At 40.3% G+C, this 72089-nt stretch overlaps 1 protein-coding gene and 1 long non-coding RNA gene across 3 annotated transcripts; one reads left to right on the top strand and one right to left on the bottom strand.

Moving 5' to 3' along the window:
• The first annotated feature begins 41704 nt into the window (after window positions 1–41704).
• LOC145443386 (uncharacterized) lies at window positions 41705–45149 on the top strand. The gene is made up of 2 exons (XR_013916417.1): window positions 41705–42835; window positions 44444–45149. It is a non-coding gene; the product is annotated as an uncharacterized LOC145443386 (long non-coding RNA).
• Window positions 45150–49075: 3926 nt separating this feature from the next.
• LOC145443385 (uncharacterized) lies at window positions 49076–67026 on the bottom strand. Of its 2 annotated transcripts, none has more exons than XM_080321362.1 (11): window positions 64470–67026; window positions 62826–62935; window positions 62303–62482; window positions 61882–62070; window positions 60555–60642; window positions 57928–59605; window positions 57768–57857; window positions 56710–56864; window positions 55421–55463; window positions 51392–52156; window positions 49076–49770 (listed from the first exon to the last, which is right to left on the bottom strand). In XM_080321362.1, the coding sequence occupies exons 6-11, from the start codon at window positions 58055–58057 to the stop codon at window positions 49457–49459; spliced, it is 1497 nt and encodes a 498-aa protein (XP_080177488.1). In that variant the 5' UTR covers window positions 58058–59605; window positions 60555–60642; window positions 61882–62070; window positions 62303–62482; window positions 62826–62935; window positions 64470–67026; the 3' UTR covers window positions 49076–49456. The 2 variants fall into 2 exon arrangements, with proteins under 2 accessions (XP_080177488.1, XP_080177487.1); XM_080321361.1 differs by having other exon boundaries at window positions 61882–62094; window positions 64470–67024.
• Between the last annotated feature and the right edge of the window lie 5063 nt (window positions 67027–72089).

The following is a 72089-nucleotide window of genomic DNA, read 5'->3' as shown; positions in this document are numbered from 1 at the left end:
ATCACGAGTGGCTTTAATATTCAATAGAATATGAAAAAATATCCAATGTGCAAACAAAAAAAAACAATAAAGTACTGAATGTTTGCAGGCCTGTGAATGGTAAACATTGATGTGGGTATGTGTATGTTCAAATGTTCATTGATGAAACTATATCCCTATTGTTTAGGGCAGTGGTTTCCAACCTTTTTTCTTAATTCCCCACTTCCGAATTATTCCGAGCCTTCATTCCCCACCTGAAACCTTTATTTCCACCCTTTAAAAATGCTACCTCCAGTAAAATTTGCCATGACTTTGCTTAATAAATACGTGCTATTGGTGATTGTTAAGATCCCCGGAATTAATCAGCTCACAATTAAATTGACACAGCAGTGAACTTGTAACCGTAAACGCGCGTCTGTAAATATGTATCGACCCAGGCGCGCAGCTAACAGAAAAATAGGAGGGGTTTGAAAATTTTCCAATTCTTGCGAGGTAGCATCAATTTGCATGCGTAAATGCCGAATAATACATGGGTCGGATAAACTTCCTGATGTTGACGAACTCATGCGTGTGATATATATAAGCTACCGTAAACTATACTTTCGCACGCTACTAAAAGAACTCGAAATTAAATAAATATATACCATAATTTAATTCGTAGCGATTCCGCATGCGCTATATCGTGTCCGCGATCTCCCTTGAATACATATTCAGCAATATCAGCTCCTATCACAACGAATCAGGATATTTCAGTCGCTCCATTTTGTTTACCAATGAATAACACCATATGCTGCAGATTGCGGGCCGCTATCCAAGCGATTCTCGCTAATTGGAGGCACTGATAATAATACGAATTGCTGAATTGCAAATGAGCTAAGAAATATTAGAGATGCGATCGGCATTTCAGAAGGACATTAAATAAAGAAGATCATTACTGTAAGCGTGAGTCTATTCCCCACCAGAAATCCCGAAATTACATACCGGTGGGGAATTCCCCACCGGCTGGGAACCGCTGGTCTAGGGTTACTATATTTGGGAATCGGGAAAGTTAGTTTACCGAAATTGAAAACAACTGATTTTTGAAAAATTTACTGAGGACGTATGGTAACCCTGCTATTGTCCAACGAGATTGCACATGATTGCACGTTAGTCTGACATTTTCATTAACAAGTTGAAACTAAATGTAAATATATACGCGTCGACTTGAATGCAGCATGGGTCGCGCGTGTCGGCTTAGTGATGTAACAAAAATGTACGAGAAGTGGCAATAGGTAAATTACCTGGCATTGAGTTACATCCCTCTAATTCAGGGGTCGCCAACTCAAAACGGGTCGCGGGCCACTTTTCAAATTTCATAGCGGCCGCGGGCCGCATGCATTCGAAATCGATATAAAGTAGGCAATCACGTTTGAAAACTCTACGTCAGTACAACGCTGTGTCACCTAACATATACGATGGGTATAGTGACCACAAAAGAAGTAAAATATTAAAAAGGAATAAAAATACAACATAGGATCACTGTTATCAATTTCATTTTATTTTGAACTCTGCGCTGTGCGCGATACCTGGAAACGCTTTTGGAGGCTAGCGAGATACGTTATTAGCTGAAAGACCCATCTCGTCGTAAAGCTTAGATCCTATGGGGAAGCCCAATAAGCCAGGGGTTCTCAAACCTTTTTAGATATTCCCTGCCTTTTATGATACTGAAAAATTTCGCCCCCCACCCCCTTATCGACATATCGCAAAATGCATCCGTAATGCTAGCCACCCAAAGGATATTTTGATGGCATGGAAAGTTATGAATGTCGATGTTAGAATTCTCTAATATCAATTCCGGATTATAGACAGAGTAATAACTATAAATATGAATTCGAGGTAAATCGCGCCGGGCGCGAAAAACTTTTCTGTTGACCGCAGCTTCGCGCCACCTTCAGATGCTTTAACGCGCCTACAAGGGGGGCGCGCCCTCCAGTTTCAGAACCACTGCCGTCAGCCGTTTTCTAAGCGTCTCGGTCTTGACAGTGTTCGGGCCATTGCACGTCCATTTCAGCATTTCAAAATGTTTGCTTAGCTTTCTTCCGAAATCTTAAATCAAGGCGTGGGCCGCAAAATATGACCTCGCGGGCCGCGTGAGTAGTATATAGGATCGCTGGCACATTGGTGTTGTGGCTTATGGCGGGGGTGGCACGGTGCCGAGAAACCGGGGGTGGCACGGTGACCCTTATCTCTTATGGCGGGGGTGGCACGGTGCCATTGTGTCTTATGGCGGGGGTCGCATGGTTACCTTTTTGGGTATAGGCTGCGGCGGCACGGTGCCGAGAAACCGGGGGTGGCACGGTGACCCTTATCTCTTATGGCGGGGGTGGCACGGTGCCATTGTGTCTTATGGCGGGGGTCGCATGGTTACCTTTTCGGGTATACGCGCGGCGGCACGGTGCCGTGAAAACTCGTGGTGGCATGGTTACCTTTTCAGGTATAGGCGCGGTGACATGGTGACCTTTCAGGAGAGATGATTTGACTAACGTTGTGGGTATAGGCGCGGCGGCACGGTGTTGAATATGTATCAAGTAAATAGTCATGTGATTGATCCTTAGGTAATGTGTATATTCCAAATTACGGCGAGTACGACAATGATATATCGTTATTCTTATGGACGCGGCGATGATTCGTACTTTCAGGCATCTCTCGCGCGGTGTTGAATATGTACGAGTCACCAACAATAACCACGCGGACGGAAACGTGGTTTGTTGTGAGGATTAAGCAGTGCGACCTATATTTCGAATGACCTGTGCGCTGAATTATTTCTCGTCCAGCCGCTACTATCGATTATTACACTATTCCATTCAGTGCGAAATAGTTTGATCGTAAATTATGATATATGATGTCGTAGTTTAGTCGTATCAAATGACCGATCGTGTTCTCTCTTTCCTCGCTATTGATTGCTACCTGAATAATATTTTCGGCTTATTCACTGTTTCGCGCCTACAAAATAGTCTGTTGTTCACAGTCACAACTTCATCGCGATAGCACAATTTTCACACCTCGATCAGTAGAACAACACCGCACTAACCCAGTTGTCGAATCACATAGGTCATACATTTTACGCGAAATGAAATATTGTATTGTGGTACACAAATATGCAAACTATTCTTTCAATTCGACAAGTCTAGTTAACAGATCGATTTTCAATCTATCGACACAGTTTTTAACACGAGTGAGTTGATATTTCTTCCCGGGTACGAGTGAGGCTTTGTTCCATTGATCCAAAACCACCTCGCCAGTATCATCCTTCAATGTAAAACTGTATAATTTCAACTCCTTTCCGGCACCAGAATTGATCATCTTCTCCTCTCGAGAAACACAAGTAGCGGCGATCGAGACGTATTCATCTTTATTTCCGTATACCGATTCACAGGTCAATAATGGGTATTCTTCAGCTGTATGTCTCGATTTTCCATGCAGAGTTACTGACGAAGCCCGACCAAGTATTACAGCGGGTTTTCCAGTAAACTTGTCAATTTGGACCCAACCGGATTTGACCATGAGTTTTTTTCGTTTGGAGAATGCTTTCTCAATGACCCCGAACAATTCACGATTGAAACACGTGAAAGATATCTCTTCGTTATTGCCGTCGATGAATATACCTTTGAGATATTGGCTAACGCCACCTCTTTTGGGTGATGAGACGAATTTGACACCGACGTGAAAATTTGAAGTTGCTCCGACTTGCATACTGTTGACGCTGTTCGATCTCATATCGTTTGATAAAGTGGGAGTCATCAGTGTAACTCACTACACAAATCAAGTTGAATCGTATTTGAATGTATTGATTCGACCCAACTCAAATCCTATTAACACGATCTGTTGAATCGAACGTAACCTGAATATTACTGACGCCAACATTCACCCTCATCGGATCATTCACACATTCCACGCCGCTGTTTTAACACTTATAGAATCAATACCAACTATCTCTGACCCGATATTATTCAATCATTTTGGTAATTTGTTAACTTTAAATCCATTCGCGGGATGTACTAAAGGTAAATCCAAATAATCCAGAATGAAATATTTGGACTTTGACATTGTGTGAATTGAAATAGGATTGACAAACATGACTACCAACTTTGATCCAGCCACATTTCAAACTCAAAAGAATTATTCACAACATTAACAATTGTTAAAAATCTAGTTTCACTTACTTGATTATATCATTACAACTCACAAATTTGAATTAATTCATCCTGGTTGTATTCGTATGCTCTATCTTTTTATTCAATTGTAAAGGTTGTTACTATTCTGAAGACAAAGTATTTACTAATCGGCGCATATACGATTTGACTTGGACATATTATATTTTGAGTATACGAGATTTGAATGTCTGAACAATAACTGAGAATTAATTTATCACAAATAAATCCGCATATTACAGCGTAAAAGATATTGGGGTGTCAGCAACTCTGTACGGTCGTAGTTACAACCACATTAACTAATCTACCCAGGCAACTCGTCATGATCATTCCTGAAATCAACACAAACACGACCACTGACTTGAGTTAACCGCGAAACACCATCAAGTTTTAAATCCGCTTGCAGCTGACGGATTATTCGAATGCATCGATGGGGAATATTATTGAACTCGTCGGTATTGTTACTTCAACAAATTACACCGACTGCGAAAGTTAATATCGAATGGTAAGACTTGATCACATATTTGTTGATCACAGACATGACGACAAAAAACATTACCGAGATTTTATAAACTAGTCATATTACTCTACACATCTATCAATATCAAAATGCGAGTCATCCAATTTTTCTACTAAAGTAACATTGCACTTTCGGATTCGAATTCGGTATAGTCATACAAATTGTATTAAATCCAACATCAAAACAAAAGGAATTTTTTTTTTAGTTTATTGAAATCAAATCATTCGTCTTCGACTTGTGCTTTTCTAGATTACCCGCGACAATTCGTTTCGAGTGAGTTGTAACCAAAGTCAAGATATCTTTGTGTCCACAGATATGGAAGATGAATATAGCTAACACAATCACGAATCGACGTTTCAGAGTATTTCACGGGTGTAATAAACTAGTTAGTGTCACCTATCTAAAAGTACGCACGCGTTCGATTTCCATACCGACTGTTGCGATGTTTAGGATTCACTTACAATAACCACGGGTGAGGATTTAACATCAATGTCGTTACTGTCGGAATTTGCGACAGAGAATTGAAACATATGCACTTTACAGAGTGTGAAAATATCACTTTGAGTATCGAGTACCGTTCGAAGCTAGCAATCAATTCTTAATCATTTCAGTAACTCCCCATTGTGCGTGCTAAATGTAAAATATCGCGAGGTTATACACTCTAAGACTTTGATTATTGTAAAAGTAAATTGTGATATGTTTGTTAGATGCATCCAATTCAACTAGAAGTGTCTAGTATCCAACAGTCGTAATATCAAAAAAGTACTTGCTACACTGTTATTTGCTAAACGTGTTTTGCATTGTTGTTCATTTCTAGTATTGATTGAAATTGTTTTTGAACCCTCAAATAATAATTCCCGACATGAAACTAAGCCGCCGAAAGTCGTTACCATCACAAAGAAACAATTTGCACGATGTTTACTAAATGTATCCTATAGTTAGGTGTACTGGAATTATTTGTAAAACACACACACACACACACACACACACGATCAGAGAAATTGGAAATTTTTCCGTTGTCATTCGCTAAAGTAAATGTCATCACAATACTCTGTCACTAAAAGACGTTACTTGGACGTGCTTGAATTCTAGACATAGTTCTGATTTACCCAACACAAGACCCAAGGACAACCCTAGTTTCAGCCGAACACAGATATCCAAAATATCACACACTTCGCTATTCCTAAAGCACAAACACACGATACAAAATAATACTTGTTGTGTTGTTGCGGCATCATCACTCAACAATATCACCCTCAATACAAATGATGTTTATGTGTAACATGCTATTGATTTGAACCACACCCACCTGACGGAAGAGGATTTACTCAATCTTTACAAAATGGATATTGACCAACATCACATCGCCGGATTGTATCTGTTTCGCTGGATACGAGTTATGTTAGTTTACCAGTAAACAAATTTCACCCTCTTGGATTATGAACTCAATGCGTTAGCAGTCATTCAATATTTTGTTTGTGTCAACTAGTTACTTGGTATGTTACTCCACAACTCTTACAAAAGTACGAAGGATATTAACATCGCACTAAGTAATTAACTTTACTCGATATTCTCGCATTACGAAACTAAAGAATGGTTGGTTAGACTCTACAAACTGTTTCGATATCACAAGACCTTTATTGTCTGAATGGGTGTTCATGTGTCTTAAGAACCAAATAGTTCAACACAGAACTAGTACTAACAGAAACATCAGAGAGTTGTTTACACAAAAGTTTGTATGCGTGCAGTATGCGAATACCTTGTGTAAGTCCAGCGCAATTGTGGTATCCATCCGGGTTTAGTTAACACAATTTACGACACCGAGGTCACCTCATCTTTCGTAAGACAACAAACCAACCAAGGTTTCAGGATATGTCCGTGTCATAGCAATAAATCAGCTACTCCAACAACAGAGTACATATGTTTTCTAGTTACGGCGCTTACATCTTACACACAAATCAATCTACTTTGCTAACAAAAAGTGCTGGGTCATCAAGTGATTACCCTAACAACAAAACAGCTAAACGTACTGTCATACAAAATGGCCGTTATAGTCACCAACGGTACATGGTACAAGTAACAAGTCTCGAGAATCCAGTTATTGAAAAAACATGAAAGTGTTTCTCCTGCGCCAAGTCGTTATGTTGACGAAAGCGTATATTGTAATATCATGATCGATTTGCATTCGTTGGTCACAAAATGTCACTACTCTAAATAATTATTTTTCACTCAAACACAAACGCATACTTGTCGCCAATCGTTTTCATCAAGCACGAGTTCAAGAAACCTGCTACGACATGAATTGTTATTTTTTTATGTTGTGTAAATAGGTAATAATTAATTTTAGTAACACTATATCAACATCATCTAGTTGCGCGAATAGATTTACACGTGGTCTTGTGGTTTTAATCGAAGTATACAGCACGGTCTAATGTAGAGTCATCTCTACTGTACAGCAACTCGGTAATCGAAATGCATTAAAATTTAAACAACGATCTTGTTTCGTCACACCAAAAATATGTTTACTATCGCGATACTCTGCACAGGCCGTGTAAATCCTTTTCACACTCGTAATAGTATACCAACAGCTACCGGCGACAACGTTTAACAATACCAACGACACTAAAAAACGATACCTACCCAAGTAAAATTACCATTTTCACCTGGAGGTCGGTCGTTACCCGAGTAGAAATACCATTGTCCTTTGGAGATTTATCGTTTACCCAGTGTAACAATCCCCTTTTCACTTGGAAATATATTTTTGACCTGGATAACAAACCCCTTTTCACTTGGAAATCTATTTTTGTCCTGGATAACAAACCTTTTTCACTTGGAAATATATTTTTTCTCTTGGTAACAAACCTTTTTCACTTGGAAATATATTTTTTCTCTGGGTAACAAACCCCTTTTCCTTTGGAAATCTATTTTTTCTCTGGGTAACAAACCTTTTTCACTTGGAAATATATTTTTTCTCTGGTTAACAAACCTTTTTCACTTGGAAATATATTTTTTCTCTGGTTAACAAACCTTTTTCACTTGGAAATATATTTTTTCTCTGGGTAACAAACCTTTTTCACTTGGAAATATATTTTTTCTCCGGGTAACAAACGTTTTTCCCTGAGCAACAAACCATTTTCACTTGGTGGTCCGTCGTTTACCCGAGTAAAAATATCATTTTCCTTTAGAGATCCGGCGTTTACCCAGTGTAACAATACATTTTCACTTGGAAATCTGTCATTTACCTGAGTACCAATACCGTTTCACTTGGAAATCTATCATTTTCCTGGGCAACAATACCATTTTCGTTTTGAAAACTAACCACCACACCGGGTCAATTTGATATTTTTGGATATTGTTACAACGGACAGTGACAACAGCGACTCCGATACATTTGTGTAATCACATTTTCACTTGTTCTGGTGCATCCCATCAAAATCGACGGTTAGCCACACACACACACACACACACAATAACAACGCGCTATTTCGATATGACTGCAATGTCCGGGTTCGTGCTTTAGATTTTCCAGAATCAATCCGTCTAAAGTTGTAATCCCCCCGACTTTGTTAACTGGTTGATACACGGATAACAATCTTCGGAAAATGTAGGAACGCATGCTACCCATCGTGCGCACGATTCCAGGTTACTTGTGATTAATTTCCTTGCTCACACTATACAGATTATACGTACAGGGATATGTAGCGGTAATCGGTTTGGTCAATACATATCGCCCCATCCAGTATGGAATTACAAACCCAATACAGGCCAGTTCATAACCGGATCCGGATATTCAATGCAAAGCGATAAAGCAGAACCAATGACCAAATGTAATTAAACATATAGATTCACAACCCTTGATTTTTTTTTCGTGAAAAATGACAATACATATCGAATATACTTTACGATTGTTCAACCCTACCAAGTATTCACGTAAATGTGGTTTATGACATTACATACAATGTGTCGGTGTACAAATGTTGGGTGTTTATGCACACATCGGTATGACACATAGACAACATCATCATACCCTCCAGGACTTCAGTCAACTACCATTGGTCTCTCGATACAGCGAACGATACAGTATGCAACACATATCATTAGAGTGATATATCCACAGGTAAATATGGGGACTGGCCACAATAATTGTATCGAGATTTAACCGAGATTACTATCCGTTCACTGATTCACTCGATGGTTTTAGCAACTTGAAACATCACAAGATAGACACGACTCGAATTACTAATATTCACAATGTTTATAAGTGTCGTTACTGATCGCGCACTAAGTCTATAAGAATATTCGAAAAATCGGGTATCGCTACTCTCAACACCAGTGATTCGGTTTAAGTTTGAAATCGATTTGGTAATGTAATCCGAAATGGTGTGTGTCTGCGGGATCTGTTAACCTTTACAAGAGAGTGCTGTCTCTTTGACGCATGAAACAATTAATATCAACCACACCTTGCGTGCATCGATTTGTCGGCGTCGTACAATTATTGCGGCCAGTCCCCATATTTACCTGTGGATATATCACTCTAATGATATGTGTTGCATACTGTATCGTTCGCTGTATCGAGAGACCAATGGTAGTTGACTGAAGTCCTGGAGGGTATGATGATGTTGTCTATGGGTCATACCGATGTGTGCATAAACACCCAACATTTGTACACCGACACATTGTATGTAATGTCATAAACCACATTTACGTGAATACTTGGTAGGGTTGAACAATCGTAAAGTATATTCGATATGTATTGTCATTTTTCACGAAAAAAAATCAAGGGTTGTGAATCTATATGTTTAATTACATTTGGTCATTGGTTCTGCTTTATCGCTTTGCATTGAATATCCGGATCCGGTTATGAACTGGCCTGTATTGGGTTTGTAATTCCATACTGGATGGGGCGATATGTATTGACCAAACCGATTACCGCTACATATCCCTGTACGTATAATCTGTATAGTGTGAGCAAGGAAATTAATCACAAGTAACCTGGAATCGTGCGCACGATGGGTAGCATGCGTTCCTACATTTTCCGAAGATTGTTATCCGTGTATCAACCAGTTAACAAAGTCGGGGGGATTACAACTTTAGACGGATTGATTCTGGAAAATCTAAAGCACGAACCCGGACATTGCAGTCATATCGAAATAGCGCGTTGTTATTGTGTGTGTGTGTGTGTGTGTGGCTAACCGTCGATTTTGATGGGATGCACCAGAACAAGTGAAAATGTGATTACACAAATGTATCGGAGTCGCTGTTGTCACTGTCCGTTGTAACAATATCCAAAAATATCAAATTGACCCGGTGTGGTGGTTAGTTTTCAAAACGAAAATGGTATTGTTGCCCAGGAAAATGATAGATTTCCAAGTGAAACGGTATTGGTACTCAGGTAAATGACAGATTTCCAAGTGAAAATGTATTGTTACACTGGGTAAACGCCGGATCTCTAAAGGAAAATGATATTTTTACTCGGGTAAACGACGGACCACCAAGTGAAAATGGTTTGTTGCTCAGGGAAAAACGTTTGTTACCCGGAGAAAAAATATATTTCCAAGTGAAAAAGGTTTGTTACCCAGAGAAAAAATATATTTCCAAGTGAAAAAGGTTTGTTAACCAGAGAAAAAATATATTTCCAAGTGAAAAAGGTTTGTTACCCAGAGAAAAAATAGATTTCCAAAGGAAAAGGGGTTTGTTACCCAGAGAAAAAATATATTTCCAAGTGAAAAAGGTTTGTTACCAAGAGAAAAAATATATTTCCAAGTGAAAAAGGTTTGTTATCCAGGACAAAAATAGATTTCCAAGTGAAAAGGGGTTTGTTATCCAGGTCAAAAATATATTTCCAAGTGAAAAGGGGATTGTTACACTGGGTAAACGATAAATCTCCAAAGGACAATGGTATTTCTACTCGGGTAACGACCGACCTCCAGGTGAAAATGGTAATTTTACTTGGGTAGGTATCGTTTTTTAGTGTCGTTGGTATTGTTAAACGTTGTCGCCGGTAGCTGTTGGTATACTATTACGAGTGTGAAAAGGATTTACACGGCCTGTGCAGAGTATCGCGATAGTAAACATATTTTTGGTGTGACGAAACAAGATCGTTGTTTAAATTTTAATGCATTTCGATTACCGAGTTGCTGTACAGTAGAGATGACTCTACATTAGACCGTGCTGTATACTTCGATTAAAACCACAAGACCACGTGTAAATCTATTCGCGCAACTAGATGATGTTGATATAGTGTTACTAAAATTAATTATTACCTATTTACACAACATAAAAAAATAACAATTCATGTCGTAGCAGGTTTCTTGAACTCGTGCTTGATGAAAACGATTGGCGACAAGTATGCGTTTGTGTTTGAGTGAAAAATAATTATTTAGAGTAGTGACATTTTGTGACCAACGAATGCAAATCGATCATGATATTACAATATACGCTTTCGTCAACATAACGACTTGGCGCAGGAGAAACACTTTCATGTTTTTTCAATAACTGGATTCTCGAGACTTGTTACTTGTACCATGTACCGTTGGTGACTATAACGGCCATTTTGTATGACAGTACGTTTAGCTGTTTTGTTGTTAGGGTAATCACTTGATGACCCAGCACTTTTTGTTAGCAAAGTAGATTGATTTGTGTGTAAGATGTAAGCGCCGTAACTAGAAAACATATGTACTCTGTTGTTGGAGTAGCTGATTTATTGCTATGACACGGACATATCCTGAAACCTTGGTTGGTTTGTTGTCTTACGAAAGATGAGGTGACCTCGGTGTCGTAAATTGTGTTAACTAAACCCGGATGGATACCACAATTGCGCTGGACTTACACAAGGTATTCGCATACTGCACGCATACAAACTTTTGTGTAAACAACTCTCTGATGTTTCTGTTAGTACTAGTTCTGTGTTGAACTATTTGGTTCTTAAGACACATGAACACCCATTCAGACAATAAAGGTCTTGTGATATCGAAACAGTTTGTAGAGTCTAACCAACCATTCTTTAGTTTCGTAATGCGAGAATATCGAGTAAAGTTAATTACTTAGTGCGATGTTAATATCCTTCGTACTTTTGTAAGAGTTGTGGAGTAACATACCAAGTAACTAGTTGACACAAACAAAATATTGAATGACTGCTAACGCATTGAGTTCATAATCCAAGAGGGTGAAATTTGTTTACTGGTAAACTAACATAACTCGTATCCAGCGAAACAGATACAATCCGGCGATGTGATGTTGGTCAATATCCATTTTGTAAAGATTGAGTAAATCCTCTTCCGTCAGGTGGGTGTGGTTCAAATCAATAGCATGTTACACATAAACATCATTTGTATTGAGGGTGATATTGTTGAGTGATGATGCCGCAACAACACAACAAGTATTATTTTGTATCGTGTGTTTGTGCTTTAGGAATAGCGAAGTGTGTGATATTTTGGATATCTGTGTTCGGCTGAAACTAGGGTTGTCCTTGGGTCTTGTGTTGGGTAAATCAGAACTATGTCTAGAATTCAAGCACGTCCAAGTAACGTCTTTTAGTGACAGAGTATTGTGATGACATTTACTTTAGCGAATGACAACGGAAAAATTTCCAATTTCTCTGATCGTGTGTGTGTGTGTGTGTGTGTGTGTTTTACAAATAATTCCAGTACACCTAACTATAGGATACATTTAGTAAACATCGTGCAAATTGTTTCTTTGTGATGGTAACGACTTTCGGCGGCTTAGTTTCATGTCGGGAATTATTATTTGAGGGTTCAAAAACAATTTCAATCAATACTAGAAATGAACAACAATGCAAAACACGTTTAGCAAATAACAGTGTAGCAAGTACTTTTTTGATATTACGACTGTTGGATACTAGACACTTCTAGTTGAATTGGATGCATCTAACAAACATATCACAATTTACTTTTACAATAATCAAAGTCTTAGAGTGTATAACCTCGCGATATTTTACATTTAGCACGCACAATGGGGAGTTACTGAAATGATTAAGAATTGATTGCTAGCTTCGAACGGTACTCGATACTCAAAGTGATATTTTCACACTCTGTAAAGTGCATATGTTTCAATTCTCTGTCGCAAATTCCGACAGTAACGACATTGATGTTAAATCCTCACCCGTGGTTATTGTAAGTGAATCCTAAACATCGCAACAGTCGGTATGGAAATCGAACGCGTGCGTACTTTTAGATAGGTGACACTAACAAGTTTATTACACCCGTGAAATACTCTGAAACGTCGATTCGTGATTGTGTTAGCTATATTCATCTTCCATATCTGTGGACACAAAGATATCTTGACTTTGGTTACAACTCACTCGAAACGAATTGTCGCGGGTAATCTAGAAAAGTACAAGTCGAAGACGAATGATTTGATTTCAATAAACTAAAAAAAAAATTCCTTTTGTTTTGATGTTGGATTTAATACAATTTGTATGACTATACCGAATTCGAATCCGAAAGTGCAATGTTACTTTAGTAGAAAAATTGGATGACTCGCATTTTGATATTGATAGATGTGTAGAGTAATATGACTAGTTTATAAAATCTCGGTAATGTTTTTTTTTCGTCATGTCTGTGATCAACAAATATGTGATCAAGTCTTACCATTCGATATTAACTTTCGCAGTCGGTGTAATTTGTTGAAGTAACAATACCGACGAGTTCAATAATATTCCCCATCGATGCATTCGAATAATCCGTCAGCTGCAAGCGGATTTAAAACTTGATGGTGTTTCGCGGTTAACTCAAGTCAGTGGTCGTGTTTGTGTTGATTTCAGGAATGATCATGACGAGTTGCCTGGGTAGATTAGTTAATGTGGTTGTAACTACGACCGTACAGAGTTGCTGACACCCCAATATCTTTTACGCTGTAATATACGGATTTATTTGTGATAAATTAATTCTCAGTTATTGTTCAGACATTCAAATCTCATATACTCAAAATATAATATGTCCAAGTCAAATCGTATATGCGCCGATTAGTAAATACTTTGTCTTCAGAATAGTAACAACCTTTACAATTGAATAAAAAGATAGAGCATACGAATACAACCAGGATGAATTAATTCAAATTTGTGAGTTGTAATGATATAATCAAGTAAGTGAAACTAGATTTTTAACAATTGTTAATGTTGTGAATAATTCTTTTGAGTTTGAAATGTGGCTGGATCAAAGTTGGTAGTCATGTTTGTCAATCCTATTTCAATTCACACAATGTCAAAGTCCAAATATTTCATTCTGGATTATTTGGATTTACCTTTAGTACATCCCGCGAATGGATTTAAAGTTGGCAAATTACCAAAATGATTGAATAATATCGGGTCAGAGATAGTTGGTATTGATTCTATAAGTGTTAAAACAGCGGCGTGGAATGTGTGAATGATCCGATGAGGGTGAATGTTGGCGTCAGTAATATTCAGGTTACGTTCGATTCAACAGATCGTGTTAATAGGATTTGAGTTGGGTCGAATCAATACATTCAAATACGATTCAACTTGATTTGTGTAGTGAGTTACACTGATGACTCCCACTTTATCAAACGATATGAGATCGAACAGCGTCAACAGTATGCAAGTCGGAGCAACTTCAAATTTTCACGTCGGTGTCAAATTCGTCTCATCACCCAAAAGAGGTGGCGTTAGCCAATATCTCAAAGGTATATTCATCGACGGCAATAACGAAGAGATATCTTTCACGTGTTTTAATCGTGAATTGTTCGGGGTCATTGAGAAAGCATTCTCCAAACGAAAAAAACTCATGGTCAAATCCGGTTGGGTCCAAATTGACAAGTTTACTGGAAAACCCGCTGTAATACTTGGTCGGGCTTCGTCAGTAACTCTGCATGGAAAATCGAGACATACAGCTGAAGAATACCCATTATTGACCTGTGAATCGGTATACGGAAATAAAGATGAATACGTCTCGATCGCCGCTACTTGTGTTTCTCGAGAGGAGAAGATGATCAATTCTGGTGCCGGAAAGGAGTTGAAATTATACAGTTTTACATTGAAGGATGATACTGGCGAGGTGGTTTTGGATCAATGGAACAAAGCCTCACTCGTACCCGGGAAGAAATATCAACTCACTCGTGTTAAAAACTGTGTCGATAGATTGAAAATCGATCTGTTAACTAGACTTGTCGAATTGAAAGAATAGTTTGCATATTTGTGTACCACAATACAATATTTCATTTCGCGTAAAATGTATGACCTATGTGATTCGACAACTGGGTTAGTGCGGTGTTGTTCTACTGATCGAGGTGTGAAAATTGTGCTATCGCGATGAAGTTGTGACTGTGAACAACAGACTATTTTGTAGGCGCGAAACAGTGAATAAGCCGAAAATATTATTCAGGTAGCAATCAATAGCGAGGAAAGAGAGAACACGATCGGTCATTTGATACGACTAAACTACGACATCATATATCATAATTTACGATCAAACTATTTCGCACTGAATGGAATAGTGTAATAATCGATAGTAGCGGCTGGACGAGAAATAATTCAGCGCACAGGTCATTCGAAATATAGGTCGCACTGCTTAATCCTCACAACAAACCACGTTTCCGTCCGCGTGGTTATTGTTGGTGACTCGTACATATTCAACACCGCGCGAGAGATGCCTGAAAGTACGAATCATCGCCGCGTCCATAAGAATAACGATATATCATTGTCGTACTCGCCGTAATTTGGAATATACACATTACCTAAGGATCAATCACATGACTATTTACTTGATACATATTCAACACCGTGCCGCCGCGCCTATACCCACAACGTTAGTCAAATCATCTCTCCTGAAAGGTCACCATGTCACCGCGCCTATACCTGAAAAGGTAACCATGCCACCACGAGTTTTCACGGCACCGTGCCGCCGCGCGTATACCCGAAAAGGTAACCATGCGACCCCCGCCATAAGACACAATGGCACCGTGCCACCCCCGCCATAAGAGATAAGGGTCACCGTGCCACCCCCGGTTTCTCGGCACCGTGCCGCCGCAGCCTATACCCAAAAAGGTAACCATGCGACCCCCGCCATAAGACACAATGGCACCGTGCCACCCCCGCCATAAGAGATAAGGGTCACCGTGCCACCCCCGGTTTCTCGGCACCGTGCCACCCCCGCCATAAGCCACAACGCCAATGTGCCAGCGATCCTATATACTACTCGCGTGTTGGTGACCCCTGCTCTAATTGCTGGATATCATTTACTACCTGGGTTTATCAATCAACAGTATATCGTAAAGCCAGATTTCAGTATCGACTATATTTTGCCTTGACACTAAGATTTTCATTTGCATTACACATAGATCCTATGGACGGTAGACAGCGGCTTCCGAAGGGTTCACGGGCCTCAATTTAGGAATTTAGCGTTACGCACTTGTTTTGTCGCTTCATGCAGACTCATTGCAATACTTGTTGACATTTCTTTTTAAACCGTTCATAAAAATATGTATTTTGGTATATGACAAAAATAAAAATAAAATAGCTTAGATTTGGGCATTTTACAATTTTTATTTTTGGCATTTGGTTCCTGAAATGGCAAAAATAACACGGCCTGGTGATGTGGGATGAAAAAATATTCAAATTGAGATATTCGTGGATATCGACGGTAAATATCAATAATCATTAAAGGTTTTGACGATTTTCTTTACCCATCCAGACGACAGGTGAGGCAGTGCCTCACTTTCCTCCCTGACCGTGCGTCAATGCAACAGGCTTACTAGCAAGTTGATTGATGAGTTCAAACGCCGCATTGACGGAATGAGTGCTTTTTGCCCACGATGAAATTGTTTGCAGTTAATGTGGGCACTGCCCCTGATATTTTTCAACTTGAGTTGCTAGACATGCAGTCCGATATCGAGCTCAAGCAACTATTTAAACGTAAAGACTTACTGGAATTTTGGAGTCAAGATCCAGAGGGAAAGTATTCCAATTTGATTACCAATGCCCGCCCAGAAAAACGCCTCTCTATTTGGATCAACTGTGTATGTGAAGCACTTTGTAGCAAAATGGTCAGAATCGAAAATCAACATCGCAATCGATTGACCCATGACCACATCAAGTCATCCTTTACAGTTAAGTCTCGCTTTGACACAATTATTGAAGCTCAAAGTAAATGCCAAGTTGGAAATTAAATTGATTTGTGTACATTTTTCTTGTTCGTGTTGCTTTTCGTTGGTACGTGCTTTCATGCTTTATAATTTTATATATATATATATATAACAGCGGGTCAAAACGTACTCTGAACTTTGAAGTGCGGCTCCGTCACCAAAAAGGTTGGAAACCACTGAGCTATACGATCGACGCCTTTCTAAATCCATATGTTTTGTTTCGATATATGCTTCCGTTTCAATGCATATCCGCACAATCTAGCTCACAACGTGCGGCATTGCACAATTCCCGCGATTTCCGTGAACCGTCCGGAATTTCAGCATTTTAAGTCTGGAATTTTTGAAAAAGTGTCCTCTTTTCAGATTCCCAAAATATTCCAACCCTAACATATGGTATAGCGCTACAGTGGTGAACATTTATTTCAAAAAAGAGGACATATGGTAACCCTACAATAGTGAACATGGAACACGATAAAATTCATTTTCTTAGTGCGTTCTATATCAGGATCACGCTTGATGATGTAGCATACCATCGCATGATACGTGACTTGCGTCCCGGCTACCGCCTCACCGGAGCACATCATGGCGTTCCGTAATCTACGCAATATTGTGATCTCCATTGACTACGCCTTGCCTTTGGTACATCAAACATCGGACAAAGCGGTCGGATTAATAGAATATAGGAGTTCGCAAACTCGCGGAAGCAGTGGTAGTGTAATTTAACCAGATCATGCAATCACAGACTGTCGCCGCCCGGTCGGTATGGTCCCGACATGGCCGTATCTGTTCAGTTCTTGTTCAGAGCTACATGAAACCATGATCTGCATAATATTTTGATTGTGCCGGACTACATCCCTGGTATATTACATGACATTGAAATGCGTTGGATATAGGCTACTTAATGACTGAGCTTGCAACCGGGGGAGCAGCCGTAAAGTTTAAACTGCTCCAGCTGCAGCTCCGGTGCTCTCTTCTATCATAAATTAGACCCGACTCCAGCTCCGGGTCTCATTGATACCACTGCTCCGGCTCCAACTCCGGCTCCAGTTCCGGCAATTAACGAATGATTTGGTTGTGGCCGTCGCAAGGAACCGTGATTTTGTGTGAGTATGCAAAGTTCTGTGACGTGATAATTGGTTCGTGTCGTCTGTCGATGACGCAATTGCGGCACGAGAACGCACTTTCCTCGATGCCATTGCTATGTACGTACACATTGTACAACATTAAAACAGTGACGTGACTTTTAATACATGCACTGCGCTCGTTAATATCAAGCCATACGGTCTAATTTGATCTTGACGACATGGTGTAATTTGATAATGTGTAACTGTAGAAACAGGCGCATGTCGCGACCAATGTTCCCTCTAAGATGCGCACGTGTGCAAATGCGCGGTGCTGAAACGGTCTCTGCTCACGGAAAATTTAAGTTGCGCACAAAAATTCCGAAGTGATGACCTTTTTTTAGTCGTTACGCACTGTTGTCCATGGGTCGGCGCAGTGGGTTGGTGAGAGTGCGCAGACTCGTAAAAAATTAGAGGGAACATCGCGACCTTATCAGCAGAATTTCACTTCCTACCAAATAACCAATGGTTTAAAATTCGATATTAGTGCGCTCGTTACCAGTCCGTCCGCCGTCGATCTAGTTCAGTGGAATATAGAAGGTTCCCCTTCAAACGAATCGAATAAACTCAGAATTAGTGTCACTGAGAATCTGGTGTTACATCAATATTTGACAACTCATTTCAACGTCGTGCACTGTCACGAATTTAAGCAATAGCTCACAAGTAACATTGCGCAATAATTCAAGAACGCGTGCGTATCAACTAGACAAGAATGAATACACAAAATTGATGATTACAAATTGAACAATGCGCATCCAATCACTAATTTCCCTCTTATATCCACAACCAGAGACTCAGGCAGTGGCGGCTCGTCCTATAGGGCAACTGGGGCATTGCCCCACCTAAAATTCTGTTCAATAACAATTTAACCATTTATAGACGCACAGCGCTCAATATATATCGAGATCACAGCGAAACCCGCGTTCTTCTTGTGCTTTCGCTTGCAAACGCCAATACATAGCGAAGTCTCTGCGAAAATCGAATTCTCTTCTGTGTTTTCGCTTTGTGAATGCCTAGCCGGGGCTTGCCCCGGTAGCGCTCATAACAAGCTTTCACTATCTATTCTCTCAAAGCCGCGCACAATAAAGAAACGGTGATTTACTCTCTCCTATTCGTAAAATGGCCGAGCAACCGGGGCAAATATGCCTACTCGCCCCTAAGGTGTGATGTAACAATCGTATCTATATCTGAACTCGGATACCGTGATATGCGTTGAGTCGACCGTTGCTGGTACAGGTCGATTTTGATGGTGTTTCACATTATGATAATTCTTGAAACTTGGTATGTCATGTCGTGATGGTGGTATTTAACACTGTCCTAAGTTTCAGGGTTTCTACTCAAAGTTTAGGGTAGTAATTCCGTTTCCAAAGTCGAGTGTGTGCTGATCGGTTATGTATCGCAAACATATTTCACGCAAAGCCGGTATTGGTCTCCATTGATTTTAACGATGCTCCTTAGCTAGATCCGTCATGAACTTTTACATGGTATGTCTTGATTTTAGTATCGAATGCTGTGCCAAGTCTCAAGGTTGACACTCAATGATTAGGGAAGCAATTTCGTTATTAAGTTCGAGTATGGTAGAGATGTGCGCTGATCTGACACTTAGCCTACCTAACGCATTGCGGATTTCACGCAAAAGCCGGTGTATCTGTGTTCCATCCTGAGATAGGTGATGAGATGATGATATCATGGAACAGTTTACTAACATCTTCGGTTTGCATTCAAATATTTAGTTTTATTTTATATTCTCCAATGTCAATTTCACCGTGGAATGGTGGCCTTCGGGCCATTTGCTCACAATTACAACCCCTGTCAAGCGCGATAGCTGTTTCGTTTTCGATGGCGGCTAACAGCTGATCGCTTGATCAGCCGATTCCTCAGTAAATATTACGCAAAATTCGGCGTTGATCTGTTCGTATTAATTTTGACAGTGTACCATACCGAAAACGGTCATGAGGCTATACTTCTCGATGATTTCATGTAACAGTGTACCAAGTTTTCGGCTTTCATCCACGTATTTATTCGGTAATATATTTTCCGAAGGCGATTTTGCAGCAGACATATAGACACTATAGACCGTAAGCCGTATGTGTCGTGTGACAGTCTCCAGCCTCAAGGCCAGAATCTCCCAAGCTGTACCGGGACCGAATTTCCGAGGCTGCTATCCGTAGTTCTTCAGAATGATGTTTTGGATTCAATATGACATTTCCTTGTCCAATCTATGAGATAACAATAGGCCTTTTGCAGGACTTCGATCACGTGACTAGATACGCATAGCAACAACAAATTGGTTAGCAAGCTACATTCTCGCGCACCTGCTTCAGTGCTAAATATCGCATAGTGTACTGTTGATTTCTGGTTGTAAACGTTTCGGAAATTTGTTGTAGAAGTCATCAGAGATTCACCTATGCTAGATGTCAATCCTGTACAAAGCATTTAGAATGATATCGTCAGAATTACGCAGAAATCCATCGGTAACCTAGTCGTATTACTGTACTCAACTCTGATCATATGTACTTAAATTTATGCATTTGAAATAAAGCGATTGGCTTATATTCTGGTAAGAGTATTTGTTAGTTCAAGCAGTACTATTTGTCTGTTGTGGAGCCTGATTTTGGATGGAAGATATGGCTGAAGCAGCCGGGACCCGCAAGGATCAGGATATACTGTCTGCTGATTTGGGTGCGGGACTGCGGGCGGCCTGCTATAAAACAAATGTCGCTGAACACATCGGAAGTATCTTTTGGGAGAACCTGCCGTCAAGACTAAGCAAATCAGTGCACTTTATTGTTGCCTTATACAATGCCAATTTTATTACCACTACTTCGCAACTGCGATTGAAGTAGATTTGGCAAATCACACTCGATTTTGATAAATAGTTGATGTGACATATGTGCGATATTTAGCGAACTAAGGGAAGTAACTATCATATAACTCTAAGAGCAGCTCAAACGCAGTGACAAGATCGGTCATCCTATACCCAGACGTGGTCAACGTGGTCATTGTTGGGAACCGAGTAGAAGTAATGCCTTAATTTATACTCCAGTACAAGTAGCACTAATTACTTCCAGGACATGTCCAAAGTACTTCAAGTGGAAGTAGAAATGAATTTCTGAAAAGCGGTCAAGAAATTCGTTACATGAAGTAGATTTGGTTGAGGGTCACTTAGTTTTAGAAATTGATGCCATGTGACAACTGTAAACATTGCATGTTGCATCTTCTTGATCAACGCAAAAGGGTGATGACACCACAAATAAGTGCAATTTTCAAAAATTAATTTAGTTACCGTGGTACTGGGGCTATTTTGCCCAGTTCAACCTCACGCTTGAAGGGGATGCAATCATGCGCCAAAGCTACATTCTAGTTGACAAAATCCCAAACCTGACAAAAAAGTACTACCTAAAAAGTGTCAAGTAGAAGTGGAAGTAGCATAAACTCATAATGACGCTAGTACTCAGATAAAATAGTACTTCGTTGCTGACCCCATCTGTGTATTGGCTCAACCAACTCAGAAACATCCTCTAAAGACGACTAACATTGTTTCTTTCGCATTGACTCCGTAATATTCCGAACTTATGATATTCTTTGATTCATTGAATTTACAAATAAACTTGCAAAGAAGATCGATTTATTAATTTTTGTGCATTCGATACCCAGAGCATAAGAAATAGTTGAAGAAAAATGGATGTTAACCTTATCAAGTTCAATAACTGCCGAGACTGTTATGCCTATGTATTTTCTTCTACCTCCATAGCCACTTGTCTAGACATATTCATAGCATCCACGGAAGAGCACTTGTCTTGCTGTACACAAATGAAATATCATTTTCAAAGCAGACATCAACATCGGGAAAGAAGTTCAGGACAGTTAGTCAGTGGTCAGATCATTTGCTGACATTTTCTGTTGGCATGAAACCACGCTGCCTTCCACCGCATGACCAAATTTTATGTGGTGATAATAATTGGCTCCAGGCTGAATTCTTGACGAGGGCATCATCAATTTCTTAGTTGCCTATGTCCGGCTCTCTTGGGATAATCCATCAGATCATTAATCCGTATGCATGTGGTATAGCCATATGTCTTGAAACTCAAGATATTTGCACTGTGCCATAGAGTGAAGTAATCCAATCCAGGCAATCAATCAAGTAATCCAGGCCCCGGGACAGTTTGTTTCACCCTCAATTGGAGCTGATGATCATTTTCCTTCGGGTAGTGGCACTTGGCAGCATGACAGAATGATCAATAACTTGTAATATAGGTGTAGAGGTCTAAATATTTTGAATTGTTTAACTGAGAAGTCATACAATAGCTTAGGATATTTAATATATATATGGTATGTAGCACATTGCATGAATTCATAACACATCAACGTACTGGCACTGGCAGTCATTGTCTCTTAGGCTTAAAAATAGCAGTATCCTATATATATTGCAATCGATATCAATCATCAAAATGCTGCAATGATTACCAACTACCGCTACAATACAACTATAGTATACTATCCACACCTAACTTAATGATGCAATAAATATCACGCAGTCAATGTCCTGCAATGTCGAATTTTGTGTCATAAAATCATAGTTGACTACCAAATAACGGCTACAATGTTGATCATTTTGACGCAAGGAGTTTCCATAGTTCATGAATCAAAGACATCCAACATATTTGAATCCTTGCGCATCTCCATGACACTTGCGAACGTTTACAGCCCGTAAACGATAATATACTGTATCCGAAATACGGCTACGTTAACGACGGATTTCTGCGTAATTCTGACGATATCATTCTATGTGCTTTGTACAGGATTGACATCTAGCATAGGTTAATCTCTGATGACTTCTACAACAAATTTCCGAAACGTTTACAACCAGAAATCAACAGTACACTATGCGATATTTAGCACTGAAGCAGGTGCGCGAGAAAGTAGCTTGCTAACCAATTTGTTGTTGCTATGCGTATCTAGTCACGTGATCGAAGTCCTGCAAAAGGCCTATTGCAGTGGTTCCCAACGGGGGAGGAATTCCCCCCTTGGGGGGAATTTTGCAATTTTTAGGGAGGAATTCCACTTTAGAATTGTAACGGATTTCCCAAATTGTTCATGTCCGAACTGTCATGTATTCAACCATTTATAATCGAACTTATGCTCCTTATACCTGTTTTTTGTTTGCTGAAAGTATGTTCAAATGCTATTTGAAATCTCTTTTTCACATACAAATCCCCCCTTTTTTAAACTAGTTCAGATTTTCTTCAATTTTGTAGGCCAGCAACGGCCTCTCAATCAAATGTATCCTAAGCGAGCAAATGGCGTGCCAAATCTATCACAACAAGGCCTCTAGTGAAAATATATATTTCATATTTCCAAGTCAACATTTTCAGACAGTGACAAAATATTTCAACTTCATCGATTCAAGTCAAAGAGATCGCTAGCCTTGGTTTATTTTTAGTGAACAGCAACCTGATCGAAAAAAGACATGTTAAACTCGGTGCAATGTTGCCGAAACGTATTGGATGTCCTAAATTTCAATGAGCTCCAGCAGGGAATCTGATCACGTGTACGTTGAGTATCAATGCTGTAACCAAGTCCCGAGGCTCCGAGTGACAAATCAATCTCACTTACATAATTTTGACTCGAGTCAATTCGAATCACTTTCAATTCATCATTGAGTCAAGTCTGAGTCCAAGTCACCGAGCACGGGGTAGAGTCCAAGTCATGGTATTATGACTCAAGACTGAGTCCAAGTCACACTCAAGTCAACACTGTTTGGTGATATTGAATGATTTGGATTTATGATACACTAATTTTCCTCACTTTGAGCAGTTTCTTGTCGCATTGTCAACTGTCAGCGTCAAGTACCAAGATCACTAGACGAAATTCCGATAGGGTGGTCACTTAACTGTTCTTCGAAATTACAATGAAATGTCGGTCTTGACCGTCTTATAGTCTCGAGTCATATGGCTTGTTTCGAGTCATGCACAATGACTCGAGTCCAAGTCGAGTCAATACCCAGATTGTCTCGCGTCGAGGCGAGTCGTTTCCGTATTTTGAGAAAATGACTCGAGTCAAGTCGAGTCATCAGAAAATGGTGACTCGAGTCAGACTCGAGTCTGGTAAACCCTGCCATATGTGAAAGTACCAATATTATTGACCAAATGCATACGCAAGCTTGAGAAAAAAATCGCGAGACCAATAAACTTATGCATACTGATTTTTCACGGCAGTTGTTTTAGCGATTGGTGCATGGTAAGCCGAAAACACAAATGGAAGTGCGGGGGTCTGTTGAGTCAAGTCTTCCAGAATTTGTTTGATTGGGACCAAGACCATTGTTTTTGGAGGTCTGTAAAGTGTTATTACAGCACTGCTAGAAACAAACACTCGGTACAGCCCGTCTTATTCTCTCAGTCAACAGGTGTTTGCGCGGAAAAAATGATCTTTTTTAATCATCGGGCAGATATATCCTAAGGGGGGAATTTTGGCTTAAATTTCGGCCAAGGGAGGCACGAGATGAAAAAGGTTGGGAACCACTGGCCTATTGCGTATGTGTCCGAACTCGTTGACCTTTCCAGTTAGGCATACGCAATCTCTCGATTTATAGTCATTTCCATTTCTGCAGATAAGTAGTCAGGTCAAGTGCGAACATGAATCGTGTTGAATCTTTGCTCCGTACGCCGTTTAGCCAGCTGCCTTTAGAGCAAAAATTAGAGGTAAAGCGACTAGGTCCGTATCAGCCTAGAAATTGCCCATTGATCCAATCGTACGCCGGAGGAAAACGCACTCGTGCCTTTTCTTCAGCGCATTTCGATAAAAATGAATGGCTTACTTATGGCGAGGATAAAAACGCCTTGTTTTGCTTTTACTGTCTTTTATTCGACAGTGCCGGTACCGGAAGCAGTGGCTCTTGTTGGAACAAAATTGGTTATCGCGATCTGAAGCATTTGTCAGAGCGTCTGAAAACGCACCAAAAATCCCAAGTGCACATGGCTAGTGCAGTTAAATATAAATTGTTTGGCAGAGTAAATGTAATGTAGCAGCTCAATGAAAGTTATCGCGTATCAGTCTGCAAGCACAATGAGCTTGTAGATAAGAATAGGCATGTTCTCTCTCGGGTGATTGATGCCATTAAATTTATTGGAGTTCATGAATTGCCCCTTCGAGGCCACGATGAGAAGGAATGCTCTCTCAATAGGGGGTATTTTTGGATCTAATTAAATACACGGCTTCCATTGATAGCATTTTGCGCGAACATCTCGACACCGCGACAGTAGCTAAGGGTACCTCAAAGACTATTCAAAATGATGTGCTTGATTCGATATATCACATCTATCTACAGCATTTGTTTACCGAGATTGTTGACGCTGAATTTCTATCTATTCAGTCTGACGAAACAACTGACATTACGTGTTTGTCACAACTAGTCGTGATTTTTCGGTTCACGAAATTTGGTATGCCAGTCGAACGATTCCACAGCTTTGTGGCTGTTGACGATCGCACTGCTCTCGGAATTTCTTACGTATTAAAAAAAACATTACAGCCCCATTCAGTTGAGTCGAAACTTATTGCGCAAACCGACGACGGCGCAGCAGTCATGAGCGGATCGCGACATAGCGTACAAGTTTTAATGAAAGAAGTTTACCCGCATGCGCATTTTTTGCATTGCTACGCGCATCAGCTCAATCTTGTAGTGAAAAAATGTGCTTAGGAATATCTTCTGTCAAGATATTATTTGCAAATCTTTCAGGGTTCTCCTCCTTTTTGTCTGTTTCGCCAAAGCGATCTGATCTATTGCGCGACATATGCAAGCACCGGTTACCTAGATGCGTATCAACACGGTGGAACTTTCAATCCAGAGTTGTGCAACGAGTGTCAGAGAGTAGGGTGGAGCTTCTGGAATGCTTCTCAGTGATTGAGAGCTCTCCTGTCTGGGATGATACTTCCATACGTGAAGCGGCGGGGCTTAAACGACTCCTGGAAGACGAAGAATTTTTGTTCTTTTTGAAGCTTTTTTGTGACATCTTCATGCACGTCGATACACTGTACAGCACTTTTCAGTCGCGTATGGCCGATGGTACTACTGCGCAATTGTGTATTGCACATTTTTGTGAGGCAATTTCGCATATCCGGGCGAATGTACACTTCGCTGGTGACACAGCGCTTTTACGTCGTGGGATAAGTGTGCAAAACCTGCTTGTTGCGGCTTACGAATGTTGCGATATACTGATGTCCCAAATCCAACATCGTCTGAATAGTGACCAGTTGGTTACTTTCGCCCTGTTAAATCCGAGAAATTTCCCTGCCTACAAAATTCATTTTCCTTCTGGACTACTGCGCAGCGTGCCTCGTTATTACCCGATGATCGACATTGCTCGGTTGGAGAGCGAGTTGACTTGTTTGTATTCTAACACATCCTTTTCGGAAATTAAAACCACTAGTGAACTTTCAAAATTCCTAGTTGAAAATTCGCTTTCGATCAACTTTGCTACAGTAACTAGCTTTCTGAATATCATTTTGACCACCCCGATTTCATCCGCGGAATCCGAGCGCAGTTTCAGCACATTGAAACGTATCAAGACCTTTCTCAGAAACAGGATGGGCCAAGATAGGCTTAATGCGTTGGCTGTTCTCTCGATTCACAAGGACGTGGTTCTGGAAATTCCAGATTTCAATAAACTCGTTATTGAACATTTTGCTAATAAGAAATCACGTCGCGCACAATACTTATACAAGACATAAATTAATGCTGGTGGGCGGACGACTGTACACATCATGTTCTTTCCGAATAATTTCAATCAAGTGAGCCCAGGTAACTCAACCATGTCTATGGCTAAGGAAAAGTGAGTGGTTTTCATCCTTATTACTCGAGGCACACTGACAGTTAATTTACCGATATATTTTGTTATGGCTATGGAAAAAAAGTGAAAAATTCATCAAGATGAAATAATTTATTCATGAAATTGTTTAATGCGATATGTGCTCGCATTTCAATTTAAACAATGCTTTGATTCCTGCTTGAATGATGGCAGGCAGACTCGTAATTAATCTTCCATGGATAACAGCTGGCTTTTTATAATGTTTTACGTTTATGGGTGCCACCGCTTTGATTGCCTATCCCCTGGTCGTAACGCATCAGGATCGTGTACCAAACACTTTCGGACGGGCTTAGAAAAACGAGGCCAAATCGATTTGACTCGCTTTCGGGACGAGAATCCTACCATATACAAATCGGGTCGGAGGCGCTGCAGCACTTTACAGAATTGCTGAGCATGGAACGATTAAAACACCACAAGGTGTCATGCGAATGCTCTTTGTAGGTAGTTGGTCTGTGTATTTTTGGTATAGTCTTACTCGGCGCTTGCGTAATCTCTACCACGAAATCATAACGCATGCTAGTAAGGATAACCTGATGATTGATTCGTGGCATGGGAACGATTCTTAGTTCGCGTACATTTTGTGAAATAATCATTTGAATAAAAAACAATGAATAAAACATTTGTCACTGCACTTCAAGTCACGCCACCGGCAAACCTCTCGCGGCACCTACGTTAAAAATCATTGTTTACGGGAAATTCATGTGGCCATCATGAACGTTGAAAAACGCTACTGTGACGTCATATTGATAACAAGTCGCTTGCGGCCCTTGCCCCACCACCCGATATTGTCACGAGCCGCCACTGGACTCAGGGTTCGGAGTTCGGACATCGCATTGACTAACTCGCATCGCGACAATCGAATGCTGACTATATTGGCGTTCTGGGCTGCTTCGGTGCTTTCCCGACTTATGTTCGCAAAACTTTACCGGAGTAAACGATCATGCGCTGGAATAAATTTCAATACGTAGGCATAGACAATAACGCACTGTCCGCGCTGCGATTATAAAAACTATCAACAAAGATCGTGCCTTTGCTCGTCCAATTCAGAAAGGGGACGGTGTTACTTGGCGTCGGCATGCGCTCCTCCAAATCGACATGTGCAGCAAGGTCGCGTGTTTGATCCTCTGGCGTCGCTTATATAGTAATCTCATTACTAATTATATAAATTGCTCAGTTCACATAATAATCAATCCCTTTGTGACATGCATGGTGATCAATATTTTTAGGACCGCACAACTGACCATCGGTGTGGTGCTGATGATAGGCTTACCATATTTTGAAAATCTAAAAAGAGGACACTTTTTCAGAAATTAGAGACTTGCAAAACGGGAGTAGAATTCTCAAAAACCGGTGAATTTTTCCCACTTTGCGATCGGTTGACTAAAAAAAAAGGTCATCTTTTCGGTCAGAGCTAAAATCACCGTTTTTCACTCCGAAATACCCGCCGGAGCGTCACTACTGTGCTAATTTGCGGCACATCACTCGCAATTTGCTCTAAATCTGACCTAAGTTTTCAAAAAAGAGGACAAAAGGGCGTCCTCCGAGGACACTTTCAAAAAAGTCAAAAAAGAGGACAAATCCTCTTAAAAGAGGACGTATGGTAAGCCTAGCTGATGACGAAATTGAGGTTATGACAAGGACCCATAATAGTGTAATTACAGAGTAGGCTAAGCGCGGCATATCCAACCTACCCAGGTTTAGCGCCTATTTAAGAATATGGTTAGTTAAAAAAAGGTGGTACCAACGATGCAATAATTCTTTATTTCGTAGAGGATTACCGTAAAATTATGTGAATTCAGCCATTACTAGTAACGTAATATCTTATGAAATACATCAGAGCCGGAGCTACTTTTCCAGCAACCGATTCCAGCACCGGCTTCGGCTCCACTTGAATTTTATGTAGTTCTCCAAATCCGGCTCCACTGAAAATGCACGGATCCGTAGCTCCGGCTCCAAAGCCCTGTTTATGATATCACAATCACTCTACGCCGAAGTGCTCACAAACCTGTCAAAGCTAAGCAGAAGAAACGTCACGGTGAAGCTAGGTGAAAATCATGAGCAATTTGATTGTTTAAAAACGTTGACACCAATCTATCCGGCCGACGATGGAAAGAAGAACAATCGTTGCTATGAATTCACTTCTCTTCTGCACTGCCTTCGCCTGGTTCGACATTGAATATACACATTTTTGTTGACTGGTAGGGTGCCCAACCATATGCCCAACATGCCGCCTAATCCTGCTATACCTTTGTAACGAATAATTGTGGATTCGAATGTTGCGGTGTTCAATGCGACGATAATGGACGCATTTTATAGTAAATCTAGTACTGGCTCAATCAGGTTTTGGTGAATTTCATCAAGCGCGTCTGCATGGCCATCAAAGCCTAAGAAAAATAACATTGATTGAGTAATTGATGTCGTACTAGCATATCAATGGATTAACCTCGGTGGATTTGCAATGAGCACATGCACATATATGATGGGTCATTCCTTCTGAATGAATAATTCTGATATGTATTTCACATGACAAGCAAAACGTCTAGCGTTACACGTAAAAATGCTCCAGTATAGTACCACCAGTTGGACTTGAATTGAGGACACATATAGTATTACAGGCGATGCCGACTTCATTTTATCGCTGTATCAAAGAACAACTGCTGTGATCATATCCGGTTTTATGCGAGTCACCATGCAGCTAGTTCCCACTACTCAGGTAAGACGTCCGTAAACGTTTTGCTTATTTCAGAGAAAAGTTTAGGTATGACAATATGAATACCGGGAATTTGTGTTATTGCAATGTGACTAAGCGGTATCAATAACTTTACCAAGCGCTTATAATGATACTCCTGAGTCGTAGCAACTTACTACAATGCTATATTATGAGCTCGTATAATCTGAATTATATTTTCTGAGGAAAGTATTATCTAACTAGATTAACATCCATCACTATCCTAAACCCCCATAAATTGTCAAGAACACCATATGCTGCCGTAGAATTATTTTACCAGATGAAGGAAGATCGTATCGAGTTACAGGACCAAGATCTGATGACAGAAAGTTCAAGTGACCACCCTCACCATTTGCTGCATATACGACCACCCTTACCATTTGTTGTGTGCGACTATGTCTGATGACGGAAGATTCAAGTGATCACGCCTGCCATTCAAGTGCTCACGCCTGCTATTTGCTGCACACGAAAGGGTCATGGCGACCCGGAGATCTTTCATTTAACCGGGTTTACACTTTGGTCTCCACGCTCCTTGCGGCCAGTTATGCCCCGGAATGCACTGCATAGCTGGCCAACATTGTAGCAAATGATTCTGTTTGTCAATATACGTAACAATAACGAATACTGCGGAGTGTTGCATTTATTGAAAAGTCAGGAATTGAAGGGCGGACGTTACGTTATATATATGATTAACTAAGTGTCGACATTGCCTCAGACTGCGTATTACCAGTCATGTAGTATGATGGACTGGGCCACATACCATCTAGAAATGTCAAGGATACATGACGCTTTTCATTCATCACAGGCATCACTAATACAAACGAGAGAGCACATCAACTACAATTCAAGCTGCTACTGACACTTGGTCCCTGAAGTTACAATAAATAATTAGCTATATCATTTCACTGTCAAGACTTACACCCTCCAAAACGAACACTGGAAATGTTTGATTTAACTATATACGTTCTTGTTGCCAAGAAACGGCTCCCTCACTACTGCTGAAGTATCTGACGTATTCTTCCTGTGTGGCCTTGACTTCCCCAGCACTTCCTCTTCCCCGTCTCATCATAGACAGTAACGACGAGGTCCGGCGCCCTCCATTCACTGCAACATCACAATAATTTGGATCACTCATAAGAAAATTGTGTAGAACGGTACAGGCTTTGACCACTTCATCTACATGCACAGGTAAAACAGCCATTGGCCTTCGAAAGCTAGAGAAGCGAGTGGATAACATCCCAAATGCATTCTCAACAACAAGTCTAGCACGTGACAATCTGTAGTTGAAAATACGACGATCATCGCTGGTCAACACTTAGCGAGGAAAAGGCCTCATGATATGCCTATTCAGAGGAAAGGCTTCATCTGCCACAAAGACATAAGGAGTTGAACTGCGAAACCCAGGTAGAGGAGAAGCTGATGGCAGATCTAATTGGTTAGAGGCCAGACGTTCACCAAAAACAGAGTTACTGAAACATTTACTATCATTGACCCCACCATATTGACCAGCATCAACAGCAATAAAGCGCTTGTCAGCATCCACAACTGCCATCAAAACAACACTAAAAGTCTTTTTATAGTTGAAAAACAGGGACCCAGACATAGCAGGTTTCTTTATCAAAACATGCTTTCCATCTATACTGCCAACACAATTCGGATAATTCCACTTATCTTGAAACTGTTTTGCAATCTGCCGCCATCGGTCTTCTTCCGGCTCTGGCATGTGATCGGGTGCTAGAGCCCTCCAAATAGCGGCACAGGTTTGCGGGACAATCTTTGCAATTGTCGACCTCCCACATCGATAGGAAAAAGCGATTGTACGATAGGTATCGCCGGTGCAAAGAAACCTATTGGCAGAACAACAGGGTGGACGTCTTGTATATAGTGCATGGCTCTGTACTGTATTATTGATCAATCTGTTATCTAAGAAGCTTGCTAGAATGAACATTCAATAACTAACCACAACTTGCTTGACAGCGTCCTACGAAATTAACCAAAGATAGTCGTCTATATTTGTCTTGTTTACCTAAGCGTGATAGCTAATCTTTCATTGGCTGGAATAGGCTTTCTCATGACTGTCGTCTGTTTGACTATGAGCGGACCGATCAATGAAAGAAGCTCATCAAAGGTTTCCACACTCATTGAGAAGTAATCTCGGAAGTACTCCCGTCTTTCGAATCTCAGCTCCCTCGCCAATACATGAAACTCGCCTGTATAAAATTTGGTTTCTATGAGCTATAATACTGCCATAAATATACCTTTTCACATACCTAGGATCTCACTTCTTTGCAGAATTGGGTGCACCCATGTGCGCCTAGTCCTCCGCCTGTGCTTCTTCTTTATTGCTACCCAGAGCAATAAAGTATCGCATTCCTGTTTGCTACGCCTACCGTACCATCCGGCCGGCCAACATAAGTTGTATCGCGAAGCATCTTATCGAATGTCAAAATTGAACGTGAGCGTATCGAACGTGCTAGCCGCGAAGATGTAGCTTTACAAAAGAACGCGCAGTTTTAATTCCGCGCTCGGCTGCGTTCTAAAATGCGACCCCTGCCGGACACACTCATGCTTCACTGCGACCCCTGCCGGACACATTCACTTCTTCACATATTTTTCTCACTTCTTGATGACGTAACCTCTCGTTTTAGTGAAAGAGTAGAGTGAGATTGCCGCGAGTGGTGCCGCGTCTGAATATTGTACGTGTGACCAGCGCTTAACGAGGAACGTCGTTCAGACTTCACGATAATCCCGAGAAAAACCGACTGGTGTGAACGCACAATCGCGAAAATTGCGGACTGATTTGAAGGCTAACATTTCTGAGAAAATTCTGAGGATTTTTGTCCTGATATGAACGCAATAAGTTCTGAGAACATTTCTGGGAATATTATCAGAATTCATGTATGAACGCACCCTCTGAATACCAAACAGATCGAAGTCGAACTCAACAGACCGCGAAGTACGACTCCAGCCCTGCTCAAACTCATTCTTGAGTTGCGCTCTCTGAATACCGATTGTTACGCAATTTTGACGCAAAGTGAGTTTGAGCACTGAGTGAGGTTTCTTGAATACTACTAAGAAACGATGGTAAGAAACAATTTTGGGTATATAGAACATATCACCGTGAAAACACGAACCGCTCGCGTAACGATAAATTCATGTACTGGTATAGCAAGTGTGACCAATAAGGTTGTTTAAAATTTGGAAAATGTTTGGAATACTGCGTATCCATGGCTTATTCTGTAGATTATTGTTTAAAAAACAATAATGGGCCTGAAAGAAGCTCGCAGGAAAGCCGATTAGATGTGTAGTAATATGTGTAGTTTGGGAGATTTTTGGTTTTGTGACTCAACGGTTCCGCGAATGCTTGTAGATTAGCGTAACTGTTCCGCGGGTTAGCAAACCTTTAGAAACACCGATAAATAGTATTCATATAGGTATGCATGCATGAGTATAGGAATTTTTGCGATCGCAATTACACGCCTACCGCATTTGATAACGATTTCACCCGGAAGAGAACTTTTTTAAATTCATATTTTCGGAACCTTTTCGAGAAATCACTTCGTAGACGTATTAGCTTCTTACTTCAAACCCATTTACATGCACGTTCCGTAGTTGCAATCTAAACTTACATCCTTCGCGACCAATATTTTGTGAATCACTGGTCCACTGTCAGACGAATTTCACTGATATGCTTCTCACGCCTTCCGCCGACTGGGATGAGTCAAGCTTTTCCATCAACATCCGTCGAATATATATTGGACTTTACAAGAAACCATACAGTTATTTCAATATAATTGACCACTAAATACTAAGGATGCTGTGAACGTGACGTTTACGTCCGCGTTCTGTGTGTGAACCTCTGATCTTAAGAGGTTCGCGTTCCCAAACGAACATTGGTAGGATCTGCACTGTGAACCGTTTTCGGTTTGTTTCACGTCCTTTTAACAACTTTGGTTGATACTATTTGCTCGAAAGTTTGCTTGGAATATTTAGCTTTCCGTTTGTGAATCTTTAGTGACTCTCTGCTGTGGGCTCTCCCCGCAATCTCACATTAGCATGAACGAAGCTCACTACATGTAGGAAGTAAGCGAATTGTGGTTAGGCAAGTTCAAGTTCAAGTTCAAGTTTATTCAAAATATTTATCATTTCAAAACATCACAAGACTGCGATACAATGAAAAATAGATACATGCCGAAACGACTTGTGGTAGTCTTTGAGATGAGGCACCCACCTGGGTCTGAGCGATGTAGAGAGGAGGCATGCACATTGAAGGGAAAGTAAAAGAAGATAATATAAAATGACAGGCGACAAAATCAGTTGGCAAGTGACGGAAAGCGAGATCGATATGTCAGGTCGTGGTCCGCTAAATGGTGAGGGCTGACTAATATTCATTCAGTATAGAAACTGCTTGTATTTTAACTTGAATGAGATGGACATGGATATGCTTGACGACTGTCGGATAGCCGGCGAGATACTGTTCCACACTTCAGGTCCGGCATACTTGATAGAACGATGATCTTTCGCGTCGACCAAATGAAACTTGGATGCCTTTTATATACTTTTGATACAGAGGTAAAGAAGTCGTTGAAATTTTCGGGACAGCGTAAAGAATGGAAATGATACATAAATTTAGTTATTTCTAATTTCCTCATATCATTAATGTTGAGGACACCGAATCTTTTGAGCAGTGATTAGTTGGATGCATAACCTGGCCCCAAAAGGGCCCTGTCCATGATCCAGAGAACCTGGTGTTGGAGTTTTTGAAGTGGGTTGAGTGCGCTAACACCAACAGCTCCCCAGCAGATGATGTCACATTGTCAACCAATAAATTATTATTTTACATCAACGAATTCCATCGATATCTGAAGTAAAAAAAAGCAGTCGTACGGGATCCATCTTTAATTGATATCCTTATTGTATCGTAAAAATCAAATCCGTCCGATGGGAGTGTTGGCTACTGTGTAACTTGTTTTGAGATAATATCTAGAGCAGTGTTTCACTCTTATGAATACATCTGTCCGGTCTAGCCGAGTCCTCGTCGAAATTGTTAGTAACGCGACGGAATATATTGATTTTGAATAGTATAGTCATATTGAAATGAACCCGAATATTTTCGGCTGACACTCGTCAGGGTTAATCGTCAGCAACTGGTAGAGAATTGGAAAGAACATTGTATGTCAACACTCGTATCTCGAAATATGACGTCACCGGCATAAAATGAAATCTCAAAAGAGAGCGTTCAATGGATTATTTAACGATGGTACACGAACTTCTTTTGTTGACAAAGCTTGGACTGATGTATTTTGATAAAGGTCGACTCCGAGGCACACAGACGAAAGTGTGAGCGGCCCCTCCCGATGACACGAAATCTGTCGTCTCGATAATGTTTCGCACCGGTGGGATTATCCAACAGATGTTTGCCAATGGCAGAATCTATGGCCTTTGAACGGTCAGCGTCAAGCTTAAGCGGATGAGTCAAGGGGGATTATTAGGTAACGTTACGTGACGTGCTCACAAATATCAGAACCTTTCAGGGATTCGCACTATCCCCTCTTAATATCAGCCACTTTGTAAACTACTGTACTATACCATATGGAAACAGTAACTTGTGAAGTTATAGTTATTTCGAGTCTAAAGCAAAGATATGAAACACTACTAATGTGATAATTTTACGTTAGAGCACACTATTAGTGATGAATCTCGGTATGTTATTCGTGGCTCACGTCGATCGCGTTTGAGCTCGCGGAAGCTCTGTGCAAATGAAGTGACTCAATACAATTGATTTGAAATCTGAATCTTATTCAATATACCGATGGAGCGATTCATTTAATGGCCATTCAGGAGCACCGATAACTTCCATGTCAGAGTGATGCAGCAATACAGAATATATGTTGGTAATGATGAAATCAAAGCCAAGACATGGCGTAGTGCAGAACTGACGGTGAAGTGTGAAGTAGAGGTTGTGCAAAGCCCTGACAGTATTGTGGTTTGCGTGAACAAGTAGTTTACCAAACGGTTGATGCGCGGACTGAAACTATTGGTTGTATAAACTGAACATGAATTGCGTTAACTTGAAGTCTAATTTCTTTATGTACCGCGATTACATTAGCCGACGTACGTCGTATGAGTAGCCTAATCAAAGTTCAAAATGAAGCCAATATAGCAAAGGATGACGTAGCAATTAAAGTTACAGGTCACTGCTCTGGTATTCGAGTACATGCAAATCCTCTTTGTTGGCATTGATTCAGTAGGAATTGAAAGGCCAGTGCTTCAAACTGCTACGTGATACGTTTCCAAATCCCAGTACGTAAAATAATGCAATCAGTGCACGTGATTAGCGGTCATCCTCACTCATACCGATGTTATCTCAACCAATGACAGGTGCGGCTTAAGGTCAACATTCCAACAAGATTTGGAGCACTAAATATTTGTTTACTGCAGTCGGCCGAGAACCTGTGTTTTTAGATCAGAGATCTCAAATTCAAATGTGCTCGCGGGCCAATTTGCTAGTTTTGATGACGCCGTGGCCCGCAGCATCAATAATAGGGATATTCAATGTATAATATCCAAGTATGCCTTATTTGACGGGACCTTGCAGACAGCAGGCATTCCACAAACATCGTGGAAATGTAATTTACTATTTTGTTATTCACGCTTGACACGGACAAAAATCACATTTTCAAATATTTGAATAAAATTGTTTTTGTGTGGGGCACAATTTTTTTAATTAATGAGTTATAGGCATCATACGAGAAGATGCATCATGACATCGTAAAACTGTCGGGTAATAATATTACAGCTAGTGGGCCATTGACGTTCCACAATTTGATATAGAGTATTTTAAAATATACTGAAGATTGGACTGGTATCAGAGCATTTGAGCGGTGTAGCGTATTCCTGGTTTTGATATAGTTGTGATAAGAATGGGCTATTGCTATAGTTACCGTCATTGCCAAAGTCAAATTAAATCAGCGTTAGATTTTGCCCACGATTATTATTGGAACATATCAATAACAACTTAAATATAATCATTATTGAGCCATAGCGATCGTACCCCTTGTGCTTCCAATGAGATTTCTCGTAGCCCCTGTCCATTTCCAACACAATTTCAAAATCAGAAAGCCCATTCACATAAAATCGCGCATAGCGCGAAGACTATATTCCAGTTGAATACATTGGCCAAGAAAATATTCCACAGCATATAGGCCTAATTCCACAATGCATTTCATACACCGTGATGTGGTGCTTTGTACCCCGATAGGGTGTACGGACCATGGTTAAGAACCCCTGGAATGGAATGTCCAATCAGCGAAGAATTCATTGGTGTTACATACAGCTTTAGAGCCTACTATCACCTTACTCACCACCGATAATAACTAGGGCTGGGCAAAATCGAGTACTTGAGTGATTCGATTCTGAATCACGTATTATGCTTCGAGTCGAGTCGAGTATTCGAGTATCACTCATTATGACGTCACAACAGAATGTAATATGTCAAAGTTCAAATATGCAACTTTTGTGCAACCAAAAAGAATATATAATACCTGCTATCCATCACATTAAAGATACTTTGGTATTTCTTCCACCCTAACAATTTCATTGTACTTTGTGACAATGTTGTGGGAGGATCATGATTTCGGAAATGTTTTCCAGTAACGGTCGTAGTTTCGTAGTCTGCGGTACGGCCCATCAAAGTTTCGAGGCTTCCACAGTGGAAAATAGTATCGAAACCATAATTCTCGGTGCTAAAAATAACTTTCAGTAGCGAGGAGCGTATAATTTCAGTGCTCAAAAAAATCGTTTTTTGCTACTCGACTCGAATGACTACAATAATTACTCGATTCAGATTCGAGTACTCGAATCATTGTGCCCAGCCCTAATAATAACATGGATAAAGAGAACAAACAGCACCCACCATGTAACCAACTATTCATCACGGGGGTCACGGAATGCCGATGGTTGCCATACTGACCTGATTAGATAGATATATACCCTGCACAACGACCTTTTGATATATTACTATTCCCCATGACGGTTACATAGCTTGTTGTGTCCGTAGGATTACTAAGTCACCGTTCCGAGTCGCAAGTCCTTCTCTGATTTTAACGTTTGACCCGACTCAACTCGAGTCATTTTCATTTAATCACCCAGTCAATCCGAAATCAAGTAATTTTACGAGAAGGTCGCACCAAACCGAATCATAATTTTTAGTCACGAATCATCAACGGGTCATGTTTTATCCTCATGAACTAGAAATGTGACGTAAAAGCTGCTCTTTATCGGATGGTAGCTTTTAAAAGTGATGGGATAGTGAAGTTTGTTCAGATTTCACATTTCAATGATTTTGATATAATGTGATTTTTATATGAGTTTTGCGGTGAACGTTAGTTCTTATATCTAAAGATATATGGCAGTTGAATATATTGTTGAATACTTGAAAATTCGAAAATGTCGTCGCGGGCCGGGTGTTTGAGACCTCTGCATTAATTAACATCATTCGATAGGCTACATTTAATTGTGACGTAATGAGTTCGCATTTTTGAATTTTAGTGTTGTGGCTCTTTTGAAGATAAGGTTTTTGATATGCGGCTCGGGCATGAAGCAATTCTGTCCACCCCTGAGATGCACGGTCTCGATATTCTTCACCAACACTACCCGAACAATCGCTATCACTGTCATTAATGCCTGATGAGGATAACCATTGGTCACCCAGATTCATCGCAGAATAATCTGGTACCACTTTGGGTATCCTCATCTGGCACTAATATGACTGCTCGGGGTTACATATAACGCAGGACGAATGTCTTTGTGATGCTATATACTTGTGTAATTAGACTCTATGAAGTTACTTGTACAATTCGCAGCCTATATCTTCCTTTCGGCGGTCCGGCGTCCACGGCAGTGAGCGGCTTGTTGACTGAAGTACCACGGAGTCTGTCTCGTACACGCGTATACTAAGATCACACGGACAGCTTTCTTTTTTGCTGTCTCCACGAGCCAATCGTGCCAACGATATAAGAATATATTCCAAAATGTAATGTTAAATAATATTATGGGCGGATATAATAAGGTTAGCTGATCCGGGAGAATGCTAATCATGTGATTAAAAACTGCTAATCGGGACACATTTTAGGTGGAGATATTAAAGTCAGCTGATCCGGAAAAATGCTAATCTTGTGATACTGCTAATCGCGACGCGAAGAAGTTGGGAAAGGTTACGCGCGATGGTTAGTCGAGGTGTCCCGAGTTTTCAATCAAGTGGCGTTATCTGTTGCATCATAATGCGAAAACGCGTAATAGGCTGTCAGTTGTCAAGTTGTTGAATGAAACGGCAGCCTGCTGACAACCATACTACCACTGTAATAGGTAGAATTATCATCATCGTCAAACGAAAGTCGTGTCCAATTAGTACGGTACAGCTAAGAAACGGAATATAGAACATTGATATCGCTCTGCAATGGTGGGCACTTAATTCGTTGATTGTTTGGTGAAGCCATTACCTAGTTGACAATCGGTACGGTCATTATCGGAAATATTTGTGCGTAGGAATGGTACGCAGCGTACGCAGTTATCGATAGTTTAATCCGGTTTGTTAAATCATGAGATTAACACCAACTTTATGAGCTGCGATCAACCGGTTTCCTTATCGTGGGTTGATAAATCCTGAGGAACGCGATAATCGACTTCATGGCTAATCCAACTTTATTATCTCCGCCCTATATGCCATATCACCAGACATGGGGTGATTACTTCATGAATGTAATCAATTGCAATCACGATTACTTCTGAATCATGCAATTACGATTACGATTACAGCAAAGTCAGAAAGTAGTCGATAACGATTACGATTACACTGGAAAAGTAATCACGATGATTTAATGATATAATGAGATAACAATGATATATCATCTATTTGTTGCGTCATAATGTACCAATTGCCCAACTTTATAGGGGACCGTTTATCGCACCCAACTATTTACACCCTTGCCAGGTCCGTATCTGCAGCACCCTAAACTCCCCAATAGGGTTAAGATCGAGCTCGAAGGGGACTCAAAAAGTATTTCGCAAATCGACATAAATTATAGAACAGTGGTTCTCAACCTTTTTGTCCTCGCGGACCCCTTTTAAACCGTCACGAACCCCGCGGACCCCCTCAAGTTTCAGTTAAAATTTAACTCAATTACCATCTGACTGTCATCTTTCCTATGCAAATACTAGTCATAAACAGCAACAAAATTACTTTTCGTGGAATTAACATCATACTATGTGTAGAAATTCGGTATCAGTATGCAGTCGAGTTTTGGAAATCAGCGCCTTCGATTTGATATAAACGATTGCCGATAATATATATCCCTAAAGATAGCTAGTTGCGAATGTATGATTCACGTGTAACTCTTGCGACAACGCCTATGGGTATGATCGCAACATATATAGCACCAAAATTGAGAAATAGTGTTTTATTGATCGTTAAGTCCAGTCATTTCCATGTAGCAGCTGACATTGAACTTATTCTGTAATATAGTGGTAATGTATATCACCGATGTAAAAAGATTCCGTGGAGGGGTTTCAATCCCGTTACTGGGACAGATTAAGAAAAAATTCAGGAAGTTCTATTTTAAACTACTGTTCACTAATTTGCTAAGACTTCAAATCCAAGATGATTTATAAACCTTTCGAAGACACCCTGATTGTTCTTACTACTTCAAATTGTTATTTTATCCACAAAATCCATCATAACACCACTAAACGACAATATGTTTGTCAGTAGGCTATTGGGACTTTCGCAATTAAAATGTGTATTCACAGTAGAATGTTTCATCTGAGACGGCCATCCTGTTGATGTGAGTCTTGAAGTTTTAGTAGGTGTGAAACAAAACTGCATCGTGATTTCCCTATAATTAAAAAAATTAGGTTATCAATCATTTTTCAAATTCAGAGGCTTCGTGGACCCCCAGTTGAGAACCACTGTTATAGAGCATTTTCGAGAGATTTAATTAACTTGAAAATTTTCTTCGAGCTTCGCGATTTAATGTATCTAGGTGGCTTGATTTTGAAGTGCATCCTCTACCCTCAAGCAAAAGAGCATGCATAATTTAAAGGAATAGGCATTTTGGTATAGGTCATTAACGCGCCACGACATACCAAAAGATTATGCAGTTTCGGCCAACAGGCGACTCCATGAAGTCTGCTACCATGAATGGCCGTTTATATGGTCATTGTCAATAGCCGCGATAGGTGGGCGCGACGACTAGTCCTGTTCTTCCCATCTGAGCCCCACAATCAGTGGTGGGCCTACGAACAGGGAGGCCTGGGCGAGACTTACCGGGGGCCTAAATAAGTATCTATCCGTAAGTTCTGGGGGACTCTACCCCCAGACCCCCCTTTCCACATCGGTTATTAACATTTATCTTTCACCACCGCAAAGGTTTGTCCAGGTGCTGGATTCGGCCATGTCTATTTTGCATGTGTGCAAGGATAGACTACATCAGAACTAATTAATTCTACCGCATGCAGAGACGTGATGATTATCGGGATACGGGACTTTTCTAACAAATGCAGTGATTTGATGATGATTGACACATCCGTACGGAATCAAATTCGTGCTTGGTGCACGGATTTCCATGTTTATTCGTCATTCTCCTTCAAAAAGCGCAAAATCCAAATAGGGGGCCTCTTCGACCAGAGAGGCCCCGGGCGACCGCCCATATCGCCCACCCCAAAAGCCACTACTGCCACAATACAAATGCCATCGGGATCACCCGCGGAGGAATGAAGACATGACAATTTGTATGTGCGCCTCACGAAAGTTTTTCTTTTAGTCTGCTACGTTTGGGAGACTATACAATATCTATGTAAAAGACGCGAGGTCAGGAATTAACAACAGACAATAAAATAATTATAACAACATACCAGATGTTATAATTATGAATTACGTGCCCCAGCTCTATCGGTAAATCTGTCCATCGGGAGCAGAGAGATGATTAAAAATTAAATGACAATATAATGCAATTGCCAATATTATTGACAAAATTCAGTAATCAACTTGAAAAGTGACCACCCTATGGTGGCCCAACACCAACGTTTGGAGTGTGGGGAGGGATGAATTGCTGTTTTGGCCCCACTTCTAGCTACACTCCACGCTAACAAGGTGTATGAGTGGATGGCTATTGCGACAGGTCCAAATGTCGAGTAAAGAATCGCGATTGACACCCGTTTCAAGCAGAGGCATATGAGAATAAGATAAAGTGAACACAAAATTGTGCTTTCCACTCAATACAGATACTGCAGGTTGCCGTTACGAGAAACTGCAAAGAGCGGCTCGGTCATGATATATATCAGCAGCTGTTGGTTTTTTATGCTTCGATGTGGAAATCGTAATGTTTCGTTTGATGAGTACAAAATTCCAAATCTTTGTCCGGTGTACGCACGTACGTCGTACATAGGCCTACTGCTCGCCCTGCGGCAACGGTTAATCTGCTTTTAACTAAGCGTAACCAAATATCAATACATACGTTACTATTTGAAACTAGGCAGGGTGGTGATTATTATCCTGCTGCGAGGTGGTGGGTACAATGTTCATCGAATATCTATTTACTACGTGTGGAATGTGGATACTTCTTACGCAATGACGAGCAAAGCTAATACTTCTGACGTAATGATGAGCAGTGGTGTTTAAAAATCAGACGTTTCTGCTGTCACTGATCTGTTATAACATCTCTTCCTTGTTCACGAATGTTCAGTTTATGTCAAGTCCTTGTACAAATGAAGAGCAATCGTTCTTTCACAAATAAATCGATTAAATATGTGAAGTAGTCGATTACGATCACGATTACTTCGGATTTTTTTCGAATGTAATCGATTGCGATTACGATCTATTGAAAATGCTGTAATCGTCGTAATCGATTACGATTACTAATCGCGATTACCCCATGTCTGTATCACACACATATAAATATCGTAGAAACACGACGTATGGTGACCCTAATATTGGGCGTATATTTTCGATAGTAAAGGGTGATGGACACTGGTTTACACTGAAGGCGAAAGCTCTGTTTGTTTATTATAATTTTGAGTGCCTCAATACGCCTCATTACGCTTCATTACGCTTCGACTCGCTACGCTCGAAAACGCTCTCCGAGCGTTTTATTCGAGGCGTAGGGAAGCGTGCAGCGGCGACAACTGGAAATCGAATGAGGTAGTGAGTGGTCGCGATGCCGGTGACGTTGAGTAGACGTCGCAAAAGATATGTATAGCTATTAGTTACCGCTCTTGGCGTTGAGATTACTCCAGGTGATCGATTGCAAGGAAACGAAAAGGTGAGTTCACCCAATATTAAACAGACGAGAAGTTTCAAGTATATAGACACGGTACCTGTGGGCCAATATGGAATCGGTGTCTTGTGCACACTGCACATCACACCATAGATTTTGTTCATTATACCTAGACCTGACAGTAGAAACCGCCTTGTCACACCAAATATATTATGCTAGATTAGGGTTGCCATACGTCCGGAATTTCCCGGACATGTCCGGAATTTCACTGTTCAAACTAGCGTCCGGGAGGAATTTCTAAAATATGCCAAATGTCCGGAATTTTGAAGACTTGACGTAGGTTCCTAATTTTATCGTAAATCATCATAAAAACAATATTTTTTGGGAATATTTATGCTGATGCATGATATTCTTCTTCGCGCTGCGCGCGATTTACAATCACATTCCTTGATTTTAATATGGAGACTACCACCCTCGCAAAAACTGCAATAAAATATAAATAAAAACAACCTTCATTTACTGGAATAAGCCTAATTGTAACCGCAATTATAGGAGAACGGTATATTCCTAGAAATCGTTAAAACCGTTTAAATGCTTTATTCAAATATAGTGGTTCCAAACGGAGGGGAGGTGTCTGCCTTTATTCTAGGGTTTGCGAATATGCTGAATGTAATCAGGTTCCAAAATAGCCCGTGAGTAAGTCTGGGCAAAGGTGCTGATCAGGGCCACGGAACATTTTCAAATTGGAGATGGAGTCGCGACCATAAAAGGTTTGAAACCACTGGATGTTGGGTGTTTATAAAGCTCCGTGGTGCGCACCGGCATAAGGCTGATAAACAATCTTATAGGTAGGACATGAACGTGACTTGACCATGTGCAATTGCGCTCCCTGTATTTTCGAACTCACCATCCTCCACCAGCTCTAACGCAAACCCTGATCATGTGGGCGGAGAGCAGTAGCTATAGATTAATATATGGACCGACCAATATTATTGACATAATTCATTCAAATAATTTAACGACCAGATGCATATATGAACCAGATTCATATAGCAAGCAGCACCCCCCCCCCCCAGAAATTGAATCGATTACCCTATAGTGTGGGCTCAAAATCATTGTATATTTGGGCGGGAGGAGGCTGTAAACATGAGCTTTCGGTCCCGGTTACACAACACAGAGCACACAGCCACACACTCCTGAACCGGATCGTGACCACTGACCAGCACCTCTAGTCTCTGAGCAAAGCATTTGCTAGTGTGACGTCATAACTCATTTTGAAATCCACTAGTAAGCGCTAAAGAGTGTCCGGAATCGGGGTTTCTGAAATATGGTAACCCTATGCTAGATGTATCAGGATTCCAACCTGGCCGGTTTGATCATAGCTTGTCATGTCAAATAATGTTGCTGTGCTACACCATGCTTGGCTTTCACCTAAATTATCGTCGCTATTTTGAATTCCTAATGCCAAATTGCTTATGTCCAGCATGTTAGAGTCAACTAGGCCGTCAGCCAATCTTTGTCTTGCTGGCACATCTATTTTGTGCATGCTATTGCTGTAGATCTATTTTGTGCATGCTAACTGTATCACAAGGGGTGATAACAGGTGCCAGAAAATCCTTGTTTGAAACACTGTTTTATATTCTTGTTTTGCAGATATTGATGACTGGCGACTTCTATTAAGCAACTGGATTTTCCTACCGAATCAGCAAATCTGCTGCGACAGAAATTACTCAATCTGGGATGTATTCCAACCTTGTTTTATGACAAAATGAATAGGGAAATGTTGCTGATGAATTCAACTGGACATGTCATTACAGAATTGCCTTGGATGGAAAGCATGTTATGTTGCAACTTGCAAGCACCCACCAGATCGACCATCTCTGGCTCAATATTCTGCAATTATAAATAGTATATTGGTAGTTTGCTATTCGTAGTACGGTAGATGATGTGACGCTTCACGTATGGTCGAGGTGCATGATAGTTCAGTATTTCCCAATTCCAACTGCAACAAACATATTCTCTTCATATTGAATCAGGAAATTGTTGTTTCATAAATTGATTATATGATAAAATGAATTGTAAAAGACAGCTGATGAATTCAACATGATATAACATTTCCCAGTTGCCTTGGATCTATAATAAAAACGCATTGATATGTTGGGAAGCAACAGCCAATTTTGGCTCAATTTTAAATTATAAAAAGTATATTAGTCTGCTATTAGCAGTAGCTGATTCTTCATCATACTCCAATTCTACTGAAATGTTCTATAGATTCTATGACGTAGAAGAAAAAATTGTTCACTATCACTATTTGAGACCAATTTCAATATGAAGTGTCAGAATGAAAATGAGTGCATAATATACATGTCTGTTTTGTCAGTGGCGGCTCGTCCTATAGGGCAACTGGGGCATTGCCCCACCTAAAATTCTGTTCAATAACAATTTAATCATTTATAGACGCACAGCGCTCAATATATATCGAGATCACAGCGAAACCCGCGTTCTTCTTGTGCTTTCGCTTGCAAATGCCCATACATCGCGAAGTCTCCGCGAAAATCGAATTCTCTTCTGTGTTTTCGCTTTGTGAATGCCTAGCCGGGGCTTGCCCCGGTAGCGCTCATAACAAGCTTTCACTATCTATTTTCTCAAAGCTGCGCACAATTAAGAAACGTTGCTTTACTCTCTCCTATTCGTAAAATGGCCGAGCAACCGGGGCAAATATGCTTGCTCGCCCCTAAGGTGTGATGTAACAATCGTATCTATATCTGAACTCGGATACCGTGATATGCGTTGAGTCGACCGTTGCTGGTACAGGTCGATTTTGATGGTGTTTCACACCATGATAATTCTTGAAACTTGGTATGTCATGTCGCGATGGTGGTATTTAACACTGTCCTAAGTTTCAGGGTTTCTACTCAAAGTTTAGGGTAGTAATTCCGTTTCCAAAGTCGAGTGTGTGCTGATCGGTCATGTATCGCAAACATATTTCACGCAAAGCCGGTATTGGTCTCCATTGATTTTAACGATGCTCCTTAGCTAGATCCGTCATGAACTTTTACATGGTATGTCTTGATTTTAGTATCGAACGCTGTGCCAAGTCTCAAGGTTGACACTCAATGATTAGGGCAGCAATTTCGTTATTAAGTTCGAGTATGGTAGAGATGTGCGCTGATCTGACACTTAGCCTACCTAACGCATTGCGGATTTCACGCAAAAGCCGGTGTATATCTGTGTTCCATACTGAGATAGGTGATGAGATGATGATATCATGAAACAGTTTACTAACATCCTCGGTTTGCATTCAAATATTTAGTTTTATTTTATATTCTCCAATGTCAATTTCACCGTGGAATGGTGGCCTTCGGGCCATTTGCTCACAATTACAACCCCTGTCAAGCGCGATAGCTGTTTCGTTTTCGATGGCGGCTAACAGCTGATCGCTTGATCAGCCGATTCCTCAGTAAATATTACGCAAAATTCGGCGTTGATCTGTTCGTATTAATTTTGACAGTGTACCATACCGAAAACGGTCATGACTCATGAGGCTATACTTCTCGATGATTTCATGTAACAGTGTACCAAGTTTTCGGCTTTCATCCACGTATTTATTCGGTAATATATTTTCCGAAGGCGATTTTGCAGCAGACATATAGACACTATAGACCGTAAGCCGTATGTGTCGTGTGACAGTCTCCAGCCTCAAGGCCAGAATCTCCCAAGCTGTACCGGGACCGAATTTCCGAGGCTGCTATCCGTAGTTCTTCAGAATGATGTTTTGGATTCAATATGACATTTCCTTGTCCAATCTATGAGATAACAATTGCGTATGTGTCCGAACTCGTTGACCTTCCCAGTTAGGCATACGCAATCTCTCGATTTATAGTCATAGCGGTGACACAGCGCTTTTACGTCGTGGGATAAGTGTGCAAAACCTGCTTGTTGCGGCTTACGAATGTTGCGATATACTGATGTCCCAAATCCAACATCGTCTGAATAGTGACCAGTTGGTTACTTTCGCCCTGTTAAATCCGGGAAATTTCCCTGCCTACAAAATTCATTTTCCTGCTGGACTACTGCGCAGCGTGCCTCGTTATTACCCGATGATCGACATTGCTCGGTTGGAGAGCGAGTTGACTTGTTTGTATTCTAACACATCCTTTTCGGAAATTAAAACCACTAGTGAACTTTCAAAATTCCTAGTTGAAAATTCGCTTTCGATCAACTTTGCTACAGTAACTAGCTTTCTGAATATCATTTTGACCACCCCGATTTCATCCGCGGAATCCGAGCGCAGTTTCAGCACATTGAAACGTATCAAGACCTTTCTCAGAAACAGGATGGGCCAAGATAGGCTTAATGCGTTGGCTGTTCTCTCGACTCACAACGACGTGGTTCTGGGAATTCCAGATTTTAATAAACTCGTTATTGAACATTTTGCTAATAAGAAATCACGTCGCGCACAATACTTATACAAGACATAAATTATTGCTGGTGGACGGACGACTGTTCACATCATGTTCTTTCCGAATAATTTCAATCAAGTGAGCCCAGGTAACTCAACCATGGCTATGGCTAAGGAAAAGTGAGTGGTTTTCATCCTTATTACTCGAGACACACTGACAGTTAATTTACCGGGAAAAAAGTGAAAAATTCATCAAGATGAAATAATTTATTCATGAAATTGTTTAATGCGATATGTGCTCGCATTTCAATTTAACACAATGCTTTGATTCCTGCTTGAATGATGGCAGGCAGACTCGTAATTAATCTTCCATGGATAACAGCTGGCTTTTTATAATGTTTTACGTTTATGGGTGCCACCGCTTTGATTGCCTATCCCCTGGTCGTAACGCATCAGGATCGTGTACCAAACACTTTCGGACGAGGGCAAATCGATTTGACTCGCTTTCGGGACGAGAATCCATATACAAATCGGGTCGGAGGCGCTGCAGCACTTTACAAAATTGCTGAGCATGGAACGATTAAAACACCACAAGGTGTCATGCGAATGCTCTTTGTAGGTAGTTGGTCTGTGTATTTTTGGTATAGTCTTACTCGGCGCTTGCGTAATCTCTACCACGAAATCATAACGCATGCTACTAAGGATAACCTGATGATTGATTCGTGGCATGGGAACGATTCTTAGTTCGCGTACATTTTGTAAAATAATCATTTGAATAAAAAACAATGAATAAAACATTTGTTACCGCACTTCAAGTCACGCCACCGGCAAACCTCTCGCGGCACCTACGTTAAAAATCATTGTTTACGGGAAATTCATGTGGCCATCATGAACGTTGAAAAACGCTACTGTGACGTCATATTGATAACAAGTCGCCACTGCGCCACTGTCGCCACGAGCCGCCACTGTGTTTTGTTATTGTGTAAACTGCTTTTATATTGCTCCTGATGCCGTGTTGATGTTGTGAATAATAAATACAATTGGATTTAGATTTGTTATATACATTCGTTCGACAGCGTCAAAGGGGAAACTGCTGGTAGGAAACAGTATACAGGTGAACAGATTGAATCACAATGAAATCCTACTGATCTTGCTGAGTCTTCCTAAAATATCATCAATTTTGAATAGGTTGTGTCTTTTTCGAATGACTCATCTGTCGATAGAAGACGGTGATGTGACTTGACATACAGTGACGGGAATTAATAGATTCGACCAATCGCTCGGCAGCCTTCGACGAAGTTTGCATAGGTGCACAATACTAGGCTTTTAGTGACTGGTGACCGGGAGCTGGAAATGTCCGTTTACGACGGAGCGATCTCGTAGGTCATGCGTGGCTGCATACGATTTACGCCGGCAGTGTGAACTTCATCTTCGCTTCGCTTAGCTTAGCTTAGTTTAGCATAGCTTAGCTGACATTCAGTGTAAACCGCCCTTAATTCACAAAGAGCCATACAATGATGCAAATCAACTGTTACGTCACAATTGATTCGTGACGCCATGGTGACACGTAATCGAAGTTCGCTACGTGTGGTTCGCCAAGTGAGGTGATAACACCTGCTCAAATCAAGCCTGTTTTATAAGCGTGAGTAACAATGAACAACGGTAATTGAGCATGTGAAATCCTAACTTTCAGGGGTCGGTGCTAGAGCCTTCTGAAAACTATGGCACAATTGCAAAATATATTGGTGGTCGGCGTGACTGCACTTATTTTGCAATGATACAATCTTCGTGTCGATCTCAATGGATTAGATTTGTCCGAGGCAGTCCCCTAAATAACTTGAAGATACCTATTTGCCCCATTATTGAAAATAAAAATAAAAATATTACACCGATAAATAATTAATATTCTTCCGGCAATATCTGACATAAACTTTGGGATTTCGAAAAGGTATTTACGCATCCAGTTGGCTGTGGACGCGCCACTGCCGTGACGTCACCTGGTCTTGACTAAGAATCAAGATTCGGGCAGTTTGCAAAAAACGTTTCAGCAATAATGAATAATAAAGATGTGAATAACTAGGGGGGAAAATGAAGAATTTATCAGAGAGCCATAACCTACCATCAAACGAGTCATATGTGGCTCGCGAGCCATAGGTTCTCGACCCCTGATCTAAATTTGACATGTCTTCGTCCTTGCTTCACAGTCACATACATACAAGATAAACACCATGTAACTGTCATGAGGCACGTAGGCTAAATTTGGGCTAGTAGCACTCCACCGATGCATCTTCCCGATGATCGCAATTATTGTCACCCCACGAGTTTCCCCCGCAGGAGTCGACACTACTTTCGCTACCACTGCAATCAAGATCATCAAGCCAGATCTTCCCGCTTCCTTGGCCATGTGCGGAGTTCGCGAACACTCTGCGTACTCCGTCGAATCGAAGCATTCTACAGACGACGGCTCCATCGTCCGTACCCCAACCGTCGTCGCATATTGTACCCCACACGCCATCGTGTTTTATTTCCACGCGGCCACTTTTGTAGTCACCACCGACGAGCCGAGTGCTGCGTAACACTGAAATACAATCAATGGAAGACTTGACTTTGAAGCATATGTTATCTGAGTAGAAGAATTGGGCATTTACAACACTAACTGACATAGGCAGCATGATCAAACCTGTAGTTCTTGAATGAACTCACACGAAGATGGTGACTGGTTAGTATCAGAGTGCTTGCTCTTTTCGGTATATATTCAGGCGGCTTTATTAATTAACTATTAGCAATAGCGCCCGTTCGCGAGATAGCGTGGTGGTGAGATTCACGGCTGCAACTGCACCAGCGTGTCGTGGCGAGATAGCGTAGTGGTGTGATCCCCAGCTGCAACACCAATGGATTGCTGGTTCGAGTCCGACCAAAATTCCTACCTAAGTGTTGGAGGTTTATATAGGCTCCTCCTCGTCCCGTGATCCGCGTAAGCGTAAGCACGCGCCATCGCTTTTTAAAGCTTTTCAACGTTTCTGAGCCGCTAATCTTCACTGTCGCAGCCGATATTACGAAGGAACTGTGTCTAACCGACCGCGTCACTTTAGTTGCGGTACGTATGAGTAGGCCTACGGTACTGGGGCTTAGCGGACAATATTCAGTCAGGTATTGGGTATTGGCATTTCGGCATCGAAAACCTTACGAGGTCGGGTCACCTTTTGCAGAACTGACCATCACTTTTCAAATTCACACTGTGACCCCACCACGACTTCAATCTAAGCCGATCCAGATTAGAAGTGGGCGGAGTACAGACCTTTACCAATTTCGCCCGTGATCGACACCCCATGACATGTCTAGTGTTTTTATAAGCTTAAATAAACAAAGCGTTTCTCCAAAAAATCCCTCTCTCTCTCTCTCTCTCTCTCACACACACACACACACACATTTATCAAGTCTGACCCCAGGGTTGCGTCAGAAAGACAAAAATCATGCTTCAGTGTGTAGACACCATTGCCTGGTTTCGAACAAGCCCTCAATCATGGTTGTGAACAGCGCGGTTCGTCAGATATCGAAAAATCAAAAATACATGGAAAATTTATACATGAGCTTGATCAGTGAGTAGCATCAAGGTCAAGTCACGGTTTGATGTTCGAAATGGTGGAAAATTACACAGAATACCGTACAAGCCTACTTCTGATGTTATGGCAGAATTTCTGACAATATTTCCCACTAAAAAAATATCTGGAAATTTCAGGTGATACCCATTTTTTGAGGTTTACGTATTTTTATTTATTTTTTGCAAACCAAAATTTTTGAAAAAGGTACCAAATCAACCGGAAAAGAGTCAGCTTTTCAAAAAAACGTAGTACCCGATGTCCATGGCGTGTCAACATGGAGAAATCGGCCACGGAAACATGCCGTATCATTTATGATATAGGCCTACCCACCTCGTAAGGGTTAAACGACAAATCTTATACAAACAAAACCACGTGAGTAGGCTACGTGTAAGAAGTAAATAGAACCTACTTGGCTACTACGGAAAATTCGAAGGACTTATTTACTGATAAAACTTTAGCTTTTAAAGGGCGATAGCGACACGTCGAGCTTTATACGAGAGGGGGGGATCAGCGAAAAAGATTTGAGAATCACTGGTCTACACCATATTGATTGCTGATACGCCTCTCTCACACTGTTTCCTAACTCTTTCTACATACCTCCATACGATATAGTAGTAGCCATTCCACCTTTTTGTCCTTTTGCACCACGATTGCCGGTAGCTCCGATTTGACCTTTTACACCTTTAGTGCCCTTTAAACCAGACGCTCCTGTATATCCGATTTCGCCTTTTAATCCAGAGGGGCCAGCTTCGCCCTTGCTTCCTTTAGAACCAGGAATTCCTGGAGAGCCTTCAGCGCCCTTATCGCCAGTGTCTCCCGGTCTACCAGGTGCTCCGTTTGTTCCATTGAATCCTGTATATCCGATTTCACCTTTCAATCCAGGAGGGCCAGCTTCGCCCTTGCTTCCTTTAGAACCAGGAATTCCTGAAGAGCCTTCAGCGCCCTTATCGCCAGTGTCTCCCGGTCTACCAGGTGCTCCGTTTGTTCCATTGAATCCTGTATATCCGATTTCACCTTTCAATCCAGGAGGGCCAGCTTCGCCCTTGCTTCCTTTAGAACCAGGAATTCCTGGAGAGCCTTTAGCGCCCTTATCACCAGTATCCCCCGGTCTACCAGGTGCTCCGTTTGTTCCATTGAATCCTGTATATCCGATTTCGCCTTTCAATCCAGGAGGGCCAGCTTCGCCCTTGCTTCCATCAGAACATGTAATTCCTGAAGAGCCTTCATCGTCCAGATCACTAGTGTCCCCAGGACTACCATGCTCTCCGTTTCTTCCATTGAATCCAGGAGGTCCGATGTCGCCTTTTACACCTTTATTCTTCGGTGGCTCAGGCTTTCCAATCATACCACATTGTAGATTTACTGAAAGTTTTTTTTTCGCTTAAAACATATACTCATATTATCAAATTATACGTGGCCTACATCACGCTTTTCAGCCTACTCTAATGAGACGTGGTGAGATCGTATGGAATCACAATGTGTAATTCTAAAATAGGAATGGGAAACGGTGAATTTTGACCCTCGGCTACGTCTATGAATACTGAATAGCTAGAATAAATACTATTGCCGACGAGAAAGTGTTTTTTTTCAGATTTTTGCATGTAATGTCATTGGAATCTCGAAAAACCCGTTTACATCGTATTTTAGTTTAGTTTACCAAAAAAACCCCAGTCCCCAGTCCCTCGTCAATTCGGACCACATTTTGCGTGATTCATGGTTTTGCTAGTATTTAAGGGAAAAATGAGGACGAATTGTTAAAAAGAAGGACAAGTACTCCCAAAGACGGACATAATGATAACCCCAATTTATATCCTGATTGGCCAGTAGCACCTGTGCAATACATTGCAGCACTGTACTACACAGTCTACAGCAATACAAATAACGTACGGGTTGCTATATTGAATTACTTACTTTCGATTGCAACATTAACAATAATAATTTGACATGTCTGCAGTTTCACTGACAAAAATGCCTTTTAACCAACACTACGTAGCAAAAATCGATACCGGCAATGATCGCAAAATCCGTCCGTCAGCCAACCATTAGCTTATTATTATAGGCTAAACGAAATCAGGATATTTGGTTCGTGATTGCTCGTCCAATTCATTGATTCCCCGCCCACTCAAGAATGGCTATATTTCCGAACAACTTTAATATGAGCTTCACGCAGGATCATTAACACTGGTCAACAAAATGAAGAAGAAAAAATTGGCAGAACATCTGAGAGCCGTTCCTGGGGTTTTCGAGGTTGCTGATTACGAATATCACATTAGTTTTGACAGATTGGCTCTTGTTCAGAAGATATTTATACCCCTACAAAAGCCCATAATTACTGTATTTACTCTTGAATATTACACTTGGTAGGAAGAAAATCGTAGTTTTTTCTAATTTTATACTGCTCATAAATAGATAATTTATTATAAATAACCTCGATGTCGTTCTCAGTCATTCTATTATAGGGTTACCATACCTCCTTATTTTTCAGGTTTTTGTAAATGTCATCCGAGGACGCCTAAATGTCCTACTTTATGGCAATTCGTCCTTCTTTACAACTTTTAGAGCTAAGATAGTAGATAGATTCAGGTGAAAATGGGCATAATTGACGCTAAATAGGAAATTGGTGGTTCGACGTAAGTGACGACCTTTTTTGTAGTCAACCAACCACAATGTCGGGAAAATTTACCAGTTTTTCCGGGTTTTACTCCAGTATTCTAAGTCTGAAAATTTTGAAAAAGTGTCCTCCTTTCCCGATTCGAAAATATGGTAACCCTATTATATCAATATTAACATGACCTGATACCAAATATTTGTTTGTCAAAAAAGCAGTTTGTCAAGCCTAACAATTGAATTTTTGCACTATTGAAATACATATTCTCCTGCATGAATTGGTCATTCAACCAAGATTAAAGAGGGGTATAAAGCTATAAAATTTGTCCTTGAAAAGCTTCACACAATACTGATATGCATCTCATTTCATTTGACTTGTAAATGGATAATATCCCGCTGAGTCAACAAAGTGGGTATACCTAGTATCCCTATCAAATGAGAAGCTTAAATCTGGTATCTTTGATAGATTTCAGATTCGAATGCGGATGAAAGATTCCAATTTCATACCAGGAAGGAGTTCACTGCATAGAATTTCTCCTAAGATGTAGTAAATGAAACTTTTTGGGTGATCACAAAGCACCCAACCACAAACAGTTGGTCCGAAAATTCGTATCTGCATATAGGAAACTTGGAAGAAACACGAACATAAAAGTTCACTTCCTGTTCAGTCATCTTGATATATTTCCTGATCATCTTGTTGATTAGCAGGGGGAGACGTTCCACCAAGACATCAAAACAACAAATGAGCGATATCACAGCAGATGAGATGAACACATTATGGCAGACCGTTGCTAGAATCTTTCGAGAAACTCCACTAAATTGCTTACAGGCGAAAATCGTACAAAAAACAAGTGTGCTCTGAAATAAAATATTAATAATAAATTCCAACTGATTATTTCAAATTTACAAACGATGGTTGATAGGGCTGGGCAAAATCGAGTACCTTAGTGATTCGATTTTGAATCATGTATTTGCTTCGAGTAGAGTCGAGTATTCGAGTATCGCTCATTATGACGTCACAGCTAAATGGAATATGTCAAAGTTCAAACATGTACCTTTATGTGCCACCACAAAAAATATAATGCCTGTTATCCATCACATTAAAGATACTTTGGTATTTCTCCGATCCTACAAGTTTCATTGCACTTTGTGACAATGTTGTGGGAGGATCATGACTTCGGAAATGTTTTTTTTCCAGTAACGGTCGTAGCTTTGTACTATATTTTTCGTATGTTGAGATACGGCCAATCAAGATTTTGAGGCTTACACAGTGGAAAATAGAATCTTAACCATAATTCTCGTTGGTATAACAACTTTCAGTAGCGAGGAGCGTATCATTTCAGTACTCGAAAAAATCGTCTTTTGCTACTCGACTCGAATCATTAAAATAATTACTTGATTCAGATTCGAGTAATCGAATCATTATGACCAGCCTTAGCGTTTGACGTAAAACGGATTGAACTAATGCCACGTTATTTGAGTATCTAGGTAAATACTTATATACATGAGTAGAGGTTATTTATGTAGGCTACATGATATCCGTGAAAGTCTATAACTATGATATATCTAATACCCCTAAATATAGTGCTGCTACTGTGTTTTGATTTAAAAGATTTTTCTGGGTGTAAAAATAACAAGTAGATTGAATTTCTAAACTTGATAGTACGACTGAGCAGATTTTCTATCTAGCCATTACAGTGAAATTTGGAGATTATGGTCGATATAGCCCCATGGGTTATCTTCATAACAAGGGCAAATTTGAAAACACTAAGGTCATACTCGGAATCAGTGCCCTTCAGAACCCCCAAAACCATTCTTACTTTTCTGCCTAAAAATATGTGTTGACCAGTGTAATGTTTTCGTATTAATAATTTATGGAATGAGACATTACAACGCAGCATTTTTGAAATTTTCCAGATTTTTGACAATCCTAATGTTCTAACATATACAAACGTGAATATTGTTAACAAAATCACAACTGATTTCATGGCTGTTACCAACGGCTGATATAGTGCTCACCTTTTTCAAACTGGTTCCTCAGTAAACTCAATTCGGCCCGCACCTGTAAAATGTATGGATATATTCTGTCACACAAGATAGACGCCTATATAGACAATCTCGATCCTCCAGCCGCGCGCGTATAAGAGACAGAAGCGGTTAATAAGTAAAAATATACTTATAATTTTTTGGAATACTCAAGTAGGTTTTGACTATTTGCACTACTTACTCTCATGGTGTTGTCCAAGACACTTTCACTTTTATCCTTCTTGACAGTTTGTTTTTTTCGGAAAAACTACTTACTTTTAATAAATTGGTTTTTGAACTGTAAAGAGTAGTTTAGTGATAGGTCTGCAGTCTTAGTAAAATAGTCATACCAACCGCGTGAAATAGCCCCAGAATCACGGTACCTGCATAGATTTTCGAAGATTTTACCAATTTTTGGTGTGACTAGTCCCTTTTGCAATAGTAGCGGATTTACATCTAGCAATTGCATAATCATAACCACCTCGAATTAACCTCAACAAGTATATGGGTTCCCTGAATGAAATGAAATTTTGTAACTATTTAATTGAGTATTTTTCAAACCTATCATTATCTACTTCTACTCATAGTAGTCATGCGTTGGAAGTCGCTACTTCTACTTGTAATTAGTGAACAAACATATTCAGCTAAGGTTACATTTAAAACAAAAATCCATTTAAAAGGGACATGTTTAAAACATGACCCTTGTTGAAAACAAGTTTTTATTGTTTGTTTGTTTTCTTGCAGCCATGACTTCAATGATCTTTAATTGTGACGCCATATAGTGGATTGACATTGACAATTGAAAATATAGGGTAAATATGACTACTTTGACGAAATAGGTTTCCGACCCTTCTCCCAAACGGACCAAAAATATCTTTAGCCAGGACTTCATCGTCATGCAGCATTTTGACGGTCGTCATTTTTCATCATCAGTACGTCCATTCCGTACCAATGATCTATAATTCTATAGCTACGTGCGATAGCTGTTGAACCGACGACGATTTCGAGGGTTCCAACGACCCCATATCGTATACATCGCCTACATAGGGTGAAAATCGTCCGCAGGATCTTACTACTTGTTTTTGGAAAGTAATTACACAGTTCTAGCATAATTATATAACTTCTGAAAAACTAGAACAATTTTGTTTTTTCTAGGCATTGTTTTAAATGCAACCCTATATACGTCGTCTTTTGGGCATCTATACCCAAGGGAAAAACACAGACTATTTTGAGCATTATCTGCTCAAAGTAGTCTGCGACAAGCATTGCAAATTATTCTATACCTGTACGAAGAGAATCATGCTCAGTACGCTGCACAGCATGCTGGCTAACAGCAACACAAATAGGACGATCAAGCGTTTTTGAGTCGAATGCGTTGGCTTGAAAAGGCGTTCTTCCTCGATAACAGTTGCATTTGACGATGGTGGCTCATGCGATACTGTAATTGCATAAAACAATGCTTTACAACCTTTGGGATGGTACGCACTTTTACGGATGGGAAAAATGCGGTTCTGATTATAATCGAGCATATTTCTCACTTTTGTTGACGTAATGTAATTAAAATATTCTGAATAGGAAATTTAAGTACAGTGGCTTCCTAGGTTATGTTGTTGTGAAGTATTTGAGAAAACAGTTTTGACTTGCGAACCAGGGCTGTGGAGTCGGTAAACCTTACTGTTCAACGCAATGTATATATCTTATACAGTTGTATCAGGGGTAGAGATAACTCTGCAACTGTACGAGAATACAGCCGAATGATATCAATCTAGCCCAGTGGCCTCCAACTGGCGCAATAATCCCCGTAGTGCGGAATTTTGTAACTTGAAGGGGATAACCGCACTGTCGGATAGTAAATCTCTTCCCTGGGGACTAGTACGTCATGGACCCAGCACATTTTTTTAATTTTTTGCAATCCGTAAACCACTGAGCTAATTATTTCCACATTTTAGTTCCAAGTTTGTGTAAATATTACAGTACCTTCATGCGCCTTTCTGACATGGAACACAAACACAAAATCCAATCACTTGTCAGAGGAATTATTACTCGCATTTGCCTTTTGGAATGGGCTGTGAAAGCAAGATTTTCACCGTAAAGTGCAGTTTCCCTGTTATGCAGGCTATGGAGGAAATCGATTTTCATAACCAAAGTGAGAGCCAATATTTCGAGTACCGAAATGACATGCTCCTTATTATATTATGAACGAAATTTGGCGGACATAAGCGAATGTCATAGCCATGTTCAAATGGTTGCGAGTTACTATAAGATAAGTTTGGAGCACTTTTTGCTATCATGCGACTATCCATTTCCGGTTGCTCACTCATGAAATATACACATTTCATACGTGCGGTTTCCTCGCATTTCGGTGGGTTTTCATCCGTTGAACAACGGGCTTGCACTTGACAGGTTATATAAAGGTCTTCGTCAGCGGTGTCTTGAAACGAAATTCGTGAAAGATTTAAAGTGTCTCAAATTGAGAACTCGAGGTTTACCATACAACTCACCCAATGGACTGGAGACATTGTTAGCGTAAATATTTTCGGCCATCGTAGATTTGCACTGTAAAAAATAAAGGTGTCCATAGACATGTTTACACCTGGTACCTCTTAATACATGTCCGTCATGTAAAACCATACGACAGGTTTAGTTCCACCTGTTGCCTAACATGTTTCTGCCCGTCATGTAATCTCGAAAACACGTCTGACCTGAGACTTCAATTGACCTTTCACCTTGGACCGACTGGCACAAAATCTGTAGCCAGGATATGAATTAAAACAAGCAATTCAGTGTTGGATCAAATGATGGTATATTGAGAACAAATGCATCAAAACAAGAAAAATTCTGAAATGGCGAGAGTTTCGGATAATACGTAATGAAATAAGAATTACTATAACGGCTAAAAATATTGACATGTCATGGCGCAATTAATTTACTACTAACAGCCACAGTGTAAGTCGAAGAGTACCGAACGTCGAGAAGTTTTGGAACTTATGCAATGAAAGAAGAGTTATATACAACAATGGCTAAAAATATTGGGCCGTCATCAATGAATTAATTTACTACAAAAAGCCACAGTGTGAGCCGCAGAGTGCCTAACATTAAGAAGTTTTGGAACTTATGCAATGAATGAAGAATTATTACAACAACGGCTAAAAATATTGGCCCGTCATCAATGAATTAATTTACTACAAAAAGCCACAGTGTAAGCCGCAGAGTGCCTAACGTTAAGAAGTTTTGGAACTTATGCAATGAAAGAAGAGTTATATACAACAATGGCTAAAAATATTGGCCCGTCATCAATGAATTAATTTACTACAAAAAGCCACAGTGTGAGCCGCAGAGTGCCTAACATTAAGAAGTTTTGGAACTTATGCAATGAATGAAAAATTCTTACAACAACGGCTAAAAATATTGGCCCCTCATAAATTAATTAATTTACTACAAAAAGCAACATTGTAAGCCGCAGAGAGCCTAACGTTAAGAAGTTTTGGAATTTATACAATGAAAGAAGAATTGTTACAACAACAGCTACAAATATTGACCCGTCATCAATGAATTAATTTATTACAAAAAGCCACAGTGTAAGCCGCCTAGTACCTAATGTTTTGAAGTTTTGGACATATGTAATGAAACCAGAATTATAATAACGGCTAAAATCATTGACCCGTCCTCAATAAATTAATCAAATTAAATTACAATGAACAGCCACAGTCAGCCACACCTATAGTTAGAAAGTTTCGAAACGTATGTAATGAAACAAGAATTAATATACCGGCTTGAAACATTGACCAGTCCTCGATTAATTAAGTTATTACAAATTGTCACAGTTAAAGGCGCCGAGTACCTAATGCAATGACACAAGAATTATAATATTGACCTGTCCTTGGTGAATTATTCAAATTAATTTACTACGAACAGCCAAAGTCTACCTAACGTTACAAAGTTTCGAGACAGCCGCAGTGTACTTAACGTTCGGAAGTTTCGAAGGAGAGTTCGTGACGACGGACCATGAATTAGAGGCTGATGGAGCGAACTTGATGTTGAACAGCCAGTATATTGCCAGTATTATGGCCATAGCATGATGGAAGCTTCTGACCCCTTTGATAACTTTGCCATAGAAGAGAACTTTCCATTCATTCAGGATCGTATTGTACTTGATCGTCGGATATAATTCTTTGGCTCCTGATAAATAAAAATGATATTAGCTTAGTACTATCGATGTGGTCTGAGATTAAGAATTGAGTTGAGTATGAGGCCTAATAATAGGGTTACCATGCGTCCTCTTTCAATAGGATTTGTCCTCTTTCTTGACTTTTTTAAAAGTGTCCTCGGAGGACGCCCTTTTGTCCTCTTTTTTGAGATTTTGTCCTCTTTTTTGAAAATTTAGGTCACATTTAGAGCGAAATGCGAGTGATATGCCGTAAATTAGCACAGAAGTGACTCTATTGCGGGTATTTCGGAGTGAAAAACGGTGATTGGAGCTCTGAGCGAAAAGTTGATCTTTTTTAAAAAATTTCCAGTCAACCGGTCACAAAGTGGGCAAAATTCACCGATTTTTGAGAATTCTTCTCCGGTTTTGCAAGTCTCAAATTTCTGAAAAAGTGTCCTCTTTTTAGATTTCCAAAATATGGTAAGCCTACCTAATAAGTCATTACTGCGCGAGTCGGGGTCATGCAAAGAGGTAAGAAAACGATCGTATGTGATGGTGCTTTCAAGGATATCGAGCGAGCATAATGGTACCCAGAGTGGAATGATTTTAGCATCAGTCGTAACACTGCAACTTTCTAAGTGAAATAGGAGGGGCCAATATTGGTTTCACATCATCTTCTTTGATTGGACGCCATATACTAGTGACAATTTCACCATAGTGTCCTACAGTAGCATGGACACGGGAAAATCTCGTTACTCACTGATATTGGATTACATCATTCTTTCGATTTACAGTGACCTTTCGAGATACCAATTTTTATCAAATACAGTGTTAATACAGCAATACAGTGTTAATAGTGCCATAAATTGCCTTTTTTGTATGATGTGAATGATGTAGTCTGATGGCAGTGAGCCATGCGATTTGCTTGTGTCCACAACACAGTGACATAATGCTTACACACACATACACCAAACAACTTACTTTGTCAACAAACAGGAAGCTGCCATAGTTGTCATTGAAGAATTGAAGATCGTTGGGATCCCGACCATCCACCCCAGTTTTTGAAGACCTGAACGAGAAGTGTCAGAAATCAACTCAATGTATGTTTTGACGCGACTGCGACGTCGTAAAGTAAATCAGCGACTTTGAAACCTTGCGCGGGCCCCTCTAATGTTGATAGAGATTTTCAGTCATCCGACAGGAGGTAACACGGTTGGGCAAGGGTGAAAACATGACATATATTACTACGCAGCAAATTCGATGACAATAATGTTACGACAACCAAGTGTGCAGTCATGTCCTGCAAGGAGTTGCAGGTCGCCTTTGTATACCTCTGGGCTCATTTGACAAGGATTATTCCAAGCTTGGACATATGAATATCAAGGTTGCAGCGAGGCTGCGTACATCGCGTTGTGCAAAGGTTTCACCGCTGACAATATTTCTGCGAGTACTAATAAATATTATAATCAATTTCTAGAATCGCCTTGCAGCCCGAGGGTTGGTCGCCCTTATATCTAAGGAAGAAATGTCTACGTCTGGAAGTATGTGCGATTAAAAAATTCAAGAAAACTAAATCTGCCCAAAAAGAACAATGTATGTTAATTTAAAAAGTATCTTTAGGTCACCGACGAGTTTTATACATTTTGAAAACTGACTTCACTTTTTGCTAACCCATGGTAATAATTAGGGCCTTCCAAAGCCATATTTTGTTCTATGCATCAGCAAGTCGTGAAATCAATTTCAACACAAAACCGTATCCCTTTGAGCTATATTAAAGCTATGAAGTCACATTTTCCTGATTAGGTCATAAAGCTCAAAATTTACATTAAGAAGCGATTGGACAAAAACGAGGTTTAACAAATAATGGAGCTGCAAATACAAGACATTTCACCAGCGCTTTATGCACCCCTGCAGAAGTGGCAACCCACATCAGCGTTTGTGGAGCTCTCACTTTCCTTACCAAAGTCATTTTACGTCCGAATCGTAACTTCAAAGACTTTAACATTTCACACTACTACTGTACTGCAACAGTGATTTAGAATAAAAAATGGACGTGTATAACTGTTGTTGCATAGGTTTTACTCTTTAGTTCCGTCAGTGCCGATATTTGCATGTAAAAATACACCATTTTCACATAAATTCATATTTTCCAAAAAATAAAGTCATATTATTGATTTTCTAAGGTCATATAAAAATGGCCCTAGTTATAATATATATGTCATTTGTTGTGTCATGAAAAATGATTGCGCATGCCACAAATGCCGAGGGATTGTGCCGTCAGTGACTTGATCATTACACTGCTTTATACCTACGGTACCCAATGCGCATCGATCAAGATCGGGTAAATCTCCAGCAGACTGTGTTGACATCCCATTCAGAATGGCCTCGCGACGCGATTCGAATGTTCTTTTCATCCTATCCAGAATCGTTTTCTTGTGAGGTATTCTCCACTTGCCTCTTATTGCGTTTTGATGTATCTCGATGCTGCGCTCGTCGTCTGTGGAGAGTATACATGTTGACTCTGTAGGACAAAATAGATCCTAATCAAAACATGACCGGTTATCGGTGCAAGGTGCTACTTCTTGCCAATGTTCCTTCTAAGCTGCTCGCATGCGCACAGACACGAGAAAAATTAGACGTAACATTGTCTGTTGGCGTTATCAGTATCATATCAAAATATTCATATTGAAGATATCTAGATCAAGAAAGCAAGATACTAAAATGCTCACATTGGATGTTGTGACTCGAGAATTCTTGCAGCGTTGACTAGATTTTTCCACAAGCTGCTGAGATTTCCGTTTGCCGCAGCGTCCATGCTTCTGCTATTCCAAGTTTAAGTCGAGAACTTCTTTTTCATGGTGTCTTCTCCATTCCCTCAACTTGTTGCAGAGCTTGTCTTTCCATGATACCTGCAATGTGGCATAGTTGAAAGGTTTGGATTAAGTTTGGACAAACTTCTGAGATGTCTGTCACCAACATTGAAAAATTGGAATGTAATGCCGCCCCTGCTGTATGATATTACACATTGATAATAATCGTCAATAATTGGTGCATGCATTGCATACGTTGTAGGACTAGCCTATTGCATGAACGTGGTAAGGGGATGTCATTATCAGTGACTTGATCCCAACACTGCTTTATACCTGCCCAATGCGCATCGATCAACATCGGCTAAATCTCGAACAGACTTTGTGTTGATATCCCATTCAAAATAGCCTCATGACACGATTCAAATGTTCTTTTCATCCTAACCTGAATCTTTTCTTGTCACGCAGTCTTTTCGTCCACTTGACACTTATTGCTTTTTGCTGTACCTCGATGCTGCGCTCGTCTTCTGGAGAATATACCGATGTAGGTTGACTCTGTAATAAATATCTTCATTAAAGCCCAGCAAATTATCAGCTTGCCGGTAATAGCGAGTCAATTTATTGAAGAAAGAGCAAAAGTTTTTTTAGGCCTAACTATTTCGTAAGAACAGACAGTTCCGACCAGAAATGAAGATAAGCAGTAGCCTAAAATTCTAAGGTAATGGGGGAAAACAGGCAATTTACATATATACGAGATCACAATTTCATCAAAATTAAGATTTTTAGGGTTAAAAATGTCAAAATTGACAGAATGTCAGATTTTATCGGTCAAAATCTTCGGTTTTTAGATAAAAATAAAATCACCCTAGGAGAACATCACATATTCGTTGAAGAAGTTCATATCAACATATTCCAACATATTCTATTCGGGAAACAAAAAAGTACTAACCTATGGTAGATTAGTAATCTATATAGACCAGGAATGGCCAACCTTTTCGGCTGAAGAGCCACATGCAATTGACGAACGAGTTCGCGGTCCACTAGCCACGCCAAGCAGATAAAATTTTCGAAATTTATAAATAAACAAGGTCAATAATATTATTACTCGAGTATTGCGGGTCTATTGTATACCGCCCGCTAGACTCAGTTTGCAAGGACACGACTATTTGGCGTCTGGCCACATCGATATCGCCATTTCACCATTGACGATCTTTATGCGAGCGCAAACGCGAAAAGACTTTCTCCCGTAATTGCGAATACAGTTAGACTCAATCGGATAAAATAGGCGTTTTTTTCGTTTTCAGATTGAGTCTAACTATATTAGCGATTACGAGACAAAGTGTCGTTCAACATATGCGACCTTGCGTTTGCACTGGCAGTCGACTATGAAACCTAGGCACGAAATGATTGACGCATGTTGCGGTCGCAGCTTTCAATATCGATATGTCCATGCGCCGAATAGCCCAGTCCTCGCAAACTTAGCCCAGCGATATACAGCAGGCCCGCAATATAATCAAGTGACAATATTATTGACCTATGAACTTCAAAATCGTGCGAAAATTAAACACGCGAAGCGTGAAAAAAAATTTCACTGCTATTTTACTTTATTGTAATGTACGACGACTTACTGAAAAGGTGACTGGACCCTGGATCTGCCAATGCGTTGGAACACTTGGAACTGATATTTTAGTCATCAAGATCCCAAGTGTCGCAGCAAGAATTGTAATTTTTTGTTGGCATTGCAAGTTCACAATCTGAGCAATTCATTTTCGATAATATAATAGGAAATTAGCTCACGGGTCACGCAAAACCCTCTCGCTGGCCATATTTGGCCCACGGGTTGGTCACCCCTGATATAGACAGGCCAATGCGATCATTTCAGAGCCGGAGCAGCAGCTAGAGCAGGAGTAGTTTAAATTTGCGGCTGCTCTAAAGCCCTGCATAACACGGCGTGATTTTGGCAAAAAATCTATATTCGTTTCTATTACAGATATCGAACAAGACAAGATAATTTTAGTACAGTATGATTACCATGCTCATCGCTTTATGACGATAATTCTGTTGACATGCATAGAATATAATTACTCACTTCCATCGTCAAACCAGTCATATTGTCCCATATCTTTGGCAGACAATTCATAGAAATCGCCGTTCAATTCAAACGACTTGTCGTAATATTCCGTAGTGAATTTTCTGTCCTAGATGGTACTACGAACTGCACATCTCACAACATCATAAATCTCAGATAGGTGATCAACTGTGATCACCTTTCTAATATTACCACGGATGATCAGCATTTTCATATTTAATAGCACAAGAGTAATAAATCGCTAACCAGCCTGATGAATCTGAAAAATAGAACGTCATGTTCAAAATTACGCAATTTTAATTACCGGAACTTTTCTCTATCGGCATATAGTTCACTATGAAACTTCGAAACATATTCTATGATGCAGTCTAATGTAGCGATCTCACCATCAATGTTCCCTCTAAGCTGCGCACATGCACAAATGCGCAGTGCTAACACGGTCTCTGCGCATAAAAAAATCCATCATGATGACCTTTTTTTTAGTCTTTACGCACTGTTGTCCAAGGGTCTGCGCAGTGAGTTCGTGAGTGTGCGCAGACTCGTCAAAAATTAGAGGGAACATTGCTCACCATACTGTAATTTACCAATACAGTATACCGGTAAATTATGGAGTCTCTGGTAAAATATTTCACCAGGTTGTAAAACACAAAGGAAACCGGTTTCTGTCATAGCCTCACAGGAATAACAGTGTAAATATCGCCCAAAGCCTGACTTGAGGATACCACAAATGTGACAGTGCCCGTCAAAATCTTCATAGAAAAATATTTTACCATCTTGATCCTGATTGACAACATGAATTCTTTTTTGCCGTATTTGTCACATAATTTTACAGAGCAAACTTGTCCCTCCATATCTTGCATTCGACAAAATGCAACATATTGGCATGGTATACACATCCTCCTAATATATCAACTGGCTCAACTTTCTTAGGTTCATTATTTACATAGTTAAGCTAAGACATTCCCCAACATGATATACTGTAATCGACTGGTTACCGTATGCACTCTGAAGCTATATATGGTAAGTGCTAAACGATATGCTGCCTCCACACGCCACACGTTACCGTACTGCAGTTAAATGCAGCACACCAACTATGCACACCCCGTAGGCGCGCATATGAATCGGAAACACTTTCCCCGATGAAAACTGATGTGAAATGCATCCTCTACTAACTGGACAAATACGATCAATAACCGTCAGCCGGTAATAAACTCTACACTCAGTTTCGCCAACTTTGCTGGCCGCGTAGTGATCGCCGATGGAAGTGGCTTCCCGGCACTGAAAGTTTTTCATACCAATCGTAACGCATACGGCAATCTCGTGAGCAGTGAAGTAGAACTTCCGTTTTTTAAACCAATCACGTCGGATCGTGAAATAGTGTGAGTGGTGAACTGAAATTTTACCGTCGTTCTGCAACCAATCACGACGGAGACTGAAATCGAGGACCGTGAACTAAAATTTCCTGTTTTCCAACCACGGATTCGGAAATCGTGTGAGCTGTGAACTGAAATTATACCTCAGTTTTTCAACCAATCAAGACCAATACTCAAATGTCTTTTTTTTTATAGATAACTAACCTACGCATAGATTCGCACCACCCATCATCACCCTTGCTCGTCGTGAGGAATTGACTACTGAAGTGCTCAGCAATCTGAACGCAGCATGATCGGTTATCAATAGCTGAAGACCCGAACCCTCAAATTAAATAAAGTTGATCTTATTTGAAAGCTACCGTCACGCTGATTCTGAAAATAATACATTAAAATTTCATTAGGACAATGGAACTAACCCGAAATAGCCTAAAAATCTGAAAATCGGCATCGTGCAGCGATGCAGCACAATCACCATAACAACGGCCTTTGCGTTGTTGCGATCGTTCAGAACAATGCCTATTTGCAGACTTTTGGGGTGCATTTCGAGGGGGTTCCATTGCCCCGATAAGATTTTAATGTATATTTCGGAATCAATGCGACAGTAGCCTATAAATAAGCTCAACTTTTTTTAATTTGAGTGCTCGGATCGTCAGCGATAGGATTAGCAATTATGTTGCGTTCCAATTGGTGCAATAAAATCCGAATCTGGTCCCACTGTATCAACATTGTGCAGAATCCCTGTCCCTGACACTATTTCCGTGTCCGTCTGAAAATATACATTAAAATTTCAATAGGGCAATGGAATTACCCCGAAGTAGCCTTCAAAATCTGAAAATCAGCATTGTTCCAAACAATCGCAGCGACGCAGCCCTATAACGCGTGGTTCGGAACAATGCTGAATTTCATACTTTTGGGTGTATTTCGAAGGCGTTCCATTGCCCTGATTAGATTTTAATGCATATTTTCGGAATCAGTGCGACAGTAGCTTTCAAATCAGAGCAACGTTATTCCAATCTGAAACGCAACATGTTTTTTACATAACATGTTACGTTTCAGTTTTGAACTTGATTAATTGGAAAACACGTCGCGTTTTCGGTTTTAAACTTGTTTATTTAAAAAACACGTCGGCGTTTTCCGTCGTTTAACGTGTTTTTGGAAAAAACATGCAAAAAACACGTTAAATACACGGTTTATTTTTTACAGTGTGGATCTTCAACTTAATCGCACTTCTTCGTGAGGCAGAAATTATAATTGGAATCTATCTACAACAGGGGTTCTTAAAGTATGGGTCGCGAAGGGTATAATTTTGGGTCGCGACGACACCAGAGCGATCCAATATGTATGTAATATTTGTTAAAATTCTTGCAAGGAACAATTTCTTCGCGCTTCGCGTGCTTTCCGGCGGTTAGTTGGTATGTTTCCGAGGTCTTGGATAGTATAGCCAATAAGCGATACATGCAAAAGTCGTAACTGCAATATGTAGGGTTGCATTTAAAACAAATAGTTGTTTAAAACACTTTGTCTAAAACATGTTTTAAACGGTGTCTTAAACAAAAGCCCTTAAAAAATTGTTTTTTTTTAAGTTGTCAAATTATGCCATAATTGTGTAACCACTTTCCAAAAAAGATGTTGTATGAGACGATTACCATCCGATTTAGCCGACGTATACGATATGGAATGGTTGGAAACCTCAAAATAGTCGGTTCAACAGCTGTAGTACGTATAGATATTTTGTCAATATATGTATATACCTATATATATATATACCTATATATACCCTATATTTTCAATTGTCAATATCAATCCACTGTCACGCCACAATTGAATATTCGTGACGTCATGGCTTTAAAAAAATGTTTTAAACAATGGCCTTGTTTTAAACATGTTTGTTTCAAATTGATTTTTGTTTTAAATGCAACCCTTGCAATATGGCTTGATTGCAGAAACACGTCGACATTTGTATTACACAAATTGCTTTGAATTCATGAAAAGATTTGTCCGACATTGAATTCTCTAAAAAACACCGTCGATGACGGTTGGGATGATTTAGTGTATGGGTAGGCAACGATCGGGTGTTGGGCTATGAGACACAGCTATTTCGAGATCAACCCGCTTTGCGCGCTGGAACACATGGAGACCTGAAGTTTTGGCCAACATACGGATGGCAAAAGTGCGGTGTCAACAATATCTGGGGCGATAAAACCTTGGCCAAAAATGACCGTCGCTGGTTGGCCAAATTCTTAGCTATTTATGTGTCCGGTGATCCAAATGATCGTAACTGCACAGTTCCGTCCTCGCAACATGAGTAGACAGTAGTAGAAATGCGACCCGCAGAAGAAAATAACGCACCCCTCTGCGCGTTCGCTATATTATACAAGCACGTAAATTTTACGGCGTAAAACGTGTAGCATACTAATAAAGCCTTTAGGTCAGGAAATGCAACTAAACTCAGATGTGGATCGCGGCCTGAAAAGTGTACGAGCCACTAATCTACAAGGATTTATGAATAGCTAAAGGTGTCAGTATTAAAATTTTAAAATGAGAGGAGGTCGGAAGTTAAGTTAAACAAAATTGTGAAAGCATATTGTATCCGATAAAGAAGTCCATGATCGTGCAGCCAGAAGGAAATAGTATTTCAGAAGAATTTTCAGAAGAATATTGACTGTCCAATACCTGGTCCGAATACGAAACCTCCCCACTGTGACACCAGAGCAGGGGTGTCAATCTCCACTGTCGCCGCGGGTCGGATTCAACACTTCAGATCGATCGAGGGCCGCACCAAAATTCCTCAATCCCAAAATACCTCAAAATCCATGCTCTTGTTTTTCAAATTGGCAATAATAAGATGATTGGGCAATGGAATACAGTTATAAACCGATAAAGCAGTGGCTCTGACGATGATATAAGTTGGCATATTTCTACGATCCCTTCATGATATATTCATGATATATTTTATGATATATTGGCATCAACCCTGCGCATGCATTGTGAGGAATGCAAAAGATTCAACTGTAAACGCGGACGCTGGAATTTGCACCATATTGTTATATCGCGATTAGGGTTTATCTCGAGGCTGGAGACCTCTATTATATTTTGTACCCTGCATAAAAAGGTTTCGCATTGGCGTTTTCGCTTCTGTGAATAACTAGTTTTTGATCAGTGAAATGAATTCGGACATTCTTGCCTTGTCGGAATTGGGTGTCAATGTCATCGGCCTGCTCCTAATGGTGACTAGAAACCTCAACACTGCTGTCGGGCTGTGCTGTATAATATGCTGGATAATACACGCATTTTTCAATCTCCTCAGAATTGCTTCGCAGGCAGGATGAAATCATCTGGCGGGCTGGATGCGGCTCGCCGGCGGTATGTTTGACACCCCTGCACTAAAGACTAGACCAGTGGTCCCCAACCTTTTTGGATGTCGGAGCCGCATTTCAAACTTCATAGTACGTAAGGAGCTGCATGAGAACACTCGAGTAGGCAACTTATAACCAACATTTAACGGTAGCTAGCCTACCTCTGGGTCTCACAATCCAAATAATTGAAATGCATGCATAGAGACTTCTATCGATTCTATACAGGCTATTTTAGCATTGATACATGCAGATTGGTGAGTGCTATACATTGAAATGAACTGAAAATGCATATCATTACTGCAACATACTAAAATATCTTTGGATATTACTAAGATCCCTCATTTTAGCCCCTATACAGAAATTGACTATAACTATTCAAAGAAACAAACAACAACTGTCGTCCATTATATTTTTGTGTATGCGGCCCCAAGAGCCGCGGCTGGTAATCACTGGACTAGAATGTCCTATATTGATATGATAAAATATTCCGACATCTACAGTTAGTCGCTGTAAGGATATCTGCTTACTACATGTTTGATTGCAGACATTTCCCTCTATTACAATGGATTACATCTGCACGAATAGCGGATTCAACCGTCACTATTCCATAACAGAATACTCGCATGTATAGTGTTTATTTTTATATTGCTAAACAGCGGAAACTACAATTTCAAAAGGGTCAATTCAATTCGACTGTGCCACCACAGCTCGATACTACTCATATGGAGATTTACGAAATATTAATATGTTGCAAGACAATACTCGCTTAGTCACGCTTTTGTCGGTAATTGAATTATGGTTTGGTAAGTTTTGCTCATCGAAAAGGGAATGTGGCGTGTTGCGGTTTATAATGATTGTGAAACCATCTCATTGACATGCATGTATCGTTATATAGAATGAATCCTGCTCACACAAATACGCTATTCATTAAAAATTGTCACTTGAAACAATAGCAGAAAAGAAGCTTACCCGAACAGCAATTTTCGTACAATTGCATGCATCAAAAATAACGTTGCTTTGATTGTGCTGCTTTATATGTGCTATTCACATTGATTATTAAGCTGAAATCAAAATCAGCAATGACCAGAATAAACAGAATAGAACACTAGAGAGTCTCATTTCTTAGCGATCATTAAGTGATTTGACATAGGATTTTGAGCCATATGTGTTTCCTGCCAAGACCCTTCCCATCTATTGCCGAGCTTAGGATCAGGAACGGATTTACTCGCTAGCGGCTGGGTATACTTTCGAGTACTGTTGATGCATGCGTATGTGCAGCATTTTTTACAAACGTTTCCTCTATGTTTACTCCTGCGTTGACTAACCCCTTGCCTACAATTGGGAGCAAGTAGTAATTTGAGTATCAGTCTGACGACCCTATCAACACGTGGTTTCCATGGCGAATTAAGAACAATGCCTGCATGCTTTCTTCTTTGAAGTCGATTTTGAAGAGTGTCTAGTGTTTAGACCAGTGATTCTTAACCTTTTTTCCTCTAGCGCCCCCTTTCAAAAATTATCGGGCTCTAGCGCCCCGCGTCCATATCGTATGCACTGTAATAAAGACGATGGGTAAGAGGGAGGGCCGTAACAGCACTTCGTCAGCCCCTTAAAAAATCATTGTCTTGCGCACCCGTTACGTGATAAACCAAACTTCTGGGTGCTTCGCTCCCAAAAAACCCGTCACGGGATTTCGATGGTCAGCAAAGTGTGTCTGGCCTGGTCGCCCCAGGCGCCAAAATTTTCTATTATGCATGAATGAATAGGTGATAATTGCATATCTATGTCGCTATAAACTTTTTATCCTCTCAGCCCACGTAATCAGATTTACCAGTAGCGCTGAGTGAGCTGGTTTCTTGGAAAATGGAGGCCACGTAATTATTAATTGAACATATTCGAACGTGCCCGTAGGTACAATTACTTCGTTATATGTTGTTATTTTGTTACCTCTTGTCCGCTATATAGTCGAAAGATATTGAAACGCATAAACGTATTAAACTAAAGTAAGCACACGATTCAAAATTGGTATTTCTTCACTGGCAAATAATTTTTCTTTGATGAATTTTATTTGTCCTGTAGGGTACAGATTGCGACGACATGATAATTCGGGACGAGCGATTTAAGCACCTATGGACAATTAGACTTAGGCCTATATACATCGAAGTTTACGGTCAACATAAGGGCAATCCTCTACGGCTAAGGTTTCCTCGCTGACGATCTTTTGGCACACTTATCGTAGTCCCATATTGGCCGGAACTTCATATCTCTTCGTGCATCGTGGCGTGGTAATGGCCGACGCCGAAATGCCTATTTCTATTTTCTATAATTATACGTATTTTTTCGTGGGGGAGTCGTCAAAACATGATGTGTAATTTATGTTCATTCACCGAAATAATTTAGGGCACCCTTTTGGATTTGTTTTAGTGTTTTCTGTGACTAAAAAAGAGGATGGGATGCATATATCTGATCACATTGAATAATTTAGCACCGTACCCAGTTATTAATTTTATCATGAATGTATTCCAAACAAAGCAACTCATATTATATAACGTTCATGTGAGGTTGTGGACCACAACACTAGATAGTATCATCCGTTATGATGCGATGAAGAAATATTCTGACGATTTAATTTTGTAGCTATCAAATACAAGTATATTTAGTTACCGGTATTATTTCGTGAACAAAGCTTCAAAACATATTTATATACAAGGGGTTCGATCTTACACTCAAAAGTGATATATACAGTGCCTCCTTCTTCGAATTTCACACGCTGTGTGCTGCAGGATATAATACCTAGTTCGAAACATTTTGTTGAAAATAACAGTGTTTTAACGGGAATTTGGCGATCTAAAAGTTCGCCCAATTCATTTTACATGAATAATAATAAACCACTG

This window comes from Botryllus schlosseri, chromosome 7 (genome assembly GCF_051294905.1).
Source record: "Botryllus schlosseri isolate E-star chromosome 7, Bs_hap1, whole genome shotgun sequence".
NCBI classification, from domain to species: Eukaryota; Metazoa; Chordata; class Ascidiacea; order Stolidobranchia; family Styelidae; genus Botryllus; species Botryllus schlosseri.
The sequence above is the reverse complement of the archived record's forward strand: the minus strand, read 5'-3'. Positions and strand labels throughout refer to the sequence as shown.

Bases quoted from the DNA above. Each gene is read 5' to 3' on its own strand.
- LOC145443385 (XM_080321362.1), bottom strand. From the start codon at position 58,057: ATGGTTTTACATGACGGACATGTATTAAGAGGTACCAGGTGTAAACAT. The intron at 57,858-57,927 runs GTGAGTTGTATG...TTTCGTTTCAAG, and splicing joins CAATGTCTCCAGTCCATTGG to ACACCGCTGACGAAGACCTT. The intron at 49,771-51,391 runs GTATGTAGAAAG...ATTGTATTTCAG, and splicing joins TACTACTATATCGTATGGAG to TGTTACGCAGCACTCGGCTC.